The sequence below is a fragment of the Ochotona curzoniae genome, unplaced genomic scaffold, assembly GCF_017591425.1.
Source record: "Ochotona curzoniae isolate NIBS_2020 unplaced genomic scaffold, NIBS_Ocur_1.0 contig_3332, whole genome shotgun sequence".
NCBI lineage: Eukaryota > Metazoa > Chordata > Mammalia > Lagomorpha > Ochotonidae > Ochotona > Ochotona curzoniae.
In genome coordinates, this window is record NW_024465816.1 from 4384377 (window position 1) to 4455886 (window position 71510).

The window sequence follows — 71510 nt, forward strand, 5'->3', positions numbered from 1 at the left end:
GAGAGGACTTTTTTGGTTGGTTTGGTTTGGCAAAACACAGAGCAAGGATCTGGGCAGCTGTTGCTTAATTGCCAGGGTCCCTGAACAGTTCACGGTGAGGCTTGTTACAGGTTGAAATTTCAGACGAGGGGCATGTGACCAGCTTATGTCCAAGTAACTGATTGGTCAGTGGTGCTCATGACCTTCCTTTGATTGGTCAGCGATGCCATGTTCTTTAAGGAATTTATATTGGCCAGGTGGGCTCCAGTTTATCATCAAGGCTCTTGTTGGAGCAGCAAATGATGCCTGGAGTCTGGTAATGAGAACGTTGGATCTCTCTCTCCAGTGAGTGATTTTGGACAGGTGGATCACTCTCTCCAGTGGGTGATTTTTTTTCTTTCTTGTAAAGGACAGGTAGGGACACCTTTGGTTAAGGGAGACACATAAGAGGCTGGGTCCCATTTTCATATTCTAGCGGCTTAGTTTCAATGTCACCTTTTGTCAGAGCCCCGGGTTACTTAAGGTCTGGAACTACCTGATTCACTGACCACTGTTGCTCTCATGTTTCAATGTGTCTCCCTTTATCTTTCAGTACTGGTAAGATTTTTTTTTAAAGATTTATTTTTATTATTTTTTTATTGGAAAGGCAGATATAGAGAGGAGAGACAGAGAGGAAGATCTTCCGTCCAATGATTCACTCCCCAAGTGAGCGCAACGGGCCGATACTATGCCGATCCGAAGCCAGGAGCCTCTTCCGGGTCTCCCACGTGGGTGCAGGGTCCCAAAGCCTTGGGCTGTCCTCGACTGCTTTTCCGGGCCACAGGCAGGGAGCTGGAAGGGAAGCGGGGCTGCCGGGACTAGAACCGGCGCCCATATGGGATCCCGGGCGTGCAAGGCGAAAACCTTTAACCACTTGCGCCACCGTGCCGGGCCCAGTACTGGTAAGATTTTAAGGTGCACATTCAAAGTACTTCAGTAAAACTGTGAAATTTAAAGATGAGCTGGTTTTAGTGCAAAACTGCTTCAGATGCCTGTCTAGACCGCCTGTAACATGTATTTTCCATGAATTTTCTGCAGACCCTTCATGGAAGTGCAAAAGGGCCAGATGGATGGGGTGGTTGTTTCTGAGCCCAGAGGGGAGCACACCAGAGCTCTGCTAGGCAGGTGGCAGGATTCATTCCTTCTTTCTTTCTTTCTTTCTTTCTTTCTTTCTTTCTTTCTTTCTTTCTTTCTTTCTTTCTTTCTTTCTTTCTTTCTCTCTTTCTCTCTTTCTCTCTTTCTCTCTTTCTCTCTCTCTTTCTCTCTTTCTTTTCTTTAAGATTTGTTTAATTAAAAGGCAGTGTTAGAAAGAAACAGAGCAGAAGAAGGAGGAAAGAAGGAAGGGAGGGAGGCAGGGAGCGAGAGATAGAGAGATGCAACTACTGGAGCTGGGCTGATCAGAAGCCAAGAGCCAGGAGCTTCTCCCAGGTTTCCCACACAGATGCAGGGGCCCAAGTACTTGGGATATCCTCCACTGCTTTCCCAGGTTAACTGGCAGTGAGCTGGGTGGGAAAAGGAGCATCTGGAACTCAAAACTAGCTCCCATACAGGATGCCGATGTTGCATATGGAAGCTTTACCCACAATGCCTTTTATTATTAAACCCCAAAATTAATGGAAGGCGTAGGCCTGGAAGTCATAAAGCATGTAGCACATGTGAATTTTGGAAAGAGGGAATGTTGTTTATTCTCCATAGCCCTGTGATTCTTAATGCATCTAATGATAAAGTTAGCATGTGAAAGCTCGGGATTTGCAAGCTATGTGATTGCGTTGCAAACTTTCCCCAGATGAGCTTATGACCTTATCTGTGAACTTTGATATCCAGAGTCTCTGAGCCTCTGCATGCCAGGACTCTGAGGCAAAGCAACCTTTCATTCCTAATAAAATTTAACTATTGTTTTGAGTGAACTGAAATAGTTAGGCAAGGCCAGAAGTAGGGGAAGCATGGCAAGAGGTGGTCATGAGAGGCTTTGCCCCACAAAGCTTCTCTAAAAGGGTGCTGCCTGTAAGTTCTGGATTCCCCTGTAAGATGAGACAATCATTGTGTCTAATGACAATGCTGAATCGCCACCTGCCACTCCAAACTTCATGTGCAGTCTGTAACCACTAGAACATGCACAGCTGGTGTCAGGAACCAGAGGTGAACATCAAACCCAGGCTTTCCCACATGAGGTAAGGTGTGGATGTCCCAATCAGTGTCGTATGACAAATGCACGTGAAGATGACTCAAGTGGTTGGGCTCCTACCACCCCTGTGAGAGACCTAGATTGAGAAACCACCTTTGGTCTGACCCAGTCCCAACTATTGGAGGAATTAAGGGAGTGAATAAACGAGAGGGAACTCCAAATGGGTGTATGCGCACTCGCATGCCTCTCCAACAAATATTTTTTAGAAAAGATTTATTTTTTTATTGTAAAGTCAGATATATAGAGAGGAGGAGAGACAGAGAGAAAGATCTTCCACCCAATGATTCACTCCCCAAGTGATCACAATGGCTGGTGTTGAGCCAATCTGAAGCCAGGAGCCAGGAACCTCTTCTAGGTCTCCCACACGGGTACAGGGGCCCAAGGCTTTGGGCCATCCTTGACTGCTTTCCCAGGCCACAAGCAGGGAGCTGGATGGGAAGTGAAGCTGCTGGGATTAGAGCCGGCACCCATATGGGATCCCAGTGCGTTCAAGGCGAGGACTTTAGCCACTAGACTACCACGCCGGGCCCCTCCAATAAATTATTTTTAAAAGCACAGTTTAAGTTTACTCTAACTCTCAAGCAAGGACTCTGTAGATAGAAACAAGTGGCTCCTCTGCTTGCTTCCAGGGCTCTGCTCCACAGCTAGGAGAGAATGTGAAGCACCTGTCCTGCTTCAAGCCACAGCTGCCATTGTTAATGAGGCATAGACTCAGTGGACACCATAGAGGTTGAGAGAGAACCAGCAAGAGCTATCGGGTTACTTCCCAAGAGAGCTGAGACCTTATTAGAAAGGCAGAATCTCAGGTTGGACCCCAGGCCCTGAGAAACTAGAATCTGCATTTGAACAAGGCCCCTTGGCATTGCATTAAAGGTGCAGAAGCCATTCCCTAGAGCTTTAATCTACCTATAAAGGAGTTTTTCCTCACTGCTGCCTTTTACTGACTTGTCCTGCCTTCCCTCCCATCTACTTTTTTATTTTTTAAAAAAAAGGATTTATTTATTTTTATTTGAAAGGTGGACTTAGAGAGAAGGAGAGACAGAGAGAGATATCCTCCATCTGCCTGCCCATTCCCCAAATGCAATGACCAGAGCTGAGTTGATCCGAAGCCTGGAGCCTCAAGCCTCCTTCAGGTCTTCCAAGTGAGTGCAGGACCCCAAGGAATTGAGCCATTCTTTACTGTTTTCTCAGGTCATAGCAGGTTGGCTAGATTAAAAGTGGAACAACCAGGACACAAACTGGCGCTCACATGGGAGGGATACTGGTACTTATAGGTAGAGGATTAGCCTATTGAGCCACCATACTGGCTTGGTCTGTCCCTCTGATCTTTTTTTTTTTTTTAAGATTTATTTTTATTATTTTTTCATTGGAAAGGCGGATATACAGAGAGGAGAGACAGAGAGGAAGATCTTCCGTCCGATGATTCACTCCCCAAGTGAGCGCAACGGGCCGATACTATGCCGATTCGAAGCCAGGAGCCTCTTCCGGGTCTCCCACGCGGGTGCAGGTTCCCAAAGCCTTGGGCCGTCCTCGACTGCTTTCCCAGGCCACAGGCAGGGAGCTGGAAGGGAAGCGGGGCTGCCGGGATAGAACCGGCGCCCATATGGGATCCCGGGCGTGCAAGGCGAGGACCTTTAACCACTTGCGCCACCGCGCCGGGCCCTGTCCCTCTGATCTTAAAGAGTGAACTTAGCACTTAATACTCAATGAATCATTCGCCTGCCTCACAGCTGGCTGTTTACATGGATGGCACCACACTCACCAAAGTGTAAGTCTGGCTCACTGTACCACTGTAGCAACGGCAAGAGCAATTTTCAAACACATCCGTCTTATGCTCACTTCCATAGACAGTGTGCTTGTTTACCCCCAGGGTATGGGTCAGGAACATGGGCTGATCATCTTATCTCTAACTTTCTTTTCTTCCTCTACCAGCTCCTGCCAAGGATGGCTGGGACCAGGTGACAGCTGACATGCCAGGGTTCAACAGAATGCTGTAGATTTTGTTTGGCTTTGTTTCATTTGAGTCTGGCTGGGTAGTCTAGATTATGTCCGGCTTTACTTTATTCTTCAGGAATCTCTGATCTGGATCCAGGAGCTTAAGTGAAATGCTGAGTCGCTATTCCCCACTGGGCGAGTAATGCAGGTGGTCTCTTCTCTTTACTTTTAAAGAGTTGCAAATCACCACACTTCATTTCAAACTGCTAATACACAATCTAAGCACAGGTTAGTCTGCAGATCACGTGTTACTTGTTATGGAAAATTATTATCAGGACTATGCACTTGTTCTATCTCTGTGTGCTTTGGGAATTTCTTTGTTAAAAAAATATTGGTATATTTTTATTTCAAAGGCATATTTTACAGAGAGGAGGCATAGAAATCTTCCCTCCACTGCTTCATTTCCCAGATAGTGCAACAACCGAAGGTAAGCTGGTCTGAAGCCAGGAGCCAGGAACTTCATGTAAAACTCCCACATGGGCACAGTGGCCCAATCACTTGGGCCATCCTCCGTTGTCTTCCCAGGAACATTAGCAGGGAACTGGACCAGAAGTGGAGCAGCACATTAGCAAGGAGCCGGACCAGAAGTACAGTGCCATTTGGCATGGGTCGGGGGCACACCAGGCTGAATCAGTTCATGTGATCCACTGGCAAATCCAAGCACCAGAACAGAGTGTGGGTCGAGCCAGGTTCGGAAGCGACAAAAACCAGTGCACAATACGGAATGCCAAGGTGAGGTTGCCTGTAACGGATGTGACTGCAGCACCCAACCAGCACACGTGAGAACCAGGAAGGGAGGGGGCAGGGGGAATAAAAGGGGTCCCCTTGCTGAACAGCTACTCCCATTGGAGAGCTTGGGCTGGGATGGGGACAGACCAGACTAAGCAGGGCTACAACACCTGTGTGCCTCATGGGGACTAGATCAGGGAAAAGCCAGGCTGGGCTGATTATGCCTTCTGGTACAAGCATAAATTAGAGTGGGTGAGAGTTGTTTGGGCTTAGCCACAGCATCAGCTGGCAGAAGATGGCACTGGACGCTAATTCTGTCAAGTCAAACCACAGAACCACCTGAAGAGTGCAAAATCCAGGAGAGAGAGAGACCTAGGAGGAAAATAGTGGGCTCCTCCCTCTTGGGTTACACTCCCACAGGAGGGCACGAAAACTAGAACAAGGGCTGGGGTGGCTAGACAGAGAGGCATACAACATCCGTGAGGGCTGGATAGTTGAGTTGGTTAGATAGAAGTAAGCTTTAATACCCATCTACATGTATGAGAGCCAAATGGGGTGTAGGACAGACTGGACTAGTCTGCTACACATACTGGCAAACCAGGTAGGGGGCGGGCCTGGTGGGGTTATTGCGGGTTGCTCTGACTGAGCTGCAGCTCACACTGGTTTATGTGAGGGCCGAGTATGTGCTGGGCAGAACCAGGCTGGACTGCAACACCCATTGGTTCCAGTGGAAGTTGGGGCTAAAAACAGAACCAACCCAGCAATTGCAACCACCAGCTGATTGGGGCGATGGACTGTGCTGGGCCTTTTACTTGATAGTACATACAAGAATGTGTTCTGGGAACACCTCAGACAAACTTTCTTTGGGGATCTCCCCAATCGAAATGCCGGACGCAGAACCCTAACCAAGAAAAGACAGAAGACAGAACAAGTCAATCAACCACCTCAGTTATATGTTGGCAGTGAAATACTGGGCAAATGGAGACTCTATGATGGATTATGTCAATCAGTGGATTCTTCAACGACCTAATCGTGCTTGGAGTGGCGAGATTGGCAGTGATTCATAACTGGTGAACTATCAAAACCACTTGAGCATGTATCTCAGAGCATGCCCCACATCCGGGACTTGGTGTGGGTGGGAAACTGGGTGGGGCTTCTCCTTCAATATACCCCTTTACCTCAGATACATGAAGGAAACAATATGGAAATAATAGTCTTGCCCACTTCCTTATAGGCCTTAAACCTTTTTACCCTAATTAACTATGTAAAGATTGTAAAAAATATAATTAAAAAAAGAACTTCAAAAAAAAAAAAAAGAAGAAGAGTGCCCATATGGGATGCCAGTGCTGCAGCTGAAGGCTTACCCCATTATCCATAATGCCAGCCTTGGGAATTTCAAGGGCACATATAAACATATGCTGTGCTCAAACTCAAGGAGGCTGTAGCTTTTTAAAAATTTTACTTATCAATAACTTTTACTTCTTAATCTCAGACTTTCCTTTCTTCCCTCCAAAGATGAAGGCAGTAAGGATGAAGTTAGGACAAACCACCTGACACATGAAACTTGGGCTTTTGAGAAAAATGAAAGCAAAGAGGTCCACTTAATCCTCCCTTTGCCCTTGGCCCTGAAGCAGGTCTGAAGACCCTTACATGAAACCTGGAGATCAGGAGCATCGTTATGTGTGAAGATGAAGGATCACAGAGAGTGATATGAGATGTTTATTTCCAACAGGTCTTTTTTTATCCAACTGTACTTATCCATAGCCATTCACTTATTCATCAAAACCAGCATAAAAAATACACTGGTTCCTGCGGATTGTTTGGAACCTTTTTCTTTATGAAGACTGCTGTATTGTATAAAACCCAGATTTGGTGAATGTGCATGCTTTTCTTATGTGAAGCTTTCACTATAGGGGCCTCAACTATGAGCCTGAGATGAGGAAAGACACCCCTTCATCTCAGGGGAGCACCAGATGTCAACATGCACTTGAACATTGCATTCTCAGGAGAGCACCTAAAACATACTCTTCTCAACAGCCTTTAGAAAAAAATCCCTAGTGAAACAGGGCAGAGAATATGTTCAGGTGACAATAGGGCAGGAAGTGATATGACGTTTGTACGTGATGAGGTACTCATTTTTCTAATATAAAGTGTCTATGAGGAGAGGAATTAAGTCCAGTATTTACAACAGCTTTTCATAAACATCCCCAAATTCCAGGCACAAGACAAAAGGCATGACTCACAGCACGGTTGGTGTCCATGACTGGGGAAGTGGCCCTTGTGAAGATTGCTTCCCTAATGCCTGAGAAATGGCTCTTCGGAGATCTGTAGGAAGCTGATAATGGGCCATTTCACTTGATTATCACCAGTACAAATCTGGTTTTTGATCAAGAGCATTTCCTTAGGCTAAAAATGTCATATTTCCAGAGTTTGGCTTAATTTTTTTTATGACTAGATCATGACAGAAAAGACCGAAAATAAGGAAAAACAACAGGCATGAATGACTGTCCCCTTGAGTTGTCATTTAAGTACTCAGGAGGATTATCCTGGTGGGTGGGGCTTGAGTTCTCCCACACACCACAAGCTTCAGAGGGCAGATCTTGCCCACAGTGTCCCTGGTGGATGAGTTACGGGAGGTAGAGGATTTCCCTGTGTGGGTAGGTGGTGATCTGCCCAGGAATTTGTTTAAATGCCCACCCTCTGGGACCCCATTCTTGGAGGCACCACTTGGACACAAGTGGAGTTTGTGGTTTGCTTTTTCATAAGCCATGCAGGTGATTCTGAGGAAGTGATCTTCCGAATGATTAAGAGAAACACTGACAGCATTCAGGCAGTTCTTCATATTCAAAGGAATTGGAGGGAAGAGTTTGGTTGAGCAGCTAAGAGGCTGGTGAAGATGCCCAAGTCCCATATTGGGGTGCTGGTTCTGCACCTGATCCCAGCTTCCTTCCAGTGCAGAATCTGGGAGACAGCAGTGATGGCCCAAGGAATTGAGTCTCTGTGATTGTGAAACATAAACATGAATTCAGTTTTCAGCATCTAGTTCTGATTGTTGTGAGCACTTTAGGAGTGAAAGAACAGACAGAAGCCTTTCTCTCTCTCTTCCTCTCTCTCTCCGGCAAATATAAGAAACAAGCTAACTAATACAAATTCATATGGGAAAAAAAGCACCACAAAATAACAGGTGTTGGTGAGGAGTGGGGAAACTGGAACCCTTGCCAGCAGGAATATAGAATGGTGTAACTCTTGTAGAAAAGAGCATGGCAGTTCTTCAAAACACCATAAAATCACCTTATGATACGGGAACTCCACTTCTGCGAATATAGTAAAGGAGCCAAAAGCAGGATCTTGAAGATGGATTTACATATTCACACTCACAGCAACATCCTTCACCATAGCCAAAAGGTGGAAGCGACCAAGTGTCCGCTGGCAGAGGAATGCATTCATAGAACGTGATTTGTATGTACAGGGGAACATTATGCAGCCTCTAAAAGGAAGGAAATTCTGACACATGCTGTATTATGGATGGAACTGGAGGATGTTATGCTAAGTGAAATAAGCCAGACACGAAAGGACAAATGCTCCCACCCAATGTGACCCCTTGAGCCATCAAATTCATAAGAACAAAGTGGAGTGGTGACTTGCAGGAACTGGGAAGTGGGGGAGTGGGGAGGGACAAGGAAATGAGAAACCAGTGTTTCATGGGTACAGACTTTCCTTTGGGTAGGCGAAGGAAGTTCTGTAAATAAATAATCACAAAGGCTACATGACAGGATGAGTGTCCTAAATACCCAGACCTGGTTACATTACAAGTCATTGAGACGGTAAAAGTTGGGCTGATATAGTGGTCCACTGGATGAAGCCATTATTTACAACCTCCACATCCAGTATTGGAGGGCTTATTTGAGTCCCAGCTCTTCTATTTCTGATCCAGCCTTTTGCTAATGACTCCAGGATGGAAGTGGAAGATTGCCCCAAGTGCCTGGGCTCCCGCTGACTGTTAAGGGAATCAAGATGGAGTTCCTGGCTCCTAGTTCAACCATGGCCCAACCCTTACTGTTATGGCTGTTAGGGGTTGAATCAGCAGATGGAAAATTTCCATCTCCACCCCTCCATGTCTCTCTGCTACTCTGTCTTACAAGCAAATCATCTTTTTTTATTTAAAGAAAACAGATTTTACATATTTTTATATATGTAATTTGAAGCCCATAGTGATATTTCCTCACTGGCTCCTCCTTCCTTTCTTTTTTCTATTTCAATTTTTACAATGATATATTTTAGATTTTTTTGGCACAGGCTTAATCCTCCACTAAATAAACAACAAATAGAGCATAGAAAGACTGTTGTTCCACAAGAGTGTTGACAAAGGCTATAAACAATAATCACTTCTCAAAATGTTAGTGTCATTCATGGGTTGATTCCATATCTTAGATATTGTGACTTGAGCTGCTATTTAAACAATTGGCAAACTGTGTAATGTGTATCTTACCACAATTAAAAACAACAATTAAAGAAAGCATTTTTTCTTATTTTCCAGAGAGTAAGGACATTATTCAGAGAATAAATATTAGCTGTATGGCTTTCTGAGACAAGACTTGCTTAAAGCATTCAGGATTTGTAGAAGTCATAGGGTTTGTTCAAGATTAATCAACTGGTGTAGCCAGCATCCAACCCCATGTCTTCTCCCGAGAGCCTGTCTGGCTCACTTCTGGTTGAATGTGAGAGATAACAGGAAGACAGTGTCCAGGCAAGTCTTGGGTTTCATGTGTAGGTGGCTGAAAGAAGGGGTTTTGCCGCAGGGGAGTATTGCTGTGAAGGGGGAAGAGAGCGCGGAGAGGCTGGGTTTGGGAGTGATGCTTTTGAGCTGAAGAAGCTGCAGGGAAGGCTGGCCTGGCTTGGCAGGCATTGAGCTCATCAGAATAAGCTGAATGGGGAGATAGGAGGGACAAGAGCTAAAGTGAGGACGGTGAGAGCTGAGAGTCAAAGGCAAGACCTAGAACAACACTGACACTGTGTTCGGGAGGCAGGTAAGGGGCAGAAGGGGCAAGGGGTCACCACAAGCCCAAATCAGAGCCTGTGACTTCAGGCTGTGATGTGGTGTGCAAGCATGCCATGCTGCACCTAACCAGCTGTGCCAGACACCTGTCCCTGAGCTTTGAGAAACATACAACTAGGAGAAATACAACCTAAACTTACATTAAGAAGGATAATAGAATAAATGCCAAGAGTCTTCGGAAATTTCACAGTGGGGCAAGTATTTGGTCCAATGGTTAAGGTGCTACTTGGCACCTTATGTCACAGTCCCTAGGTTTGAGTCTTGGCTCAACTCCTAATGCCAGTTCCTTACATGCACAGACCCTTGGAAACAACAATGACAGCTCAAACTATTAGGCCTCTGCCATCCTTGTGGAAGACCTGGGTCAAGTCCAGGTCTTTGGTTTCAGCCCTATCCAGTTCTGACTATTGTGGGCATGAGGGCAGTAAAACCAAAGGATGGGATATCTGTGCCTGTTTCTTTCAAATAAATGTAATTAAACAAAGAGAAGTGAATGCAAATGTGTGTTTTGAAAAGACTGATGGATTTTATGCACCTGGATACAGAAACCAGAAACAGGTGTTTGTGATTATCCAAGCATCATGTGTATTCCTTATATATGCTGTACTTTTACAGGACTGACCAAGTGTGGTAGGTGTGCTTACACCAGCAGCCGTCACATACATCAATTCTGTGTTATGTTTTAGCATCACGATGGATACTCTGTCAATGGGATATGCATTTTCAGCTTCATTTCATTCTTTGAGGATGACTGTCGTATTCGTGGTCTGTTACTGATCCACATGGAAGCACATGATACTTTTTACACAGCATGTTTCAGGCTCATCATTATGGAATCTTCAGCCCAGTTATGTGAAATGATCAGACAAACATTACAATGTTCGAGTCACTGATGTAGTAAAGCGAGTGGCAACAAGTTTGGTCGGTTATTGTTGAGTTTACTTTATAGGTAACCTTCAAGTTAAAACACTTAAATTACGTATCCTTTCACAATCAAATATACAGAGAGAGAAGGAGAGAGCCTAGCTTCTTTTTTTAAAAAGTTATTTTTGATGATGTTTGTATAGTTGATTAAGGTGGGAAGCATCGAGGATTAGGGGAAAGTAGGTGAGACCATTATTTCCACACCCTCTCCCTGTATCTGGAGGACAGGGAGAGATAAGGGGGGAAGCTGCACACATCCTCCCAACTGCCTCAGTCCCTAGGGATGAGGAATGGCCACCTGATGTCATCCCAGGGTCCCTGGTGTGAAGCATGTTTTGAGGGTTCTGTCAAGTGGTTTCGATAGTTCTGAAATGCTGTCAATCTCGCAGACCCAAGCATGAGGAAATCCTTCCAAGGTGCATTAGCTAACATAGTCCACCTTAGACTCTATCTCCATCTGCCCAGAAATTTACTGTCAAGCTTGGCTGGGGTAGTTGACCAATTTATTCTGCCCTCCAACCTCTGCTATAGTACCAGATGTCCTCTGCAGGCCCCAGTGGATTGCCATATCCTGCATGAGAATCCAGCCATGCCGGGCACTGCCCTGTCTTAGCCACTGGGGAGGCCCAATTCTGACACATGCACTCCATGGTCAGACCACAGATCCTGCAATTCTCCCCATGGTTGGAGTTTTGAGTCTAGCAGTTCAGCTGGAGGGATTCCCCAAAGAAACTTCATCCGAGATGATCCCAGACCTAACTCTTGTGTGTGCTTGCCAGTACAGGGTCAGACTCAGTCTATCACCCATTTCAGCCTACGCATACATTAGCAGTTGCAATTGCTGTCAGTTCTGTCTCCAGCCCTATCTCCTACATACGGTAATGCATGCTGTAGCACAGCCCAACTCTGCCCACCACACACTCAGCCCTCACATACGCCAGCGGGAACTGCACCTTAGCCAGAGTGAACCCCAATAACTCATACCAGGCCTGGTTCCTGTGCTTGCCAGTATGTGCAGTAGACTGGTCCAGCCTGTCTCACATCCTATTCAGCTCTTGTACACATCGCTCTTGCACTGGCACTGAAGTCCAGTTCAACTCATCCAACCCCACTATCCAGCCCACACTCATGTTGCTGGGTGCGACCACTTGTCTATCCAGGCCTTCCCCCACCCTGGTTCTTGTGTTGCAGTCTAACAGGCAGAAGCCCAGTTTCCCTACAGGACTCACTCCCAATCCTGGACCTTGTACTTTCCAGGTGTTTCTGCAGTCTAGCTTGACAGGACTTGCTCCCAGTCTGAGCACTTGCCAGCTGATGCTGTGGGAAAGCCCAACCAGCCTGCCCTTACTCTGGATCATGCAGTCACCAATGGGCACAGTCGACTAGCCCAGCCCAGTTCTCCCCCTGTTCCAGTTCACATACAGGCCAACAGTTGTAGCCCTGGTCTGTCCCTGGTCCCAATTCTCATGCTTATCTTACTGGTGGGTACTATGATCTAGCCCCTCCACGCAAGGCCCCAGCCATAGCTTTAGTGTGCATTGGTGAGTGGCAGTTGACAGTGACCATACTAATTAGTCCAGCTCAAGTCTCCCATGGTGCATTGTTCTGACTCAGGAAGGTCCTCCTCTAGAAACTGCTCCTTAAAACTGCTCAGTCTCAGCCCCGTGCTTATCTGCAAGTACAGTGGCCTTGTTGATGGAAGTCCCTCAGTAGTCATTCCTGAGCTGAAACATACTCCCCCAATGGTCCTCCCTCCCACACATCCTCATTCCCTCTTCCCTGATCAACCCACAGTCCCTGTGCCTGGGATCACATTGGCTCCAAGCCCAGACTTCCAAAGCCCAGTCTTGTGATGCAGTGGTATGCTGGCCTGGAGTTCTGCCTACCCATTAGGGTTCCAAGCTTCCAGCATGCGTACTGGCCTGGGGCCTTACCCCTCCGTACACCCAAGATCCAGTCCAGTCCACCAGCACACCAGACCAGTACGCTAACCAAGGGCTCTCACCTTGCATCCCCCCATCCCTCCCGGAATCAAGTGTGTGGGGAACTCTCCAGGCTAGTTCTGTCTGCCTGAACATGAGCCCCAGGGTCCCCACACACCACACCAACACCATCTCACAGGTACCTTGTAAACCTGCACCCCCAGGCCTCCACAAGCCCGTTGCAAAATGTGGGAGCCACCCGGGCATGCCAGTGCAAGAGTCCACAGCTTCTCTTTACATATAAAAGTTGAGTTGGAGAATCCTCTTACTTTGACTTACGTGAACTTATCTCCATGCAGCTGCTTTGTGAACTAACAGACATCACTCATGCTTGCTTCGGGCCCTCCTCCAATCCTATGGTGCCACGTGTTACTGTGTTTTTAACAGGCAGATTTGAAATCAATGATAATAGAACTATGATTGTAAAGACAAAGAAGCAGAACTTGCAATATTTTCATTGTGCTGTACAACGTGATGGCTTGGGTATCTTGTGTGTACTTAACATGTAAAAGAAGAGGGGCAGGCGTTTAACCTAGTGATAAAGATACTTGCAGCCCGTATCGGAGCGCCTGGGTTTAATATGTGGCTCTGTCTTCTGACTGCAGCTTCCTGCTAGAGCAGATGCTTAAGAAAATGCTCAAGCAGTTGAGTTTCTGTCACTCAAGTGGGAGACCAGGATTGCTTTCCCACCCCCAAGCTCCAGGGCTGTTGCAGGCACTTGGGCAGCTTCTTTCCAAAGTCTCTCTCCTCCTCAAGCAAATTTAAGATAAAAAGTTTTCATGTAAAAGAGGGAAATCATATCGACTACGAACTCTAGTGTTTTTGCTAAGTATACATTCTAGTGAACATCTAAAATGATAGTTTAATTCTATTGTTCTATGAACACTTTGAGTCCCATCCATTCTGTTTGAGAGATTCTTTGCAAGGGATTGGAGAAGCTGACAGATCATCCAGCATCTCGGGATTTTCTCTGCCAGCCTCTCCCCTTTTCCTGCAAGAACACGAAAAACTTTAGAAAAGTCAAAGCCAGGCCCCCAAATAGTTTCCTTTCTCATACAGGCTAGAAACCCAAGATTTAAAGGGAGAAACAGATCTTAAAGGAAGTACTTGTTCCAAGGAGTTCATAGAAATGCATGTCCATTTCTTCAAATGTAGCTTAAAATTTGCAGTTAAGGAAACTGATCATTTAAAATTCATCATTTAAATATTTCTGGATTCTGCCACACATTGTGTTTTTTCTTAGACAAAACTGACCGTTGATGTCACAATTCTATAGTTTCCTTAAATTTTATTATTACATGTGACACAGATATGTAGCCATATACCCGACAGTAACAAACATCTTCCATTCTGATACATACATGTATCAGACATTTTGAGCTGTATCTTTATGTACACTGATTAATTTGGTTCTTTATGTGTATCTACATGCAGTTCAATTTATATCTAAACTCAAATTGTTGTTAGGAGGGGTTTTTGGAAGAAAATTCTGAAATATAAATATAATCTATTTTCATGCATGTTGATTGAATGGTTTCCACTCCTTTGCAGAAAATTCATTTTAAATGCTGAAAATAAGCTATTTTGGGGGCCGGAGTGATAGCATAGTGGCTAAAGTCCTACCCTTGCACGCACCGGGATCCCATATGGGTGCCGGTTCTAATCCCAGCAGCTCCACTTCCCATCCAGCTCCCTGCTTGTGGCCTGGGAAAGCAGTCAAGGATGGCCCAAAGCCTTGGGCCCCTGCACCTGTGTGGGAGACCTGGAAGAGCTCCTGGCTCCTGGCTTCAGATTGGCTCAGACCAGCCATTGTGGCCACTTGGAAAGTGAACCATCGGATGGGAGATCTTCCTCTCTGTCTCTCTTCCTTTCTGTATATCTGCCTTTCCAATAAAAATGAACAAATCTTAAAAAAAAAAAAAAAGTATTTTCCCTTAAAGGTTAAAAAGTATCCACTTTCCCCAAATTTTAAAGAAAATAGTTCTTTATAACATAAGACAAGCAGACAAATACAAATCATGAAAAAGAACTAAGTGTGAATTAATCTTATTTTCTCCTGAGTAGGAAATTATCCAAGGTCTGGAGTAACTCCATTGCAACTAAAGGTTCAAACACTGTGTAGAAAAGAATGTTCAGGAATGCTGGTGTTGACTTCTGGAGCAATGGAATTAGATTGAAGGGTTCTGGTTGAAATCAGCATGTCTCAGGAGGTTCTGGACCTACAAGTATATAACCAACTAACCAGCCTTGAGTTCGCAGAGAAAAAATAGTCCACAAAACCCAAGACAGAACTGGCGTTACTTCAGTGACCCCTGAGTAAAAGAGATGCCTTCTGGTCTTTATAGAACTTCTTTATGTCATATACTGACTTCAGTTCCAAATCTCCCCTCTGATTTCTATAAGAATCTCACAGTGGGCTTCTAGAATGTTCCCATGCCTCACAGCCTGGAGCCTGGAACAGAGACTGTGATGAAAGCCCCCTGGGTCCTGGTATTACCTAGTGACATCTTCCAGAGTTTTGGTCTCAGAACAGCCCCCCAAATTCACATCTAGTCTCCCGTGGTCTAATTGGTGCTTAGCTCTCCCTGGAGATTCTACTGTAGATGACACTCCCAGGTAAGGGCAAAGACACTGCTCTTGTACAATTCACCAGGAGCTGATGGGAGGCAGGAAATGGATCTGAGAGCTGCGTGCTGATGCTGTTCTCTCTGACTTCATGGAAGTCTCCTTCTCAGTCTCTGAGAGCTTCTTGCTCTTACTACCTAAGCTACATATTTGGCTCAAGGTAATTTTTCTTCATAGGACTCCTAGAAGAAACAGGACAGGCATAAATATACCAACATTTGTTGAGTTTCTGTGAACAGTAGCAGTTACTGGTACAGAAAGAGTATCTGAGACATGTGTTACTCCTTTTTTGTATCAATATTGCAAATATGATGATATTGTCAAAGGTTTCCAAGTCATTGTCTGTACCACTATTGAGGAGTGGAACTCAAGCCAAGGCAGCTGGAGATTCTCAATCGCATCAAGATTAAGTATCGCAGTCAAGACAAAGTGTTAAGGCTCGTTAGCTGATGTTAATGATGAGATGAAGAGCAGTAATTGGGGAAGTAGAGTGATGGCTCAGTGGCTTAATCCTTGACCGGCATGTGGCTAGGATCCCAAATGGGTGCTGATTTGTGTCCCGGCTGCTCCACTTCCCTTGTGACCTGGGAAAGCAGAAGAGGATGGTTCAAAGCCTTGGGACCCTGCATCCACATGGGAGATCTAGAAGCTCCTGGCTCCTGTCTCTGAATCAGCTCAGTTCCAAGCATTGTGGCCACTTGGGGAATGTACCAGTGAACAGAAGATCTTTCTCTGTGCATCTCCTTCTCTGTAAATCTGCCTTTCCGATAAAAAAATAAAATAAATCTTTAAAGAAGTGATACTGGGATTTCAAAGGTTGGAGTCAACTTTGATCAGAGGATCTGGAGTTCACAAAGCAAGGCGGCCATTGCCAGATCCTCCCTAAAGGGGCCACTGGCCTCCCTTCAGGGTGTGTCTCCCCTGGCCAGGAAAAGCTTCCATCTGAGAATGACTCATCTCCATCTGCTCTGTAAGAACTTTAGAGTAAAGGCTTCTCTTCTGCTTTTCCTGTATTCCGCGTGGCAGAACACTCCGCATACAACAGAAGTTCAACAGAATAGATTCTCAGCTAAACTCACCCCATTGTAAACTCCATTTCTAGTTATAGTAATCCCCAAATCTTTCTTCATTTGTGCATAAGGAGCAAACAGGGAGAAAATGAAACTGGAGGTGCTGGGAGCTCAAATAAGGAAGAAGTTCAGATTTAATAACAGAATTGGATGCTTGCCAAGTAAGTTTCACTTTTATGTGAGCCTCTAGGCCCTTTGACTGTTCAAGGGAGAGCCATGAGGTGACAGTGAGTTAGCCCTGACAACTGCTCTGTAATAGCCACTAGAAACTACTTCATCAGGGATCAGTGTTGTGGTGCAATGGATTAAGTTGCTGTTCACAACAGCAGTATCCCATGTTGGTCTGCTGGTTTGAGTTCCAGTTGGTTTCTTCCAATTCAGCTCCCTGATAATGCACCCATGACGTCAGCAGATGACAGCCCAAGTGTTTGGGTCCCTATTGCCCACATAGGTGACTCAGATGGAGTTCCAGGCTCTTGGCTACAGTGATCCAGGTTCAGCTTCATTGCACCATTTCGGGGAGTGAAGCAGCAGATGGAAGGTCTGTCTTTCTGTGTCTCTCCTTCTGTCTCTGCTATTCTGCAGTTCATGTAAGTAAATAAATTTTCTTAAAAGAAGAAAAAGAAACACTCCAGGAAACCCCTTTTCCTCACCCAAATTCCACACTTGCCCTTCCCACTAAAGAGCCAGCCACTATACCTCAGGAGGTCATGCAGCCTGAAGGAACTGTAATTGCCAGGGTCATGTCTTTGAGATGCTCTCCAACTATTCTTTCTAGGAGGAAAAATCTGAAAGGTGGAGAGAAAAAATGGATCTGGAGATGACTTTGAGACAGAAATCTGTATGTAGGGAATGTCCTAAGGCGTGGGCTTAGGTGGCTTTCAGAGGAGCGAAACAAACAGGAGGGGGAGCTGAGTCCTTGCAGGTCTCTGTGAAGCTCTGGAACCCAGGAGGGCCTTCTGGAGTGGTTCTGCATTGAGGCAAGGGGTCTGGGACTGGGACTCTTGTATCCTGTTGTGAACTGAGTTGTGTTTCCTCGAAACTCCTATATTGAGATCCATACCCCCATGAGTGTATTTGAGACAAGGCCTTTAATGGAATGGCTTGAGTTTGACTGAGTCACCAAATATTTTTTTCAGGGGCAGCACCCTTTGCACCCTTTTTCAAATCAGACATCCAAGCTCCATGAGCAAAGCCAGTGGAAACAAGAAACAGAGCTACACGCACATTGGAAATCATGGCACAAATGGGAATCGAGCTGTGCCCGTTATTTCAAGGCATAAGCAACAGTTCCAGAGAAAAATGCGCTGCAGGCTACACAGCTCAGCAGCACAATTCACTCAGAGATCTAGGCTCTTCCCACTTTGCCCTGCATTCTCAGCTGCTTGTTTATCTAGTACTCGCTCTCCTTGTGATCACAAGATGCAGCAGCAGCTTTAAGCTTCACCATAAAACTTCTGCAGGAGAGAGAGAGAGAGAGAGAGAGAGAGAGAGAGAGAGAGATGGGTATGTTTCTGTGTCTCCTTTTAGCTCTGAAACATCCTGCCCTACACACTCCATAGTTCAGGATGACATCAGATGTCATCATTAAGCTAATCCAAACAGGAGCACAGTGATTGGATAAGACTAACAACTCAGCTTCTGGAACTGGGGATGCAGGGCCATGGCCTTGAAGTCCAGGGCTGGTGAAGAAGGAGAAATGAACAAAATTCAAGCTCTGACAACAAGGTTAAGAACATGTGCACGTGATAAGGAGCGTGGAGAAGAGAGGAACTCATCAGCCCTAGCCTCCTTCTTTAAGTTTTCGAAATGTGCAATTTACTGATAACATTTTCTAACATTTGGGCCTCAAGGACAGTTGCTTCCAGTAAAGTATGACATCTGACTCCTCTGATACCTTACTCTCTGTCAGGTCAATGCATGCTTCTGTCATGCATTGTGGGGATTATTCCTGCTTAATAGAATATTCCACTAGATGTGTTTTGCAGATGCAGTGTTACATCTTAAGAGGAAATGCTGCCAGTGCCAAGGCATGGATCCTGGTAGTTAGTTTCAGTTCTGCATGAGTTGATCAACAAGCATTCATTACAAAGTTCTGAATTTTGACTGTTGAAGGGCTAAAATATAAGAACGTCCTCCCCCAAGAATTTGTGGAATAAAGAAATAAAAGATGAGTTCAGAGGAAGACATTTGAAATATTAAGATGCAACTTGAGATGCCCCTTGAGATGTCCCATATCGGAGTGTCCAGGTTTGAGTTCTGACTCTACTTCCAATTCACTTCCTGCTAATGGAAACCCTGGTAGACAGCAGGTGATGGCTCAAGTAGTTAGATTCCTGCCACCCACATGGGAGACCCAGATGGAGTTAACAACCTTCTGGCTTTAGCCTGGCCTCGCCCTTTCTATTGTGGACATTGTGGAGTGAGCCAGTGGATAGAAGATCTCTATCTCTGGTCATGTCTGTCTATATTTCAAACAAGTGGTAAGTGAATAAAAGATTTAAAAGAGAGAAAACCTATGTTCATTTTGGTACGACAAAAACTTGAGATCCATGCGTATGAAGGGGTCTTCAACAAAGTTCATGAGCAATATGTTATAAAAAAAAATCACAAGGATGCTTTTATTGACATCTATTTTTAATTCCATTTTTCCACAAATAGTTGGAAATACCCTCATAAGCAACCAATGGCATAGAGAAGAGGAGCATCATTCAAGGAACAAAAGTCAAGAAAGAGGACAAGTGTGGTAGCCATTCTAGGGCTGCTGGGAGAACGGAATATTTGATGTCAAATAAGGTCAAATAAGGCTGAAAAGAAATGCTGTGGCCACCATGTGGAAGCTCATTACTCAAAAGTTAGGAGGACAAGTACATTCCTAGTGCTGCCCTATGCTTCTACAAGGAGCCATCCTGGCAATAGCCTGCACGATTATAGAGACCCACCATATCAGTCTCCCACATACACCTGTTTTCTTGACACAAATCGTCACACATCCCTTTCACTCTCAGAAGCATGCAGGTTTGGAAGAGAAATTATGTTTGAGAAGGGTTACCCTGCCCTTCCCCTCTGTCCTCTGATGGCCAGCACCACCCATTGGTTGTCCTGGCCCCATTAGTTAGTTCTCCCAAATTCAGGGAAGGCCTGAATGTGGTGGGCACCTCCTGAGTTAAGACAGCCCTAGGGTTCTTTCCCCTGACCCAGGACTTTGTCTCTTTGGGCTCTAAATGTAACAGGTCCTTTGATTGTTTTTTTTTGCTTCCTCCTTTTATCACTGCAGATAAATGTTTGCTTTGGAATACAGTATTCTTGCCCAACCTGCTTCTCCACCAATTCCTCACCTTTTAACCTAGTATAAATCATTAATTCTGTATCCCAGACTTGCCACATAGACATGTTAAATCTTCTGGTAAATGAATGGCTGATTGCTAGGAACTCTGGCTTAGAGGAAAAAGTAAATGTGAATACTTTACAGCCTGCCTGGCACTGGAATGTTACAGTACGTTCGGCCCTCTCTAACTGCAGGTTCTGCACCCGTGACTCCAACCAACCATGAATTCTAAGTGCTTGGAAAAGAATCTGTGCACCTGTCCTGAACATATACAGGCTAACTTTTTTGGTCATTATTTCCTGAACAGAGTATAATAATTATGTACATTGCATTTTACATTGCATTAAGAATTACAAGTAATAAGTAATCTAGGGGAGATGTGCATGCCCTGGAAGGATGTATGCAGGTTCTATGCAAATACCACACCATTTTCTGCAATGGTTTTGAGCATTTTTGCATTTTGATATCCACCTGAGGATTGTTTAACCATTTCCTCATTGGCAGTTCTCTCTGCCTTAGTCTATTTTCTATTGCTGTGACAGAATGAGACCGGGTAGTTTATAAACAAAGGGGGCTTATTTTAGTTAATGGCTCTGGAAGCTAAGAAGTCCAAGATAGAGCAGTTGCATTTGGTGAGGATCATATGCTGCTTTCCTTCATGGTGAAAAAACAAAATGAAACGAAACGAAAACCAGAAGGGGAAGCAGACACCTGGAGAAGAGACCTGATTCATGGTAACTACCACAACGACAGCGAGAATGAGAAGTCACTCTCATTGCACAGCCTGCATCTGTTCATGACACAACCTTCTCCCATGAGGCGCCACTTCTCCCACACCACCACTGTGAAGATTCACAGCTCAAGACATGTGGGAACAAGCCACATTTAGGCAGTAGTGGTATTATAGGTGCACAGTGAGGCAGCGTAGTGCAACACCCCCTGTGTTCTGATTGAAGCTTCCCCAGATTTCCTAGGGGAAAAAAGCTTATCCCTCCATGTGACTGTGTTTGGTGGGCTGTTAAGAGGTGCTTAGAGTCAATCGAGGTCCTGAAGGTGGGTCCTGATGTGAGAGAACTAGTGTCCCTGGAAGAAGACAAGATCCAGTGGCACCTGAACCCAGAAGGAAGGATATGGGAGAAGAAAAACATTGGGAAGCCAACAGGAGAGGCCTCAGTAGAGAAAAAACCTGCTGTGGAAAACACACTCCCAGGTTCAGCATTAGCAAGGAGCTGAAACCAGAAGCTGAGGCTGGGAATTGAACCCGGATACTCTGAAGTGGGATGCAGGTGCTGTAGGCACGTCCTAGATGCACACCCCTCTGTTAGTTCTTGGAAGAACCCTCATAGTGCTGCTCAAGAACCTTTGTTGAATTTGTCTGATCAGCTTAGGGAAATTTCACTTTGTTGTGATCTAATTCTGACATCAAAAACAGCTACAATGAAGTCTTGTTTACACTTTGAAAACTCCTATTAAAATACTTCACAGCATCCTAAGCCCCAAGCTTAAATGCTGTTAGGGCAGTGGCATGCTACCTAACATATCGCTTTTTTCATACTCCATTAGCTACAAACATTATTTTCAATAATTATTATTGCTATTTTCAGTTTTAGGCTCTATTTCAGCTGTCTTAGTTCTTTCAATAGTTTCGAAACAAGTAAAAAGAATAAATTCCCACTTAACAGCAGCGTTCAAATTCTGTGACTGTATCATGTATGAGTTAACGTTTTCAGCTACCCATGACAAATATTAACTCCAGTGTGAATCCAGGGGAGAATTGGGCTCCAATCTTGAAGAGAACTGGAGGGTTAATTTTTAAAATCACCACACACACACACACAGTTGTTTGAATCAACAAACAGGTTCAGGGAGGAAGATTTTTATCAACTGGGACTGTTTAAACTGCTGGCCCAAGTTGACAATTATAAAGCAGACTATCCTGTAGTCGCTTGTATTATGCTTTTACCTTCTTCACTGACAGTTTTCCCCTGCTGTGTGTACCTTGTGCAGAGGACTCCCACTTCCGCTGTCTTGGGTAAACCACTTGCTAGGCAGAAAACAGTAGTGAAAGATGCAAGTGTGATGGTTGAGCTGTGTGCCCAAGAAGGCAAGTGGGAATCTGAATACCCAGAAAGCACAGAATGTGGCTTCACTTGCAAATCAGGTTTTGTACCAGTTAAAAAGAGGTCATAGTGGAATAATGCAGATCCCAATCCAAAGTGACTGACATTGTCCTAACAAGGACAGAGGCTGAGCTGCACACGATGACTCCATTTGCCCAGGGACACTGTGAACAGCCAGCCACCACCAGAGAAGGACATGAAACAAATGTTCTCTCTGAGCCCTCCAGAAGGAAGCAACCAGGCAATTTCCTGGCTGGTAGAGGACAATGAAGATGGAAAGAGAAGACAGGAACACACTTAACAGATGAATGGATTCTGTTCTGCTGTCTGCTGTTGCCAGACTGGATAGCTGAAACTGTTCAGTTATAGCAAAAGCAAGTTTGTCTCTTACAGTTTTGGAGGCTGGAAGGTGTATGGGCATGGAGCCAGCATCTGCTGGGCCTTAGGTGAAGACCTTGCTACTGGGCTGTAGCATGGTGGAGAGCATCGGGCATCCCCAGTGAGGCGAAGCAGGAGCGCTTAGGGCTTTCTTTTTTTCACAAAGCCACTGATGTCATCATGGGGCTCAAACCTCATGACCTCATCTGGTGATAATTACTTCCCAAAGACCCCACCTCCAAATACCATTTCCTTTTGGGGTTTCAATTTCTAACACTTTAACTCTGGGGAAATATGTTCAAACCATAGCAGGTGCATGCTGAATTTTCTGCTTGGCTGCAGGTAAAGCAGCTGCAAGAGACGAAGAGGCTCCTTGTCTTATCACTGGTACTGATTGCAACGTCTGGCACACACAGGTTCTCAGAGCACTTCAGTCTGTCCTTGAGCTCACAAATTCTTTCCATGACCATTCCGGTCTACGATGGAACCCGCTAAAAGCATGTTCTTAATTTCTGTTGCAGTGTTTTCAGGTTTAGTTTTTTTCTTAACTCGTCTTTAGAATTTCCATCCCTATGCTAACATCATTCATCTGTTCTTGCCAATTGTCTATTTTTTCCAATGGGACTCTGGCTGCATAATCAGTAGTATTTTCAATGAACTCTTCCCAACTCTGCCATATCTGGGATGGGTTCCAATGTGTTTTCATTTAGCTGTTTTGGAAGGTTTGAGTTAAAAGGTAGACGTGATCCTCTAGGAAACAGAAATTGAGGCAAAGAGACTTTGCACGTGAACTTTTATATGAATCTGGTTAGGGACTAGACTCTGTTCCATCTTTGTTGCTGTAGATATCAGAGACCATTTTTCAGCTTCACCTATCATCCACTGTTTTCCTGCTAGGCCTCTCTTAGTAGACAAGAATGTTCTAATGGGATCTTACACATCACTTCAGATTTTCAGCAGACTTGTGTCCCTACGCTGTGACATTCGCCAAGTCTGTGTTAGCTTTCATCACTCTTGTGAGTGAGACAGCAAATCCAGAAGAGACAGGAGTCAGGATGTAATAAGGTCCCTGAAGGCTTTCCCCCAGGAAGGAGGTCCTCAACAGGAGGATGCTCTGGGTATCTTTCTAAATGGTCATTGGTCCCCTCTCACCATGTGAGCCAGAAAGACCCCTCTCATTACCAGAGCCTGGAGTCCCCTCCCCCTTGGACTTCAGAACCCCTGGATTCTCTAGTCTCAGGCCATTGACACCCTCAAATGTCACCAGCAGTTTATCAAAATGACCATGTATGTGTGTGTGCCAACTAGGGTCTCCAAATCTTTTGCACTAGATGAGGCCTCTCAGCCGGGACTCTAGATTAGCTTTCCATTGTTCCTGTTCACAGGTGTGCCCCGTGGCCTGTCATTTATTGGCTCTGAAGCAGGCACTGATTTTCACTTTTCTCAGCTGAGGATCAGAGTGATGTAGTCCAGGCTCTTTTTATGCAGGAGGAGCTGGTTAAGACTCTCCTTTGACCAACCTTGAATTATGTTATCTGAATCTGCTAAGTGCTGGAATTGAGCCCCATCTCTATCCCCCACTGCAAGACACTAATGCAGTTGTCTTTGACATATTACTACAGCCTCTCCTGAATACGGTCTGCCCACCTACCTCTTACAAGCATTTATTTGAAGGGCAGAGAGACTTGGAGAGAGAGATCTTTCATTCGTTGCTTCTCTTCTCAAATGGCCATGATGGCTGGGGCTGAGCCAGGCTGAAACCATGAGCCAGGAACTTCATCTATGTCTCCCACATGCATGTAGAGGCCCAAGGAATTGGGCCATCTTCTGCTGTGAGCTGGATCAGAAGTGCAGCAGCTGACACACAGTGGCTTAACCTGCTGTATTACATAACAATATCTCTGCATCTCTGTTTCTTTTCCTCTTCCTTCCTTCCCTTCCTCACTCATTCTCCCCTTCCTCACCTTGTCCTCCTCCTCATCGTCTCCTCCCTCTGTTTTTTGTTCCCTCCTTCTCCAACTCCATCCTTTATGTCTGGAGCTTAGTAGCTCATCTCTTCCAGTTTGCTTAATCATGTACTGAATACAACCACTGCTCAGAATCAGCAAGGAATTGGTTCCAGGACCCACAAGGATCCCTCAATCCTCAGATTTCAAGTGACTCAAAGTGAAATAGCATTTCACAAACCCCAAGACAAATGCTAAGAAGGTAGTTTTACTGTATTGTTTAGTTTTAAATAGCATACTGTATTGTCCAGGGAAGAATGCCAAGAATAAAAGTCCGTGCATGACCAATACAGATGCATTTTCTTCAAATATTTTTCATGTACAAATGGTTATGTCTACAGGAACATGGCTCCCAGGCAGAGGGGCCAAGTGTACATGCCCAGCCTGTTCTGGGTGCTCAAAGGGTTTCTGCAAACAGTGTCTCCTGCCGAGCTCAGAGGGACATAGAATGAAATAAACACAAATGAGTCAGACGTGCAGTGAATATGGACAAGATCAATCCTGTCTCCCTTCTTTTAACAATACCCAAGGGTGTGGTTCTCCCAGGGATCTGAGCCTGGTCGTGTGACTGCCCTGTTTCATAATTGTGAGCAGTTCCCTGGCCACAGGACTCCTTCAGTAATGACAGAAACAGCTGGGCGTGGGAAGATCAGAGTGCACAGTGTCCTCCAGGGCCCGCACAGGCTCTCTTCGCCATCAGCTTCCTCCTCTTTCCTAGACTCTTCCCTTCTGATAAGAAGACTCAGGAGCGACTGGGCTCCAGAGAGAAGTGTTCCCACAATTCCCTTTTGCCAGGATGAGAAGGCACAAAGGTGAATGCACGCTTCCAAGAATCTCACGTACCTTGGGTTTCATCCTCCCTGTAACTATAGAGGGTAAGCCTGAGGTTTGGGAGTCCCGCTGTCCTAAGTCTGGTTATAAACAGGTTTGTTTTGGTAATCCAAAAGCTCACCTCAATTTCACCACTTGCCTCTTCATTCCTGACAGGAGCTATTCCAGATAAAGGCCTGTCAGTTGCTTGTCACTCATTAGTATCTGTCCTGTCTTATCTTGGGTTACCTGGCACATTTTATCACATGATTGCTGACTCAACTTTAAAACTTGTAAAACCACCTAGAAGATATCAACCTTTGGGAGGCTACGGTGTGTGTGTGTGTGTATGTGTGTGTGTGTTTCCTCTAAAACCTTTTAATGACTATGAGTGGTCTTTTTATAGAATAGTTTTAAGATCTCTTTTTTTTTAAACACATTCTGATTATAAATGAATACACAGTCACTGTTGGGAATTTGGGGGGAAAAAAGAAGCTTACAGTATAGACAATGCTTTTAAACTTATTTATTTATTTATTCATTCATTCATTCATTTATGAGACAGCCTAAAATACAGAGGAGAGCTCCCATCTGTGGGTTAACTCCCCAAATGCCCTTGATAACTAGGGCTGGGCTGAGGCCAAAGCCCAGAGCCAGGAACTGGATCCAAGTCTCCCATATAGCTGGAAGGAAGCTAAGCTACTGAAGCCATTATCACTGTTTCCCAGGAGCTGGAGATGGGAATTGAACCCAGGCACTCTGATGCAGAATGTAAGCCTCTCAACAGACCGATTAACCACTAGGCCACTTTCCCCCATCTATGGTATTTAATATGCACATAAAACTTGTTAGTAATGCACTCAGAGATAATTGCTATTAACAGCTCATATATTACTTTCTGGGCTTTAAAAATATACATTCACATATGTATTTTCTTAAGCACAATTGGATTATATTATCTAATTCTGTTGCCTGTTTTTCTCATATATGTCATAACATGAAAATTGTCCTTATATCTAAATTTCCTGTAAAAATACAATATAACATAAATAGATACATATGTAAAGATATATATATATATATATATATATATATCATGGGTGAAATAAATAATGAAGACTAGCATACTGGGAAGATACATTGCAGTATGCATCTCTACTCTCAAATTACAGGAAGACTCCCAATGAAATAGAATACTAGACTATCTGCCATTGTTGATACCTACAATGTCATGACACACTAAATAGCAGAAAGTTGGATTTGTGATTGCTCCTAAAGGACTATATCATTGTAATAATATGGGGGAAAATAGTGTGTGGGAGGAGGGGAAAATCCCTGTTCCTTTGGAATTGTATAATGAAAAATAATATTAGCCAGGCACAGTAGCTTAGCAGCTAAAGTCCTCACCTTACATGCACCGGACACCCACATGGATGCTGGTTCTAATCCCAGCAGCCTCACTTCCCCACTTCCCTGCTTGTGGCCCGGGAAAGCAATCGAGGATGGCCCAAAGCCTTGGCTTCCGGCACTCGTGTGGGAGACCTGGAAGAGCTCCAGGTTCCTGGCTTTGGATCGGCTCAGCTCTGCCATAGTGGTTACTTGGGGAGTGAATCAATGGATGGAAGATCTTCCTCTCTGTCTCTCCTCCTCTCTGTGTATCTGACTTTCCAATAAAAAATAAAATGAATCTAAAAATAACAATAAAAAGAAGGAAAGAAAGAAAGACACAATATAATGACCTCTCTAAACATAGGTTTATATTATTATGTATACTCTCCCATCACACATACGGGTAAAGTGGGAGAAAGAGAGGGGGGAGAGATATTTAGGTCTTTTCAAATTATGAGCAACCTTATGATGAAAATTCAAGAAGCTAAACTAATCATTCTGCCAGTTACACATTCTACATACATGTTGTGTAATGATTTTAGTGTCCATTGCTAAGTTATTACTCTGGGGAAAGCGTTATCAACTTATCTTTAATTTACAGGGTATGCCACTGTTCATTTCACTTCAGGCTTGCCAATGAATCTTAGCATCAGCAAAAATAAAATCCTTGCTCATTTTGAATATGAACAAGACTATCTGTCACCGATGAGGTTGAACATCTTCCCCTCTTTTTCTAGTTGAGAATAAAATTTCAGGTTTTTTAAAAAAATATTTCATTTTATTTGAAAGGCATGCTTACAAGGAGTGAACCATCTGCTGGCTCATTCCCCAAACAGTCTGAAGCCAGGAGCCAGGAGCTTATTCCTGGTCTCTCACATGTGTGCAAGGGCCAAGGACCTAAGGTATGTTTCACTACTTTCTGGTGTGTTAGTGGCAAGCTAGATTAGAAATGGAGCAGCTAGGACTAGAACTGGTGCCCATATGGGCTACCAGCACTGCAGATGGAGGTGAACCTAATACACCACAGTGCCAGCCCCCATTCCTGTCATTATTCTACATTGACAAATGTTCTGGTACTCATTAATGTCAAGTGGGCAGAAAAACATAGTGCCTTACACTCAGTCTCTTAGAAGAAAATCAAATAATCATTCTGCACAGTTCCCGAGGGCATATTGGGAACCAGTTCACTAGTACTGAGCAAAGCCACCTCATGCTATCCAGCTGGGGAAAACTGAGCGGATTGCTTGGAAGAGGACATGCCAATTTGGAACTTGACCAGGTTGTCTTCAGTACTTTCTGAAAGGCAGCACTATATGCATCTGATCAACCAAAGTTTGGACTTCTATATAAACATTGCTAAAGACCCAGCAAATGTCAGATTCTGTTCATGGGTCCTATTTCACCTGTTAGAGATAAAGTGGCATTGTAGGGGCCAATGCTGTGGCATAGTAAGTTAAATTTTTGCCTGTGACACTGGCATCCCATACAGGCACCGTTCATTTCCCGACTCTACTTCTAATCCAGCTCCCTGAATATGACCTGGGAAAGCAGTGGAGAATAGCTGAAGTCCTTGGGTTCCCTGCTTGGGAAACTCCTAGCTCAGCTCTGCCTGTTATAACTCTCTGGGGAGTGATCCAGCAGATTGAAGATCTCTCTGTTTCTCCTCTTTGTAACTCTGCCTTCCAAACAAAAAGAAATCTTTTTTGACAAAAATTACTTTGAAGTCACTACACAAATCAAGTGTGAGTTTCTATCCTACTGCTTGGGAAAAATCTGTTCTTCAACCTCAGAACTCTTGCCTTCTTGAAAAGTAGAACTCACTAGGTGCTTATTTGTCCCAAAGGTGTTTGTCATGTTTGCTGCACTTGTGTGACAAAGAATCTAAGCAGTCTGGCCACTGAGTCTAAGGTTCCAACCTCCACCTTGGTGACACAGAGGAGAGGCAGCACAGCACTTAGGTGCAAAGGTCAGAGCCATGGTTACTTCCCCCTGTAGGATACTGAGTTCTGGTTCCAACTCTAATTAACAGGTGATTTCATTAAAGGCTAATCAGGCATGGCTCCTTAGGCACCCAGGCTCTAAGGCAATGGATTGGGATGTGATGTCATCTCATCACTGCTCCTATCTGACACTCCCCTATGACAAGATAAGCCCTGCATAAGACTTGTTCAAGGAGGGTTTCTTCTTGAAGCCATTATTGTGCATTTCTGTAAACCCAATCTCCACAAGTCCATTCCAGCCCAGAAGGCATATTGTCATAACTTAAATCCTTGAAGGAAACAGTCAGGACTTCTGATTTACAAATAAACTCCTTGATCCCTTAACACATTTGCTCACTTTCTCCCTGAAAATGTTCAAATGCCAGTCACCAATGCACCAATGATAAGAGCACCTCTACCTCCACAAAGTCAGAAAGAAGCTGTTCAGCCTAAATACTCTAAAGCAAAGTGTTTGCCTTATATCCACATATCTTACAATGGCAAAGATGTCATTTTTATTCATGATATAAAGTATTGACGATGTATCTGATGACCACAAAAAGTCAGGACAGATTCCCCAGTCTATCTCTGCTAATTAGACAGGTAACACAATTGACTGAGTAATGATTACCAAAAAGATCAAATTTATGAGGGAGATGATATTTGCTTTGAACACAAACTATATATAGACACTTAAAAACTACAGATCGAGGGCATGGTACAATGGCCTAAAGCCTTGCCTTACACATACTAGGATGCCATATGGGCTCCAGTTCATGTCTTTGTTGCTCCACTTCCCATCCAGCTCCCTGCTTGTGATCTGGGAAAGCAGTAGAGGAAGGCCCAAAACCTTGCAAGCACCCACATCGGAGACCTGAAAGAAGCTCCTGGATGTTGGCTTCAGCTCAGTTCAACCCTAGCCGTTGCAAATACTTGGGGAGTGAACCAGTGGGTGGAAGATCTTTCTGTATCTCCTTCCCTCTGTAATTCTGCCTTTCCGATATAAAATAAAAACAACAAACATACGCACCCCCCCCCCCAAAATAAGTTGAGCATCTCAGACCTGAAAAATCCAAAACCTGAAACCATAGCTTTTTGAGCACTACCTGGGACAATTAAAGCCATTTTAGATTTCAGAACATTCAGATTTCCAAAATATAAAGATGCTTTCTGGATAAAGTCTATGTCAATATTGAGAAGTCCATAAGGCTCTGAAAAAGGGAGTGTCAGTGTGTACTTACATGGTGCTCTGGGTGTGAAGTCCAAAAGAAAAACGTGGATGTGAAGGTAAGGTGGTTGGGTGAAGTTGGTGTGATTTGAAGATGACTCATGAAATTGGATGAGATTACCTGGGGAGAAGAGAGCTGCAGTGAGACCAGGAAAACCGTGTCAACTGAAAAGCAAGCTTACCAAGAAACCACGGAGTTGTCAAAGTGGCAGAAAGTCTGTCCAATTATGGCTTCCCAAAAGAAGAGAACATTTTCAGAGAGGCATCTGTTCAACAGTGTCCAATGCCACAGAGGTCAGGAAATTCAGTGTTGAAGTCAGCTGATGAGTTTCTCAAAAAGATAAGATTCAGGCAGATCTGTTTTTGGCAAATTATTGACCAAAGTCATATGATAGGATTGCATTTCTTTTCAACAATTTGTGCTAGGAGCTCTGTTCCACTGGACTCTTATCAACATTGCATTGGCAAAAATCTAGTAAGCAGTTACAGGTGGAAGAGGTCTCGTCATCACATCTTACTCTGCAGATTTGGTTTATAGAGAAAAGCCCATGTTGAAATCAACAAAATCTCATCGCTATTGTATTCACTTTGGCTTTTTGACTCTTAAACAAGGCACCTCCCAGCAAAACATAGCTTCCTCCAAATACAATGAGGCTATGGCAGAGGCTTGTCAACTCACCCACATGTTTTATAAGCACACTGTGAAAACTTCTCTTGACCCATATGATAGGACATTGTTTGGTCTTCACTTAGCTGGGGCATTTCATCTTATATTCAATGCACTTCTTTTCTCATTAGTCTGACATTATCTCTCTGTATGGAGCCTATGTGACTGTAAGCAAAAACACAAATAAAACTTCTAGATTGTTGACCTGGTATACAGAAGTTCAGGACTCTTCTGGAGGACCAAACTTTATTCTCAATATTTTTTCTCAGAGTTTTTGAAGGAATAAAGCCAGGGAAAAATCTCTGAGGGGCAAAAAGACCAGTTTGTGAATGGGGAGAGCAGGTTTTTTTTTTTTTCCCCAGAAGTTTGTGTAGTTTATTCAACAAATGTGTAGTATATGTCAAGCTATTTTCTTTTTTCTTCTTTTTTTAAAATCTTACTTAGTCGCTTAGGGTACAAAGGGTCAAGGGCTACAGGAAAGTGGGTAAGACCATTGTTTCCACCCTAATATCATCATTTCTCCCCTGTATCTGGGGCCAGGGGAGAAACAAAGGAAAATGCCCCACCAGCCTCCCATCCATCCCAGGTCCCTGATGTGAGGCACGCTCCAAGGGTCCTGCTCAAGCAATTTTGATAGTTCTTCAGGTCTGAATTGCTGTGAATATCACCATTCCAATAGCGATGAAACCTGTTCAGAATCCACTAGCTGACATAGTCTCTTCATGGTCGGGGTTCTGAGATAAGCAGTTCAGTTGGAGGAATCTCCAGAGAACCTTTATCTGAGATGATCCCAGATCTGATTCTTGTGTGTACAGAGTCCGGTACCATCCGTCGCCCCAATCAGCTTATGCACATGCTGGTCGTTGCAGTTGCTGGGTCAGTTCTGTTTCCAGCCCTGTCTGCCACTTGAACCAATGAGTGTTATAGTCCAGCTTGATCCTGCTCACTTCATACTCAGCCCTCATGCAAACCACTGGGAGCTGTAGCCTAGTTGGGGTGACTCCTCATAACCCCCACCAGGCCTATCCCCTACCCTGGTTCCCATGCATGTCAGTATATACCGTAGGCTTGTTCAGTCTGTCCCACATCCTATTTAGCTCTCATACATGTCAGTGGGCATTAAAGCCTAGTTCAACCCAACCAATCTACTATCCAGCCCACACACATTCCACACATTCTGGCAGGTGCTTTTCCATCTAGCTACCCCTGCCCCTGTCCTGGTTTTCGTGCTCTCCAGTGGGAGTGGTAACCCACAACAGAGGTGCCCACTATCTCCCTTCTAGCCCACTCCCACTCCCAGGTTATGCACTGTCCAGGTGGTTCTGGCATTGAACTTGACAGAATTAGCCCGCAGTGCCAGCCCTTGCAATCTGATGTTGCGGCAAAGCCCAACCAACCCTCACTCACTCTAATTTTTGCTTGCACCAGTTGGAACAGTCAGCCCAGCCTGGCCCTTCGTTAATCCAGCTCACATGAAGCCCACAGGTGTTGTAGCCCTGCATGGAGAGCAAATTTTTAATGATTTCCACACACTTGCTTTAGGGCTGGTTTTTCCTTCATGTTTCCTTACTGGGTAAAGAACCTATGTAACGAATAACTACGGTATTTTAGCTTCTTTTGTTTTCACTCACAGTACTTAATATAGTGACAAATTCCTGTTAACAGTCAGGGCAAGATGAATAGGGTTAAGGCTGCAGCACCCACCAGTGAGAGGTGGTATTTGGGGAGGGCTAGACCAGGTCAGGCTGCATCATCTGTGGTCAAGGACCAACATGAAGGGGTAGGAGGGTCAGGCAATGCCAGGTTGGGTCAGAGCAACCACCAGCATGGGCAAGATCTGTGGCTGGGACCAGGTCTGGTAGGGAAGCTAAGGGGACTCCCCTACTGGGCTGTGATTCCTACAGAAGAGTATGAGAGTCAGGACTGGGTTGAATATGACCACAGCACCTGGCAAGTGTGTGGGTCGAGTCTGAAGGTGTGCCAGACTAGGTTAGGCTCCAGCACCCTTGGGTGTTTGCAAGAGCCAGAGTAAGGTATGGGCCAGGCTGGGCTATGTTGTGGCACTCACTGATCCATATGAGAGTCAGGTGTGGGAGTCGGCTGAGCATGGCTGGGCTGTAGAACCCAAACAGTGAGAGCTGGAATGGATGTGAGCTAGCTGGGTAAGGCCACAGTAAGTTCTAATAAATGTCAGGACTGGAGACAGGCCAAGTGAGGTTGGGCCAAGCACCCAGTGGTGTGCACAAGATTCACAACTGGGAGCTAGTCTGAAAGGGAAGCTTGAGGAACTTCCCTGTTAGGACAAAACCCCTGTTGGTAAGCATGAGAGCTGAAAGTGGGACAGCCAGGCTGGGCTGAGCTACAGTACCCTTCGCATACATGTGGGTCAGGTTGGGCCAGTTCACAGCACCTGATGGCAGGTGAAAGCCAAGACTAGATGCAAGCCAGATTGGATTAGACCGCAATACCCACCAGTTCCCTTTAAGACCAGGACTTAGAGCTAGCTAGGATAGACTAGGCTGCAGCACTCACCAGCATGAGCTGGGACTGGGGCAGGCCAAGCAGAGCCAGGTTGCAACATCTACCAGCAAATGTCAAGGCAAAGTGAGCCATGTCAGACTGGGCCACAGCACCCATGAGCACATGTAAGATCCAAGACTGGTAGGGGGATGCTGCAGGGGCTCCCCTGCTAGATGACTTCTCCCACTGCTGAGTGTGACAGCTGGGACTGGTCATGGGTTGGTCCAGGCAGGGCTGCAACAATCATTGGCCTGTATGTGAAGGAGAACAAAGTTAGGCCAGGCCATTGCATCAACTGGCACATGCAAGAGCCAGGATAAGTACAGATTTCCAGGCTTTGCTGCAGCATCCATTGACAAGTTCCAGGAATGGGTGCAAGTCATGTCAGACTGGATCACAGTACCCTCTGGAAAGTATAAGAGCCGGGGCTAGCAGTGTTCTAATAGGGAAACTGTGGGTACTCTTGTGCTGGACTACAACTCCTGTTGGTGAACATGAGAGCCAGACCTGGACAAAGTGGCAGTCTCCATCAGCATATGTGAGGGCTGGGTTGTGAGGTGGGACAGGCTGATATAAGTCACAGCACATACAGATTTATACAACAGCCAATGGGATGCAGAATGGATCCGAGTAGTCTGTTGCATATTCCTGCATGTACAGGAACTGAGGCTAGGGGTGGGCCTGGTGGGGTTACTGGGGGTTGCCCCAAATAGGCTGTAGTTCCCGCTGGTGTGTATAAGGGCAGGATTTGTGGTAAGCTGGATTGGACTAGGCCATAGTATCTCAGTTTGCATAGGACATGCAACTGGGGACAGAACTGACCAGGCAACTACAAGCACCAGTGTGTGCACAGGCTGATGCAGGTGACAGACTGAATTAGACCCCGTGCTATTTGGAACACACAAGAATCAGATCTGAAGTCACCCTAGGTGAGGTTTCCTGGGGGAACCCAGAACTGGACAGCTGGACTCAAAACTGGCCACAGGAAAAATCACAGGATTTGTGGTCCATCCTTGGAATGCATTTATTGGGATTGGGCTTCCTCAATTGTTGGTGCCTGTGCAGTATACGGCATGCCCAGATGCGTGGGGAACATGACAGCCAGCTCATTTAGGCTTGCAAAGAGGATGCCAACTGCCATGCCAGAGAATGGAAATCAGAACAGGTTGGGCAACTCTCCTGGCCAAGCTTTGGCAACCAGTGTCTTGGTGTGTGAATGTACTAAGGTAGACCTAATCAGCCAATAGACCTTAGAGAGATTTTCTCAACCTTGAATGAAATTGACAACGTCTCAAAACTGTCAAAGCCACTCAAGCAATGCCGTCGGAATATCCTTCTCCACATTGGGATTTCAAAGATGCCATCAAGTGACTATCTCCATCTCCGGGTGTTGATGCAATTTGGCAGCTAAGAGCAGCCCCTTTCCTTCCCTCCTCCCAATACAGAAGAAAGAGGAGGGAGGAGAAAAGGAGCATTTGACTCTTCCATCTTCCCCCATGCCTCAACCTTCTCCATCCCAATGGGCAAGTGGTAATATTCAGGTGATGGTTTCCTCCATTTGTCTTTGTGAGAGAAAAGCATAGGGAGGGAGCCCTCCAGGGACCCAAGGTGGCCATGCAGCTTGAGGGATAAACCATTGCTGTTTTAAGATAGGACCATTTGGGGCACAGCCCTGATCTTCTTGATTCTACAGTGATCCTTTTGCTCCTGGTGGTTTAGACAGACAGATCTAAGCTGGCCAAACGCTGAGAAAGTAGATCCAGGATAGATGTTATTGTGGTCATTTTGATGACTATCCAGTTTTCAAAACCCCTTCTGCATGGATGAATTTGCTTATTCTTTGTTATGTTCGGGAAGTCAGATGGCTTCTCTCCAGAACAGCTCTGTCTGGGTGGAGTCTGACACTCTTGTCCACCCACCACGCTCTGAAGACGTCCCTAATCTAGTGTGTAGCACATGGTATAGCATTTTACATTTTTTTAAAAATCCATTTGCCTAGGGAACGTTATCTGACTCGCTTTTGTGTATCTTCTTTCCAACATCCCTATCCCCTTGTTTGAAAGTCGTAGGAAGTGTTCCATAAAAGCTCATCTGCCGACACTGAGAAGGGTCCATGGCAAGCCCAAGATTTATTCAGAGACTAAACACAGGACTGCAGCCACTGTCTGACAGCAGCCAGGCCAGTCAGGCCTTGCTTCTCTACACGCTTGCCCAAACCACACCTCACGATCCACAATCAAGTGCAGCGTCTGCTTGCCGAGCTGCACCTGCAGTCCTCCACTCTCGCCCTTCCTCTTGACGAAAATAATCATCCTGCCCCTTCAGCTATAGGCTTGTTCCTCATGGGCCTGTGGAGTGGGGGCGCAAAGGCATGACACTTCCTCTTATATCCCAGGAGCTATGTACTACCAGGCTAGCAACCCCTGTAAAACTCTTCTTACCTCCATCTGACAGACAAAGGCACGAATGCAGACATTCAAGAACTTGCTTCGGGTTCTAGGGGAAAGGAACGTCTCAGGACTGTCAAAGCCACTCAAGCCATGCCCTCGGAACATTCTTCTCCACCTTGGGGTTTCAAAGGTGCCATCAAGTGACTCTCCAGGTGTTGATGCAGTTTGGCAGCTAAGAGCAGCCTCTTTCCTTCCCTCTTCCCAAATAGAGGGGAAAAGAGGGGCTCCATAAAAACTCATCTGCCAACATTGAGAAGAGTCAGGGCTGCCTCTGGACCCAGAGCAGCTAGCTCCTTGAGCCCCCATCCTCGCCCCCTACACAGTCCTGCTCCATCCACTATGCTTCTCCCGCTGGACACTTGCCCGGCCCACCCAGAATTGCAGCCTGAAAACGGGACTAATTTTTTGCAAATATCCCGTTGGCTTCTGTCAAAACCCGATATTCGGACCCAGAAACGCTTAGTAGCTGCAGCGAGCCAGCCAAGAGGCCGGGGACCCAGCGGTTGGGCAGCTGCACCGAGAATTCAGCCGTGTCTCCCGGGCCGAGGCTGGGGAAGTGCGGAGAAACCGCTGAACAAGAGTGACGTGCGGGCGGACCCATCGCCGCCGGGGCGCCCGCCGCAGTGTCCAATCGCCGGAGAGCCTCCGAGCTCTGTGACAGTTCCCCGGCCCCAGCCGGCCCCGCCTCCTCCTGGGGCCTCTGTCCCGGGCAGCTGACCGAGGCAGAGTCCGCTGCGATCGCAGGCCGGGCGGCGGACCCAGCCGCAGACAGAAGCCACCGGTGACGCGCGGGCTGCCGAACGCACCGGGAGAACCGAGGGCTGCGCTGCGACCGCGCTGGTGCCACCCTGGATGCGGAAGTGCGCCTGCCTCGGTTTGTTTTACATCTGAGCTCGAGCCAGTCTCACGGAGAATTCCCTTCCGTCCTCCCGGCCTTTGGCCCAACGCCGCCGGCTGCTTAGTCCCTGTGGGCTCCGCGTGGCGCCGGGCGTACATCCTCTAGCCCCTGACCCGGCTGCACCCCGGCGCGCGCCCTGGGGCGCCCTTAGCCCCGGCACTGCGTGCGGGTGCGCTCTGCAGGCCGCTACCCGCGCGGGGCTTCCGAGCAGACAGCGACCGGTGACACTGCTCACCTCTCCTGGCAGGAGAAAGGACTTATTCCGTGGGGGTGAGTGTTTTTAAAACATCAGGAAAAGGCCCCTTCCGATTGCGAACAGCTTGTATACGTTCTCCCCCCCTTTGTGGGTTAACACGCAGCAAAATAATCACAGTTACGCAACTGTTGTGTCCCCAAAGAAACTTCATTGTTTACTTCTTACGGCCAAAAAAAAAAAAAAAAAAAAAAAATGCTGGCAGCTCAGAGGGAGCTGGAGGCGGGGAGGGAAGGGGGAAGCGAAGCTGAGCTAGGACGGATACAGCTCCCTGCCAGGCCCTCCGCAGGGCGCACCCTTGGCTTTCCGGAGTACCCTCGCTTCCCGCAAAAGTTAGCGTCCTGGGGAGTGCGCCCTGAGATTCGGCGCTCCCACGCGCCGCTTCCCGACGCGGCTCCGACTTTCCGGGCTTGGAACGTCTAGCCTGCTGGGTGAGGTTGCGGCTGGCAGCCCCTCTCCTCTTTCTTATTACAGAAGTTACCTGTCTCGCCTACCAAAATGAAGATTTTATTTGTTGAGCCTGCCATTTTCCTGAATGCTTTTGCCATGAGTCTAACCTCTCCGTTGACCACCCAGTATGTGTATAGAAGAATATGGGAAGAAACGGGCAACTACTCTTTTACATCCAATAGCAATGTTTCTGAGTGTGAAAAAAACAAAAGCAGCCCGCTGTTTGAATTCCAGGAGGTAAGATACTAACAGATTCCTCAGGTGTCCTAGGGAGAGGCAGGGGGCACTGGGGTTCTAAATGGAAGAGGACTTCACCCTTACCACGTCTTGGCTTCTCAAGAGTCTCCCTGCTACTGATGGACCTACAAACATTCAGTTTCACCTGTTTGTTTCGTGACCCCTTTCACCTGGTTCTCTTCCTTCTTCTCCTTAAAAAAAAAAAAAAAAAAAGCAGAAGTCTTGTCTCCACTGGTTCAGTTCCCAGATAGCCCCCCATCAGCCAGGACTAGGCCAGGCCAAAGGCAGGAGCCAGGAGCCAGGTGATTCATCCAGGTTTCCCAACATGGGTGCAGGGACCCAAACACTGGGGCCCTTTATCCGCTGCTTCCCCAGGCACACTCGCAGGGAGCTGGATCACAAATGGAGCAAGCAGGATGACTGGCACCCCTATGGGATGCTGGCATTTAGGCAGTAGCTTTATTTGCTTTGTCACTACACCAGCCCTCATCTGCTTCTCTTCCAACTTCCTCCTTCTTCTATGACACTAGTTCTACAAACACCGCCTTGCCTTTCTCAGCATTTTTTGTTTTTTTCCTGTCTGAGAAGCAGAGAGATCCTCTGGTTCACTCCTGCAGTGTTTGCAGAATTTGGGGCTGGGAGTCAAGAACTCGATTTAGCATTCCAGGTGGGTAGCAGGACTACTGGGTAGGCTTGAGCAGGAAGCTAGAGAAGCCCAGACTCAAACCTACCCACGCTAACGCAGGTTCCAGCTGGCATCTCACCTGCCAGGCCAACCACCCCTCCTGACTGCTCTTTTCCGTTGTTCTCACAGCAGTTCACTGCAGTCTTGCTTCCTCCGTGGCTGTCTCCTTTCTTTATGCAAAAAGGAAAAGTCTGCTTATTGGACCAAGGCGGGCTGGGCTGGCTGGGCTGGCTGGGCTACTGGGTGCACGGAGAGAGGGTGAGGCTTAGTGCTTCTGCTGCTCTCCAGCCCCTTCCCTCAGCCTTTCAAGGTCTCCCAGCAGGTGGCACATTACTGAGGACTGTGGGTCCTTGGCTGTCAGGGCTTGGGCATGGAGCAGCATTGTGTCACCTACCCTTGGGTGCTGGTGTCAGTTCCACTTTGTGGGTGTAGATCAGAGACAATACTTCTTCGACTCTGGAGACATTGAAAACGTTGACCAGATACTGTGGAACCCTTCTTCCTCCCCACAAGCTCCTGTCCAGCCGGTGACTACGCTACTTAAGAGAGGAGTTAACTTCCCCATTCTGCTGCTCCCTTCAGTGGTTTTTGATAGAACTCTACTGAGGTCTAAATGCAAAGTAGAAAGCACACAGATTTGGAAATGTTCTTTCCTGCACATGCCTCAAAAGCAGGCCCCAGTTACCAGTGTGGAACTCTTTCCCTTGGGGTGGGGGGTACATTTTGGAAGACCCCAAAGCAGTAGTGCCTTCCAGGCCCAAGATGGGAAGTGCTAGCAGAAACTGAGTCACATTTCCACCAGCTGGGAGCTTGCTGTCTCAGGGGCTCACAGGGCCCCAACAGGGAGATGCTCATACTTCCCGAGGTGCTCTCCAGTTGTCAGCTGGAACCCACCCCAGTGAGGCCCCTTAGTGGCTCAGTTCCTGCTTTCAGTGGGAGAGGTACTTTCAGGAATGGTCTCTGGGCAGGCATGCCCACATCTGGGTCCTGGGCCATGGGTGGTAAGGTCACACCCAAGGGCTTTCATCTTCCTCTTTGGACTGTGGGCTATCATCTGTCATTCCCAGGAGTGAGCAGCTGCAATGGGTACGATTCTTTGTGCTTTTGATAACCTGCTTTCCTTCGCCACACCCCTGAGAGTCACTCTTTTGGTTCCCTGGAGAGAAAGAAGAGGACATAAAGGTGCAGAAAGAGCTGCTGGCCTTGCCTTCTAGAAGTGAGGGGGGACAGCCTGTGGCCTGGCCCATCTGCTGAGAGTTCCACACTGCTTAACGCAGTGGCCTCTTTGCAAAGATCTTGCCTATATTTTCCAACTGGATCTTTTTATACTAATTGCTGTTTCATTGGATTCATATTTAAGGGACTCTACTACCCTGGGTACTTACCCTGACAGCTGGTGCTTGTCATGGTGCAGGTGGCTTTTCTGGGAGTGGGGCACCAGAGATCACCTCAGCCTGGGACAGGGACAGGGTGTACTGGCCACTTGCCCTTTACAGAGAGCATTCTACCTTCCCTTCGGCACTTCCTTCCGGTCCCTCTGAGAACATCCTGTTCCCTGAGCTTCCACCTGTAACACCCAATGCTATTGGAGGGATTCTGGCCAAAGGAAGCGTGAGGGGTTGTGGACTCGTCTTGAAACCCTAAAAATAAGAGATGCTGTAGCACATGGCACCAGACAGAAAATGAAGAAATGTTGTTTTATTCAGCTCCAATTCAGTTTCTTACAACTCCACTCAAAACACCAATGGTGGGGCTGGTGTTGTGGCACAGCACATGACGCTGCTGCGTGCAATTCCTGAATTCCATATTGGAGGGCCACATCCAATCCAGCACCCCGCTAATGCTTATGGGAAAGCAATGGGAGATGGCCCAAGAATTTGGGCTTCTGCCTTCTGCCTTCTGCCTTGGAGGCCTGGATGTAGTTGTAGGTATGAGGCTTCTGGCTTCAGCCTGGCCTAGACCTAGCTGTTGTGGCCATCCGGAAAGTGAACCACTAGATGGAAAACCTCTTTGTCTCTGTCTCCATCCCTCTCTTTCTGTCACTCTGCCTTTCAAAGATATAAATAGATTTTTTTTCAGAAAATCAATTATATGTAAGAAAGCAGTGCACATGATACTGATGTTTAAGAGATTTTACTTGTAGGTTGTATCTAACCACCCTACGTAACAAATATATGGATTCATGTGTATATATGTGCAGGAAGGTTATTTTGAGTTTCAGGGTATAGATAGAAGAATGAGTGAGTTATCATTTATATTTGATATTTGGAGAAGTTTTTATGGATGAAAGCATTGTCTTTTCAGTTGGTTTTGTGTTGGTGTATTTTATTTATATACTCAAAACATAGCTATTCATCAATAACCTAACCTGTTGTTCAAATCTTCAGGTTTTCTGAGCTCTGTGATTGAGAAGAACACCTGTATACTTTTCTTGGTCAATTAAACTATCTCTAAAGGACCCCTTAATAGAATGGTAAAGCTGTGGAAAGGGATTTTCGGTAAGGAGCAAAGAAGCAATAGATTTTAGGCATGTTTGTGAAGGAAGGAATTTGTAAACTTCTTACCATTCCTTCTTCCCCTTGTTAAATGATTAGTTTTGAACTGCAAGGGTAGCTCATGGAAAAGTGGAATCAAAAAGTGAAATTATTTTGGCGCAAAAAATTTTGAAAAGCATATATCTGATGGATCCTCAACTCAATGAACTCATGGAAAATATAAAATAATTTTTGGAAAAAAGGATTTATTTATTTTCACTTGAAAGGCAGATCAGATTTACAGGGAGAAGAAAAGACACAGAGAAACATCTTCCATCTGCTGGTTCACTCCCCAAATAGCCACAATGGCAAGAGCTGAGTCAATCTCAAACAAGGAGCCAGGACTTTCTTCCAGATCTCTTGCATGGGTTCAGGGTCCCAAGGTGTTTGGCCAGCCTCTACTGCTTTCCCGGGCCATTTACAAAGAGCTGGAAGGACAATAGAGCAACTGCAACCCACACCTATAGGGGATCCCAGTGCATGCAAGGTAACGGTGTAGCCATTGAGCCATTGCACCATGCCCTAATTTCATTTTTCTATGAACTTTTTTAGTACCTTTATGATAAATCGCCAACTGGTGCCTATCATCTTCTAATATTTTTTTCATATAGACTCTGTTATTGGGGAAACTAAACAGAGCATGAAATTGTTCCCACTCAGGAAGATATTTGTAAATATTTCAATAATGAAATCAATCCCTTTGAACCAGCTATTCCTTACTTAAGAAGAATGACATGAAACATTTCTACGCTTGATCTTAGCCAAAAGGCCGAGAAGCAATGACATGAAATATTTCTATTCAACTAGAATTACTACACACATCTTAGCCTATGAGATTGTGGTGACTTTAAAATTGACCTTGCTTTCCCTCGTTGATCCCTGACTTGGTACATTGTTGTCTGTCCCATCTTTAACAGGAAATAGCATTCTGTTGACTCTGATTTCTCCATTTGCCATGATATAATTTATCACTGTAAATCCTTGCAGTCTAAATGATAGAGATAGGCACACAGGCATGACTACTTTCTTAGATCTTGATTTTGATTTTCAATGGAAATGGGCTTTGTCTTTGTCTCTGTTCAAATCTGTGTCTTCAAACCTAAGTCCCACATGAGAAGGCAGTCTGTGTACAAGACTGGATTAAGAATGATGACAGACATAAAGAGGAAGATGGAGCTTGGTAAGCAGGGCAGAAATGGGAAGAACCCAAAAGGAGAACATTTGTTGAGATGTTGACTCAAAGGTAACTTTTCTGTAGTCATCCTTTGCATACTTACTTGGTGGTTACTGTATGTGTTAGAGATTCAAAGATGTGCTCGGGGAGTCTTATCTAGTCAAAACGAGAGAATTAAAATTGAACACTGAGTATGAGTTAAGCATATAAACGTCTGACTCTCACCTCAGCCTATGAAGCAGAGGTGGCCAGCCAGAGGAAAAAGCTATTGAGATACATAATTTGGTCAGGATCACGCACAGATATCAAGCGCAGAGACCTGATCTATTTGACCGTTCATTCTCTCAGTGTCTGCTGAGTATCCATGCCTCAGCACTCTGCTCAGGGCTGGGGATCCTGTAGCAGGGAAGTCCAATCCCTGCCCTTCCATGTGCTTGGTTACAAGTGGTGGAAGTGGCAACATTCTCTATCTGTGTGGCTCATCTTTTGCTTAGGAGGTGTTCTAAATATCCACGAATAAACTTTTGTTCCATTGAACCTAGTATGTCCCATCTTAAAGACAGCACGCATTATCTAGAACAAATTTGGAAAATACAGGGAAGTGAAAACAGAAATTGTTTAGTAGAGGCCTTTGGCCTAGCAGTGAAGACACCCATATCCCACACCACAGCTCCCGACTCCAGCTTCCTGCCTCTGGAGACCCTGAGAGGCAGTAGTGATGGCTTAAGTCATTGAGTCTCTGTTACCCATGTTGGAGACCTGGATTGAGTGCCTGACTGTCGACTTCAACCAAGCATAGCTCTGGTCGTTGTTGGCCTGTGGGGAAGGAACCAGTGGAAACATAATTCCTCTCTTTTTTTCTCTGCCCTCTGCTACACCTGCCTCTGTCTCTCAAATGATTTTTAAAATTATTTCCATTAAATAGCAGGTGTTAAAATTCTCACATTTTCCACTCAGTGTCTATGCGATTGTCATTGTTCTAGTCCTCGGGAGGTATTGATCTCACTTCTTGCTTCACAGCATGCTGCCATTGTTAGTCAAGGCAAGGTTTCTCTTTGGGGTTCATTTTATTTTTAATTTTCCTTTCTGTAATAAAAAAAGAATATGTTTCTCACCAATTTGATTGTGCAGACACAGGTAAAAAGAGGTAGTTGAATTCTTCCACACTTGATCTTGGCCAGAAGGCTGAGAAGCGATGGAGTTCTTTCTGCTCTCCATTAGTACAGAAAGGAAGGCAGACAGAAAGGAAGGCGTCTCACGGAAAAGGCCACTCAACATGACCACTGAAGACGGCTGCAAAACGGTGGTCATGATGTCTTGTGCAAACTCTTTGTAAGACAGAAAAATCGGGCCTGGCGCGGTGGTGCAGTGATTAAGGTCCTCGCCTTGCACGCCTGGGATCCCATATGGGCGCCGGTTCTATCCCAGCAGTCCCGCTTCCCTTCCAGCTCCCTGCCTGTGGCCCGGGAAAGCAGTCGAGGATGGCCCAAAGCCTTGGGACCCTGCACCTGCGTGGGAGACCCAGAAGAGGCTCCTGGTTTCAGATCGGCATAGTATTGGCCATTGTGCTCACTTGGGGAGTGAATCATCGGATGGAAGATCTTCCTCTCTGTCTCTCCTCTCTGTATATCCGCCTTTCCAATAAAAAAAAAAAAAAAAGAAGACAGAAAAATCATAGTGTGGCCCAAGTCAGAAACTTTGGGGTCTATAGGTCCTTAGCATCAGACATGCAACATTACACTTTTTGTTGTTGTTGTTGTTGTTGTTCATGGACTAAAGCATTCACCAGCATCCCTGCACATCATGATTAAGTTTGAATGATTATGCTATCTTTGGAGCCGAGATAGAATTAAGCCATGCCATCCCAACCTTTTTTTTGTTTTTGTTTTTAAGATTTATTTTATTTTTATTGGAAAGGCGCATATACAGAGAAGAGACACAGAGAGGAAGATCTTCCGTCCAATGATTCACTCCCCAGGTGAGCACAACCGGCCTGATGCTATGCCGATCTGAAGCCAGGAGCCTCTTCCGGGTCTCCCACACGGGTGCAGGTTCCCAAGGCCTTGGGCTGTCCTCATCTGCTTTCCCGGGCCACAGGCAGGGAGCTGGGCCATCCCAACCTGTACACCAAAGATTTCCCCATATTTGGCGAGGTCAAGAGAAGTGTGGTCGTCTACACCATGATATTTTGATGCACAGTGTGTAAATTTCTGTACATATATAGTGTCTTCTTTTTTTTTTTTTTCTGCAGGAAGTTCAGAAGAAAGTGTCTCTTTTTAGCCTGCAGATGGAAATAAGTGGGTTAGTTCCTGGCCTTGTGTCCACGTTCATCCTGCTGAGTAACAGTGACCTCCGTGGACGAAAGCTCCCAATGGCTTTGTCTTCTGTTGGCGCTCTGGCCACCAGCATCTGGCTCTGCCTGCTGTCCTACTTTGCCCTTCCCATCCAGCTTTTGATCGCCTCTGCCTTCCTCAGTGCACTCTGTGGCAATTACACCACCTTCTGGGGAGCCTGCCTGGCTTACGTAGTTGATCAGTGTAAGGATCACAAGCAAAAAATCATCCGGATAGCCATCCTTGACTTCATTTTTGGGCTGGTGAATGGACTTACGGGACTTTCATCTGGCTATTTCATTAGAGAATTAGGATTTATGTGGTCCTTCGTAGTTGTTGCTGCGACTCTTGCTGTTAATTTGATCTACATTTTATTTTTCCTCCACTATCCAGTGAAAGAAACTTCACCAGAGACTGTCACCATGTCATGGTGTGAAGGCTTTAAAAACCTGTTTTACCGAACTTGTGAGCTTTTTAAGAATATTTCTGGTAAGCGTCGGACTACGCTGTGTTTGCTAATTTTTACAATGATCACTTATTTTTTCATGGTCGCTGGCATTTCCCCGATTTTTATCCTTTATGAGTTGAATTCACCTCTCTGCTGGAATGAGGTTTTTATTGGTTATGGATCGGCTCTAGGCAGTGTCTCTTTTTTAAGCAGCTTCGTAGGAATCTGGCTTTTCTCTTACTGCATGGAAGATACTTACATCACCTTGATTGGCATTCTCACCACCATGGTGGGAATGGCTCTGACTGCTTTCGCCAAAACAACACTGCTCATGTTCCTGGGTAAGTTACCAGGTGGTCTTAGAAGTATGTGCTTCATGTTAGAGAGGGAATTCAGTCTGTTGGGGAAAAAAACCTTTGACACAAAGCTTCTAGTTTTTTCCCATTCAAGTTTAATTAAAGTTGTTTTACAAACATTGCTTTGCCAGAAATCAATGAGCTAAAAACCAAAAAAATTTTAATTAATTTACTAAAGGGCCAGCATTGTGTCTTATCAGGTGAAGCCACTGTGGGTAACACTGGTATTCCATATGAACGCCAATTCGAGGCCCACTACTCTGTTGTCTCCCATCCAGTTCCCTGTTCCCTGGGCCTGGGCAAGCAGAGGATGATGGCCCTAGAACTTGGCCCTTTGCCATCCTTATGTGACTGTGATGGAGTCTCTGGTTTCTGGCTTCAGCTTGGCCCAGCTCCAGCCATGAGACCATGTAGGAAGTAAACCAGTGGATGGAAGAACTCTCTTCTTTTTGTTGTCATTCTGCCTTAAAAATAAATAAAATAAATCTTGTTTTAAAAATTAATGAACAGCCACAATTTTCCAAATTCTTGTATATGCCAAAAAGATGGTTTTGAAGAACATTTTTTTTCTCCAAAATGAACATTTCTTAGAATGTTGCCAAGATCATTTTCTATTAGAAATATTTAGATCAGTGACATAAATTATATTCAAAAGATTCATAAAAAAAAAACTCTTCCTCCTTGAATTTATTCAAGAGGAAAATTATCTCAGACAAGAGTATGCAAACTGATCTTTCAATGCGTCACTGTGTGAAGTGATTTTTGACTCTGGACATTGGACTGGTTCCTAATTACTGCCCCCTCCTGCTTGTGTAAGGGCAGAGTGAGATCATGCATTGGGAAGGGCATCAGAACTGTAGAGGTGGAGCTCCAGAAAGATGCTGTCAGGCCTTTCTAGGTGCAGGTGTTGATCTTGCTACCTTGCAGGGAGCCAGTGGACCAATGGGCCTTTTCTCCATCTACAGCGCTAGGTGCCTTACCTCATTACTCATCTTTCAATGGAAAGAATGAGTGCAATGGCTTTTCCAAAGTTTGCTGAAAGGTCATGGATTTCAACATTTTTTTCCTTAAATAAACTTATATTTTAGTTTCTTAAAATTTTTCATCTCATTTGAGAAGAAAAGAGAAAGATCTTCCATCTGCTATGTCACTCCCCAAATGTCCTCAGCATCCAGTGCTAGGACAGGGTCAAACAGGGATCTGAAACTTAAACCAGGTCTCCCCTATGGTGACAGGGACCTAAATATTTGAGCTATTACCTGCTGCCTCTGCAGTGTGCATTGGCAGATAGCTGGATCAGAACTGGAGGCGCTGGAGCTCAAACCAGTCTCTCTTATATGAATATAGGCAATCTGTGTGGCCAATTAACTGCTATGTTAAACACCTGCCCACAAACTTTTGGAAGTGCTTATATTAGATAACTGTGGAGCTATCAGCACAGTAAATTGAGTAAATTGAGTAAATTTCAGTAAATTCAGTAAACTCCGGTTTTATATTCTCTCTCCCTAACAGCTGCCAAGGCCTAAGCTAACATGTGAAAATATTTTGAAACCTGTAAGCAGACTGAAAATGTAAGATGTGCTTTTTTTATGATGTAACTGAAAATACTACTGAGTTTTAAGGGTCAACATTTAAGACCAAAGCCAAGTTGTGTTCATGAAACTATTCAGCCAAAAGGTGAACAAACAAGATAATAAAGAACAAGTTTGTCAGTGAATGACTTAGTTTTGTAAAGGAATGCCACCATTGAAAATGCCAAGTCTGAGTAACCAAAAACCAAAGCCAAACAAATAGCAACTATTTAGTAATTACAATTTGTTAAATAAGAAGCAGCTACACAATCAGTCTCAGTTGGCAGATTAATGTAAAATGGATCTAAAACTTAGGTGAATACTCTTTCTTGATTCCGATATAAGGATGCTTTTGTTTAAAAATCTATTTTTATTTGAAAGATAGAGTACAGAGAAAAGGAAAAACAGAGAGAGATCTTCCATCTACTGGTTCACTCCCCAAATGGCTGATGAGTCAAACTGAAACCAGGAGCCAGAAACTTCCTCAGGTCTCCCATGTGGGTGCAGGGACACTAGGACTTAAACCATCCTCTACTGCCTTCCCAGCCCATTAGCAGGTAGCTGGATGGGAAATGGAGCAGCCAGCACTTGAAATGACACTCATATGGGATGCTGGCCCCAACGGGAAGGTCTTTAGCCTGCCATGCCACATCACCTTCAACTGATTTATCCAGCGTCTGCTTTAACTCATTGAATAGAATCCTATAATTAATTAGTTCCACCTTTCGTACAGTGCATTAAGGAAGCTGGCAAAAAAAAAAAAAAAAAAAAGAAGCACTGAGACAAATCAAAATTGCTTTGTACTTAAAATTGGATGTGGGTTTGGTGACTGCAGTGACTCCTGCCATTTCTCTCCTAGTCAGGATACCATTTATGTTCACCATGATGCCGCTGTCTGTGCTACGGGCCATGCTGTCAAAAGTGGTTCATTCCGCGGAACAAGGTGAGTTAAAATTGTGTGTGAGGTGGTAATGACTGCAGTGTGTAATGACCTACCTAATCTGTGCCCAATCAGTGTGAAGTCCTTCAGAATCCCCACAGCTCATTTCCTGCACGGATCTCCCGAAGACATCAGTGGAAGCATGCTACCCCTCCACAAGGGAGCCCCTGCTTAGGGCCTTGTGCTGGAAGGGGACTGCTCTGGCTTAAGTCTGATTGTGCCCCATCCAATAAAGAGGACAGCTGAGTGGCTATGCCCACTGGGAGCCCACTACTGCACCCCCAGCCCAGGACTCCACACTGGTCGCTGGATCCCTATGACTCCTAGCCCAGACTGCTGTGCACCAGTGAGGCAGGGAGGGGGCCCCTAGACAATGCCCTTCCTCAGCCCTTTCTCCTAAGAGGAACCCCCCGGGGATCATCTCTAGTCCCAAAGAAGAGCCAAGCGGTGACTCTTTAGAGCAGGGTCTGGCCAGATCTAGTCATTGCAGAGCAGGGTGGAGGATGGGGACAGGGGAGAGTCCAGGCCCCCATGTTTGTGTATGTCTCTCTCTGAGAAGGACGTACAAGAATAGAGGTGGCCTGCAGCCCAGGACTGAGGCCCAAGCACCAGCTCTGTCGTGTTTATGGTATTTCAGCATGAAATCCTTACTATAAAAAAGTACAAGGCAGCCAAGTTTGCATCCAGTCTTCAAAGTTACATTTCTCACAATGGAGAGAACATATTTAAATTAGCAGTTTGTTAGCCTGGTTCACAGCTTCTAAATCCAGGCATTTTTTTTTTAAAGATTTATCCATTTATTGGAAAGTCAGATATACAGAGAGGAGGAGAGACAGAGAGGAAGATCTTCTGTCCGATGATTCACTCCCCAAGTGAGCGCAACGGCCGATGCTATGCTGATTCGAAGCCAGGATCCAGGAACTTCTTCTGGGTATCCCACACGGGTGCAGAGTCCCAAGGCATTGATTGGGCCATCCTCGACTGCTTTCCCAGGCCACAAGCAGGGAGCTGGATGGGAAGTGGAGCTGCCGGGACCAGAACCGGCGTCCATATGGGATCCCGGCGCTTTCAAGGCGAGGACTTTAGCCACTAGGCCACGCCGCCGGACCCCAGGCATTTCTTGGTAACCCCTGAGGATTGGTTTCAGAAACAGTGCAAACACCGGAATGCATGCATGCTTGATCCCCTCTAGAACTTGGGAGTAGTTTGCACACGTTCCTTTGTGCTTTGAATCAACTCCAGATTATGGATCATATCTAACAAACGTGTTGTGTACAGTTCTACGATGGGGTTGGTAGAATGATGGCAAGCATAAAAGCCTGTGCATGTTCAGAACGGAGGCAACCATTGTAAGCCTAACCGCTTTTCTGATATATGCTGAGTTGAATCCATAGATGCAAAAGGCCGACCGCGCCTGGAATAGAGCATGTTGAACTCTGGTTCTTCCTCATACTCGGGGAGTCACACAGCTTACAGCTGCATCCAAGTTCAAATCTTTGCAAGAAACATGATCTCACTCAACCAGGCCCCCTTGTGGTCACTGTGGTGACAGAGGCAGTGAGGAGACAGCCAGGGAGCATGCCTCAACTGGGGCAGAAGCAGAGCAGAAACACCATCACCTTTTGCTCCCCTTTCATCCTTGGATCAAGGGCAATGGGAAGTTGTGCCAGCAAGGACGTCCAAATTATAAAATCTGTGGGTTCAGCCTCCCATCTACAGAGGCAGAGCACAGATGATTAAATAGTGTGAAACTAGGCGAGCATGAAAGTCCTAGCTCCCACTTCGTCACTCGTCAGGTGTTATGCCTGCGGCGGTTCTTCCGTGTTGCATCTAATAATGATCACTAGATTCTAGCACTTTGTTCTATTTTCTGTCTCAGCCTAATGCCAACTGGTCTTATTTGAGCGTTTCTCAAAAATCCTTAATTATACTATTGTGTTTATGCCAGATTACTCAACACCAGGGATTGATTTGTTTAAAATGGGGAGAGAGAGAGAGCTAGAAAGAAAGAAAGAGGGTGTTTTTTTGTTTTGTTTTGTTTCCATCCACTGGTTTACTCCCCAAATAGCAACAACAGCTAGGACTGATACAGGCCAAACCCAGGAGTCAGGAGCACCCTCTGGGTCTCCCAAAAGGGAGGCAGGGCTCAAGTACACGGGTTATCTTGCATGGCTTTCTCAGGCACATTGGCGTGGAGCTGCATCAGAAGCTGAGCGAAGGCTCAAACCAGTGCTGCACTGGGAGACACAGATGGCACACAGCAGCTTAGCCTGTGCCTTACAACACTGGCTGTGTAAATATTTCTAAAACATCAGGCTGGTCATCCAGTAGTGAGTATCAAACATGGTAATTTTTTAAAATGGTATACATTTTGGCATTTCTTGCTCTGAATTGTGTGGCTTTGTGAACAGTGGCACCCTTATACTGCAAGGATTCAATTACTTTGTTTTTAGCTGCAAACCAAGAAATCCTTTGATGGCTGTTGGCATTTCTATGGCTGATGTGTCTCTGTGATTTATTATCCTCAGAAGCTGGCCATTCATTATGAAAATATGATGTATTTTACAAACGATCAGAGGACATAGGGAAATAATGTGGAAGTTTTCAGGGGCCTATTATTGATCTTACAGGAGAAAGTGGAATTTGCATAGTTATTCTGAGGTCATCGCTTCCTTTTACAGCTGTGAAACTTGTAGGAAGTACTTTCCCTTAACATAACCTGTGTGCTGCTTATGATTATAAACTGGACTACAGTAAAACATTTTTTTTAGGTTCTATTGGACTTTTTAAAAGTTTGGAAAATACACTGTAGTTGCACTTATTATGACTGCTTCTCTTTGGAAACTTCAACAAGCTGAGCTGCTCTGAGTGGCAAGCTCCAACTGCTTCATCCTGGTTGGACTGTGTCACACACAGCACGCTGGCTGACCTATTTCCCACCCAGGGTGTATTAGCAGAATATCATAGGGCAAAGAGTATGTTGTCTGCCCCCAAAGCCACTGCTGGCTCAGCAGGGGTATAGAAATGAAAGAAGACAATTGCTCACAAGGACAAACAGAATTTCCTTCTCATTAAAGTGACCTCATACAGCGTCACAAATCACAAATGTTGTAGGTATGTAAGGTACTTGCTGATGGATGGGTGGACTTCCAAATGAGGCTTTTATTCATTCACTGGACAAATATTTCTTAAACATCTCCCATGTGCTGGCACAGCTGGGCCTGGGGACATGGCATCAAGCCAGACAGATGTGAACTCCGCATGAGCGGAGCCTTCATTTTCATTGAAAGAAGACACACTGTTGGACAAACATAAATTTATATCTAATAACTGTGTGTCCTATCATTTAATGATGAATCTAATGCAATGTGAGATAATTCACAACAGAATTTAAAGATTTAAATAGGTAACAACCAACATAAAGGTTAACAGACCATGTTGGTGGGTGGTGATTTGAATACAGAATTAGGGGGCTCAGCGCCATAGCCTAATGGCTAAAGTCCTCGCCATGCATGCGCCAGGATCCCATATGTGCATTGATTCTAATCCTGGTGGCCCCACTTCCCATCCATCTCCCTGCTTGTGGCCTGGGGAAGCAGTCAAGGATGGCCCAAAGCCTTGGGATCCTGCACCTGCGTGGGAGACCCGGAAGAGGCTCCTGGCTTTGGATCCATGCAGCTCTGACTGTTGAGGTCACTTAGGAAGTGAAGCATCAGACAGAAGATCTTCTTCTCTGTCTCTCCTCCTCCTCTCTGTATATCTGACTTTCCAATTAAAAAAAATCTTAAAACAAATACAGATTATACTATGCATACAATGTATAATCTGCTTGTGAAAGGTAATCGTTGGCTTTTTCTTCCTGCCAATCCAAGCATCACGGTTATTTCTGTGATGTGTTTATCCATAAGAAGAACGCATTGCTCTTTATCATGGATTTGGGAATAAGCAAAATAGCTTGACAATGAAATCTGTGAAAGCAGAAACTACATAAAAAAAAACTGACAAATTGTACCAGTGTCACTGAAAATGGCCACAAAAGTTTATCTGAAGCACTAGATTTTCCAGAGGAAGGAAAGTACTTTGAAATGGCCAGTCTTGGACGCCAGGCAAAGCTTTAAAAACTGGCAGACCTTCCAGTTCTGAGTGTGAGCTTGGACAGAACATGCAGCTGTGCGGTCCTCAAACAATGCTGCACACCTGACCTCCTCCCAACCTGGTGTACGGCAGGTGTGGCTGCAGCGGGTCCCTGCCACTCCCGGAGCAGAGGCAGCTTCAAGCAGGTGAAATGGAAGAACAGCTGTGCCTGAGCACAGCATGGTCAACTTGATGAGTCAAACATGCAGGAACCTTGGGGTGCTTGGAGTTTTGGCTCCTTTGGAGAGAGCAGTGGAAAACACAACTTGTCAGGAACCAACCTGTTCACATGGTGTGGCAGCTTAGCCTGGGGACGGGAGAATGGAGAATGGTATTGCCAGAGACAGGCAGGGGCAGGTGTGGCATTGTCTGGTGCTGTGGCGGGGAGGAGAGACCCGAGTCAGCTGCTACTGCCCTGTGGACACTGGAATTCAACTTTCGTTTTCAACATCTCACACCTCAAGTCCAAGGAGAACTGTTTGTCGGGGGTTCTTAGTTGGCAAAGGGTTTCTGACCCTCAGGGATTTTTGAGACAGTAACTTGGATCCACTGAGTGTTGTCTCCAGGTCTAATATTTTCAGTGAATCCCAAGTTTGTCCATATCTTTTTGTTGGTGGCTTTGTGATCCAACCCTTTCTTTTCCTTCCAACACACCCCTACCCCAAACAGGCACCCTGTTTGCTTGCCTCGCCTTCTTAGAAACACTGGCTGGAGTTACTGCAGGATCTACATTTAATGGAATCTACTCGGCCACAGTGGCTTGGTTCCCCGGCTTCCCTTTTCTGCTCTCTGCTGTTCTGCTGTTAATTCCACTGGTCAGCCTGAGGTACGTGGGCATTGTTAGTCATGTTGATTCCCTAACTCCAGGAGAAACCCCACGAAGGTCTGTTGAAGTTCTGCCCCATACTGTGCTTTCCTCTAGAATCTTTAGCCCCAGGACACCTGTCAGCAATGGTGGAGATCAAGGAAGAGAAAGATGGTAGCATAGCTGACCAGAAGTAGGAAATAAAGAGAGTCAAACACCCTGAGAAGTTACCCCTTTCTCTATCAATATCATCAAATGATCCTCTAAGAATGGAGCTGCACAAGGACACTTCGAAAAGCCCATAGAAAGTGAAATTTAACATGAGCTTATCTGGGGGCAACAAGCTTTGGTACCCATGAATTCATGGACATATTCAAACAATTCATACAAAATGCACATCAAAAAAAAAGGGAAAAAATAATACAGGGCTTCATCGTGATTTTGCACCTACACAAACTTATTTTATTCAATTTTCCTCAAAATTTTAAAATTTGAAATGTTGACAGAGAAAGAAGAGATCTACCATCCAATGTTTTACTCCCCAAATGGTCACAATAACCTGGACTGGGACAGGGTGAAGCCCTGAGACAGGAACTCCACCGAGGACTCCCACACAGTTAGCAGGGGCCCAACCAGTTGGGCAATTATCTGCTGCTTTCCAGGGTGTAATAGTAGAGAACCGGATCAGAAGAGAAGTACTTCAATATAGGATGTCTGTTTGCAAGCAGCAGCTTAACGTGTGTGGGCACCACACCCAGACTGACAAGAGTACAGTAGTATTAGTAGTTGCTCTGACTGATAAAGCATGGTTTTTACTGGGCCATTCACCTATTTAGAAACCTCAAAAATGTATGCTATGCCAGTGAGCACCTGATGAAATTGCTGGTAGTCATTTACTCAGCTCTGTCATAAAACAATTCATGAGCTTATAATAAAAGATGCGGGGGGGGGGGCTGGCAAATTGGGGCATTGGGTTAAACTACCACTGGCAATACCAGCATCCCAAATCAGAGTACCAGTCTGAGTCCAAGCTGCTCCACTTCCCATCCTGCTAATGCACCTGCGAAGGCAGCAGAAGATGGCCCAAGTGGAATTCCAGGCTCCTGGCTTCTGCTTGGCTCTGGCCTGGATACTATGGCCCTTTGAGGAGTGAGCTTGCAGATGGAAGATCTCTACCTGTCTTTCAAATATTTAAAATAAATTTAAGAAAAAGAAAAATTCATAACTGATCAGTGAATTCCTCTTACAAACCTATGCTAAGGAAATTATTGAAAATGTCACCAAAAACTGATTTTGAAAGTTCAGTACAGCAAAATTTTTTAAAGAGTAAAATGTCCAACAGTAGGAAAATATTTACTTACAGGAGCATATAGCCCCCTATCATGAAAAATGACTTACCTGTAGGAATTTCATGCACGGGGAAACAGGATGATGAGTAATTTTAATTTTGTTATTTTGATATTTCTCACATATGTATAACTGTCCCATTATCAGCATATGGACAAAAGGCTAGTTATTCTTTTAATGATGCTTTTAAAAATAAAGTAAACATGGGTGGGCTTTTAAGAATATTTTAATCTTATCCTGCTCAATCACTTGAAAATCAAACTTGCAAGCACTTTTCATTCATTCCAAGTACCCTTGAGTCTCAGCTTCAGTTTCAACTACTTAGCAGGGTCTTTAGCAATAGCTTTAGTCCCACGTGTCTTCTGTAGTCTGTACAGATGGCCAGTGCTCCAGATAGGGACCAGTAGGTTTGCAGTTATTCTCGGAGTGGTCTGCATAATGAGTCAGTTGTGTCCTGCTAAAGCAGCCAGGATGCCCCCTCCACCCACAATTAGTCTTGATTTGTCAGGTGCCATGTGACCAGGCAAAGACAGAGTACAGCTTACTAATTTACCAATGGCCTCACTCTCCAATTCACAATGTCACGTCTGCTTTTGCAGTGCTGTCAAGTGCATCAACTGGAACGAGGGAAACTACAGAATCCTCTTACAGGAGGAATCGCACGAAGACACATCGGGCTGAAGGCTGGGATTAAACACCGCACGGGACCACCCACATGAGGCACTGTGACTTCAGAAGCATTTGACTCATCGTGCAGCAGGTGCCTCCTGTATAAGCAGTGTTGCGTATTCTTCCTTCTCAGCTGAACAGTCCAAGGAATAGTTCTTGGCTTCCACTTCCTGCAGCACCGGGCACTTGAAGCACTTCATGCTGATCAGGCAATATGTTTCTAACACAGGGAAGTACAGATCGCAGCAGACTTCTCACTGTTGGATTTCTGAAACTCAAAGAGTACTCAGAAGGATGGAGAAAGACAGATGGGACCCAAAGTCATCCTCTGGCCTACTGCAGGCTCTCTGCAACCCAGGGTACCTCTTCACCTTTACCTCTTCATCTGCAAAAATGGGTTTCTGATCTCTCTCAGGGATTCTGGACAATGAGTAACTTGCTGAGAGGGAAACAATTATGCATATTTTAAATATTGACATGATTTTTGCCCATCATGTAGCTAATGCTTCAAGTAGTGGAGCTATTGATAGTCAAAGCTTTTCGTAGGTGCAAGATCCTAAGAAAGCATTCTGCCCCTTGAGGACAGGGACAATGACTGTTCATTCTGTCCTCCGTAAAGAACACTGTTTTTTGTTTCATTTTTTTCATTTTTCCCAGTATGTTTCATCAGCAAGTCGCATGATGATACTTTTACATGCAACACAGAGATGATTAGGAAAACAAGTGAGAAGTAAACTATTATTGTAGAGACAACAGTGGGCCCTTGTGTTGGGGGGATATCCTGCAGCAGCGAATTCTAGCCTTCCTCCCCCAGCTCTTGCTCATCCTTCCCATGGCAGAGATGGCGGTTTCTACAGCACACATTTTGCACTGGCCAACACCCACAGGAAAACAAGCCAACCAGCGTGCTGGTCCCGAGTTCTGATCGGTCTCCTTCCTGCGCTGTCCCCTAGAGCCCTGTGCTCATCCTCGTATCACTGAGGTCCTGGAAAACACTACAACATGTTGTCCCGTACCTCTGCTGTCTTTTTTCACTTGGGCTTCATTCCATGTTACATCGTAGCTTTCAAGTGTCCGCCAAATCTTTCCCTCTTTCTTGTAGCCAGCAGTCTCCACACATTCCCCTGGCTCTACAGTGCTTGCCGGGCTCCGAGAGCTCCTATAGACACAGGACTTCCAGCCCAGAATTTCCCATTGTCTTGACACTGTTTTCCCTACCAGACAATCATCTCCTAGGCACAGGGACAATGTTTTATTTGCTCATTATGACCTCAATAAATGTTTTTTGAACTAAATTGACTACAAAATTTTAGTTTTTACTTCTAAGAGTCACTTAAAGATATATGTGTGCATACATACATCTATACATTCATGCTTATGAGATTAATCACTGATGTCATGCGATACTCAGCCAACCCTACGAAATGCAAAATATACTATGTATGTAGGGTTTTTTTTTTAAAGATTTATTTATTCTCATTGCAAAGTCATACAGAGAGGAGATATAAGTGCAACGGTCGGTGCTATCCGAAGCCAGGAGCCAGGAGCTCTTCTGGGTCTCCCATGCGGGTGCAGGGTCCCAAGGCCCTGGATCATCCTTGACTGCTTTCCCAGGCCACAAGCAGGGAGCTGGATGGGAAAGTAGAGCTGCCAGGACCAGAACCAGTGCCCATATGAGATCCTGGTGCACGCCCAAGGCAAGGACTTCAGCTGCTAGGCCATCGCGCCAGGCCCTATCTATGTAGTTTTAAAATTGATTTCTTATATCACCCGAGGTTCTTCAGTAGCTTCCATTTTCTTTTCCTTTTTAAAAATATTTATTTACTTGAAAGACAGAGCTACAGAAACAAAAGGCAAGGCAGAAAAAGAGAGATCACGCATCTGCTGGTTCACTCCCCAAGTGGCCGCAATAACTAGGATTGGGCCAGGCTGAAGCCAGGAGCCAGTTCCATCTGGGTTTCCCACGTGGGTGACAGGGGCCCAAGTGCTTAGGTCTTCTCTTTTCCCAGGCTCATTCACAGTAAGGTGGATCAGAAGTGGAGCAACCTAGGACTTCAACTGACACTCATACGGGTTCACAGACAGTGGATTAGCCAGGTGTGCCACAATGCTGCTCCTATTTCTTTTTCTTTTCCCTCCCTCCCTCCCTCCCTTCCTTCCTTCTTTCCTTCAACCTATCTGTCCTTCCTTCCTTTCTCCTTCCCTCCCTTCCTCTCCCTTTTTCTTTTTCTCCTCTTTCTTCTTTCCTTTCTATTTCACTCCCTCCCTTCCTTCCTTCTATTTCACCAAAAATGCCCCAAATAAGGCTGGGCCATGCCAAATTCAGGAGTCTGAAACTCAATCTGACTTTCCCACATAAGTGGAGGGGACCCAGTTACTTGGACCATTACCTGTTGCCTCCCAAGCTGTGCGCTAGCAAGGAGATAGAATTGGGAGTGGGCTGGCACTTGAAGCCAGGTACCCCAGGAACATGGTGTCTCAGACAGCACCAAAGCCCGCCCTTCTGTGACATTGTTCAAGTGCCGCTGTTTCTGTAGGGTCCTTGACCATACATGTTGCAGGCATGCATCAGGAGCCTCAGAACACATGATCCCTGTGGGCAACGGAAGGCTACTGAGTGAATACTTTTCTAATTGCTCACTCAGCAGTCAAAAGTCCTGAATAGGGTGCTAGCTCTGGCATGGTAGCAAACTAATCCTCCACCTCCAAGCACCAGCATTCCATATGGTTGCCACTTCATGTCCTGGCTGCTCCACTTCTGATCTAGCTCCCTGATAATGGCCTGGAAAAGCAGTGGAGGATGGCCTGAGGCCTTGGGACCCTGTGCCCAACATAGAAAACCTGGAAGAAGCTCTTGGCTCCCAACTTTGAACTAGATCAGCCTGGCTCTGCCCATTGTGGTCATTTGGGGTACATACCAGTAGATGGAAGATCTCTCTCTGTCTCTCTGCATCTCTCCCTCACTCTCTCTAGAACTCTTTCAAGTAAATAAATAAATCTTAAGATACACACACACACACAAAGTGCCTTAGGTTTCAAAATCACCTGAGGAAATAAAAAAATAAAACCCCTGGCTTGATGACAGGAGATTCTGGAACCGATTTTAAAAACCTCCCAGGTGATTGACAGATCCAGACCTGGAAACCACTGGCCTAAGTGAGTGCTTCTCCACTTCCCTGTACAAATAGCTCATGGAGGGATGGGCAGGACAACTGACCTAAATACCAAGCTCTAATCTGGGCCCTTCTCACCCTTGGCTGCCAAGTCCGGTTATCTGGGAGGCATTTCCAACTCTGAGAGCTTGGTCTCCACCCAAGTCAGTTAGAACTTCCGGGAATGAGATCCAGGCAGTATTTCTCCACGTTCCCGAATTTCTTATAGCTAGAAATTAGTAAAATTCAGATTCTTTCTACATGTGAGATTTCTCTGGATTTGGTGTCCTCTGCTAAACTAACCCCTTTCAGGAAACACCCCCCACTCTGGGTGTGCCCAGTGGGGTCTGTTCTCAGCACCCTCCAGCTCCTAACCAATGGCCCAGGTTTTCATAGCAGATCTGGTGGGGTGGTGACCTCAGCAGCTGAGCTCATGCCAGAGACTCAGACATGCCTCTGCTGAAGCCTGATTCTTTAGGCGTGCTTCGGGATCTCAAGGTCTTAGTCATCTGTTTTCCACCTCCCAGTTCAGTTAAGCAGCAGCTACTCTGGCATCCTGGCCTTTTCGTATTCTCCTAAGACCCATCATATTCCAGAACCTTGCTGTGTCAGGGGCCGGTGATTTCATGTGATCAGATGACGTAAGCCTTGTACAACAGGCTAGTCAGATTTCCTACCTGGATTGATTGCCTAGCCTATCTCAATCTAAACCCAGTTCCCGTATCACTCTGGGGAACTGCTCTTTACAACACCATCTGATGCCAGTGAAGAGACTGATTGCAAGCAATAATGCGTACTTTGATCTCACAATACAAGAGCTTCCCCAGAGGGATCCTACAGGCTCCCGGCTTCAGCAAAAAGCTCAGGCAAGAATCAGGAGGCCAGGCAGTTCCGGAGAAAGCACGGGAGCCACCAGCGATGACACAGGATGATGCATGCTGATACTGCTGCAAGGCACTTGCATCCTCCTCCAGCCTGTGCTTGGGGTCCCAGGCCCCAGGTTACAGGTGTATCTCAATTTTTAGTGCAAGTTCTTGGCCACATGCCCCACACGACACACACCTCAAGAATCAAAGCATAGGCTTAAGGTACGCATGTGAGAGCAGAATTTATTTAAAAGTGAGAGTGGGGTCAGATGCGATAGACTACTGGCAATAGTCCTCGCCTTGCAGGTTCCAGGATCCCATGTGGCTGCCGGTTCATGTCTGCTGATCTGCACCCATGTGGCAGACCTGGAAGAAGCTCCTGACTCCTGGCTTCACCTCAGCTCAGTTCCGGCCATTGCTGCCACTTGAAGATAGATCTTTCTCTAGCTCCTTTCTGTAACTCTGGCTTTCCAATAAAAATAAAATAAATCCTTAAAAAAAACGGTGAGTGACTATGCATTCAGTGTACAGGCCACCCCACAGGGAGATTCTCACTAAGAGAAAGTGTCAGAAGAGGGCAGAGGAGGACCTAAAAGCATGGTCCAGAAGCTAGAAAGCAAAAGGAAATAGCAACACTGAAACAAAATCAAGCTGAATTATTCGAAATGAAGAATACAATAAATCAAATTAAAAATTCAATGGAGGGCCCGGCGCGGTGGCGCAGTGGTTAAGGTCCTCGCCTTGCACGCCCAGGATCCCATATGGGCGCCGGTTCTATCCCGGCAGCCCCGCTTCCCTTCCAGCTCCCTGCCTGTGGCCCAGGAAAGCAGTCGAGGACAGCCCAAAGCTTTGGGACCCTGCACCCGCGTGGGAGACCCGGAAGAGGCTCCTGGCTTCGGATCAGCATAGCATCGACCGTTGCGCTCACTTGGGGAGTGAATCATCGGACGGAAGATCTTCCTCTCTGTCTCTCCTCTCTGTATATCTGCCTTTCCAATAAAAATTAAAAAAATAAATCTTTAAAAAAAATTGAATGGAAAGCCTCAATAATAGAATAAATGAGGCAGCAGAGAACATCAGAACTGGAAGACAAAACCTGGAATAATGCTGAAACAGTCAAAAGCTGGAAGCAAAACTGAGCAAGTTAAGAAAACACCCGAGAGTTAAGGGACAGCATAAGAAGGTGAAACATAAGAGCTGTTTAAGTTCCTAAAAGTGTGGAAAGAAAAGCTGGGTTAAAAAGAAATATCATCACTGAGAATTTCCCTAACATGGAGAAAGAATTGGGAAACAACATACAGGAGGAACACGAAACTCCAGAGGCGACAGAATGCAGTCCTCGCCATGACACTTCATAATCAAGCTCTCTGGTTGAACATAAAGAAACGATACTTACATATGCACATGAGAAAAGCCAATTCATTTATAGAGGAACCCTACTTAGACTCAGAGCTTACCTCTCACAGGAAACTCTACAGGCCAGCAGAGAATGGAATGACATATTCCAGACCCTAAATGAAAAAATTGCTAGTGCAGAACATCATACCCATCAAAGTTTTCCTTTGTATTTGAAAATCAAATACTTTCAAAGCAAACAAAAGCTCAAAGACTTCACCGCTACCAGATGACCTACCTTACGAATGTTGCTTAAAGAGTGCTACAGAGCGGTCCAGGTGCGATAGTCTAGTAGCTAAGTTCTTGCCTTGCACACCTTGCATGCCCGGCTCCCTTATGAGTGCCAGTTCATGTCCCAGCTGTTCCATTTCCCATCCAGCTTCCTGCTTGTGCCTGGGAAGGTAGAAGAGGATGGCCCAAAGCTTTTGACCTGCATCAACATGGAAGACTTGGAAGAAGCTCCTGGCTTCAGATCAGCTCAACTCCAGCCACTGTGGCCAGTTTCTGCCTCTCCTTTTTTGTAAATCTTCCTTTTCAATAAAAATTATCACATCTTCGGGCCCGGCAACATGGCCTAATGGCTAAAGTCCTAGCCTTGAACGCACCAGGATCCCATATGGGTGCCGGTTCTAATCCCGGCAGCTCCACTTCCCATCCAGCTCCCTGCTTGTGGCCTGGGAAAGCAGTCGAGGACAGCCCAAAGCCTTGGGCCCCTGCACCCCCTGTGGGAGACCTGGAGGAAGTTCCTGGCTCCTGGCTTTGAATCGGCACAGCACCAGTCGTTGCGGTCACTTGGGGAGTGAATCATTGGATGGAAGACCTTCCTCTGTCTCTCCTCCTCTATGTATATCTGACTTTCCAATAAAAATAAATAAATCTTTAAATAAATAAATACATCTTAAAAAAAATAGCGCCTACCAATTCCAAAGGCAAATGTAGAGAACATTATAATAAAACAACAAAAGAAACCTAAATCACACAATGAAATCCTGTTACCAAAATGACAGGACTAAATCACTACATGTCAGTATTATCCCAAAATATAAATTGCTTAGATCCATCAAATGACATAAATTAGCAGACTGGCTCAAAAAAGAGAGCCATTTATTTTGTTGCCCACAGGAGGCATATCTCACTAGCAAGGGTATATGGAAGCTGGAAGTGAAAAGATGGAAAAGAATCTTCCAAGGTAATGGAAAAGAAAAATGAGCTGGTGTAGCCATTCTAATATCAGATAACACAGACTTTGATGTGAAAAACATTTTAAAAAGATGAACATCATGTAATGGTCAAGGGATCCATTCAGTGAGAAGAAATCAGCCATGTATGTCACTGTGCATGTAGCAAATACAATACAATAATAGTGGAGAACCTTAACATTCCCACTAACCTCACTGAACAGACTGGTAAGACAGAAACTCAGCAAGAAACCAGAACTCACCCAAATGAATTTAACTGATATTTACAGAATTTCTCATCCTACAGATACAAAATACACTTTAAATTTTTAAATTTATTTTTATTGGAACTGCCTTTTACAGAAAAGGAGATATGACCAGAGCTGAGGCAACTCAGAGCCAGGAGCCAGGAGCTTCTTCAAGATTTCCCACATAGGTGCAGGATCCCAACGCTTCGTGCCATCCTCCACTGCTTTCCCAGGCCACAAGCAGGGAGCTGGACGGGAAATGGAGCAACCAGGACAGCAACAGTGCCCATATGGGATCCCAGCCTTTGCAAAGGGAGGACTCTAGCCACTAAGCTAACATGCAAACACTTTTTCATCAGCATGCAGAATCTTCAGAGGATCACATCAGAGGATACAAAACAAGCCTCAAAAACTTTTTAAAAGCTCAAAATTATGCCAAGCATCTTGGACGTTCTCTTTTCAGGAGAGTAGATGTAGCCTTGTGGTTTCTGCATTTTGCTAATCCTTGAATGCAGAGGTTGGAGGTGATCTGAATATGGTATAAAAGAGAATCTGACTAAGCAGATTCCTTGTGAAATACGAATGACTGTATAGCATACAAACTTAGAGATCGGGGACCAGCCTAGCAGTGCCAGCTGCCATAAGGAAGCCAGTCCAAGTTGTGGCTGCTTCCCTTCCAAATCCAGCGCCCTGCTGATGTTATCAATGTGTTTTCATGTATTTCATTTATATGAACTATAAAGTAATACATTTTGATTTGCTATTTCAGTAAAACCAAAAATTCCATACCCCTTCACTGGATTTTCTCTGGAAGCTGAACTCCACCCCAGTCCCTCACAGAGGTGGCAGACGAAGACACTTGCGTCATTTTTCACTGCTTACCCCAGTACCTCAGCAGGCAGCTGAGCTGGAAGCCAAGCAGCAGGGATTAGCTGATGTGCCAATGGAGGAGCCTGTGGCTGCATGTGGCAGCTTAACGTACAGTGCCACGCTGGCCCGTGTTGACCCACTTGAAGCACTGTCACTGTGATTAGAAGTCTGCACTGTCCTTCCCACCCATCCTCCAGGGGACAGTGGCTCTGGACTGAAGGACTACTTCCTCACGTCTACATGCCTTCGCTCTGTAAAGGAAGCCTCGACTTAAGGGACTTAGAGCTTCTGGGCTGAACATGCGGAGCCCCTTTCCGCTTGCCTGGCTCTGAATCTCTTCCATCTGGCTGTTCATCTGACCACGCGGGATGTCCTTCAATATGCAGGACCCTGGAGTCCCGTGAGGCACTTTAGCACATCACTGCACTCCAGGAGTAGCGTCTGGGGAATTCTGCTTTACAGCCCGCTGGTCAGAAACAAAGTCGCAACCTGTGCTTTGTGCTCTGAAGCTAGGACTGTCTTGGCATCTGTAGGATTTCAAGGTAGACACGGTGAATTCAATTACAGAGCACTCTGCTGGCACCTGCCAGGGAACTCCTTGGTATGTTGAAAACTCCCCGACACCTGGTGTCAGGAGTGAAGCATTCAGAGCATGAGGCACTTGTAGTGAATCCACTGAACTCTATGGTTCCAAATTCACAGGGTGGGCGTTGTGATGTTTTTAACTCACCACTTCAAACACCAACATCCGTAACAAAGTGCCAGCGTGAGTCCCAGTAGGCAGCATGACAATCCAAATAAATTGCTGGCCTAGCCTTGGCCACTGCGGGCAGCCAGGATGAAAAACCTACTTCTCCCTGCCACTATGCCTTTTAAAAAAATAATCTTTTTTTTTTTTTAAATTAGTATTTCACGGCAGACCACAGTCAAGGGCAACCCTAAGTCAGCATCTGAAAAGAAAATGCCTAACTGCAAAGTCTGGTGTCTGGCCAGGGAACTCAGAGGGACCTGTGACCACCTCTCTTGCCATGAACTCTGGTAACTTCCCAGCAGCCAGCAAGCACCGTGGATCGCAGGGATGAAGTGTTACCAAACCTTGCAGCACAGACGCACCTGAGCGTTCATGCTGCTCCTCAGTCCCTAGTACAAATGCAAAGTCAGCAAGCATATTCAAAGGTCCCGCGCCACTGTTCCAAACTTCTCAGACCCACTGCAGACTGACTAGAATTTCTGAGATTCACACACACCCTTACATGCAATTTTTGTTTTCAAAATATTCTATTTCTTTTATGCATGCAGGGATGCGAAGCACTAGTATAAAACCAAAACGATGAAAAAGACGTCCCGGCAGAAGAAAAAGCCAAGACTGTCAGAAAGCAAGTATTTTCACTGGCTGCCAATTTCTGAACAGATCTGCCACTTAAACCATATCCGTCCTCTTCACAGAAACCTCTGCTGCTCGGGAGGGATACCGCCAGTGCTAGAGCTAAGGCTTAGAAGCATCCAGCTTTTTCACTGAGTAATTCCACACTGTCTCATTAGTCAAGTACGCATTGGGTTCGCAAATCTTATGTCGATAAAGATTAAGGCTAATCTCAATAGCAGGGAGTCAAACATATTAAAAAATATCAAGGGCCCGGCGCGGTGGCGCAAGTGGTTAAAGGTCCTCACCTTGCCGCCCGGGATCCCATATGGGCGCCGGTTCTAATCCCGGCAGCCCCGCTTCCCTTCCAGCTCCCTGCCTGTGGCCTGGGAAAGCAGCAGAGGACGGCCCAAAGCTTTGGGAACCTGCACCCGCGTGGGAGACCCGGAAGAGGCTCCTGGCTTCGGATCGGCATAGTATCGGCCCGTTGCGCTCACTTGGGGAGTGAGTCATCGGACGGAAGATCTTCCTCTGTCTCTCCTCTCTGTATATCTGCCTTTCCAATGAAAAAATAATAAAAATAAATCTTTAAAAAAAAAAAAAAAAAAAAAAAAAAAAAAAAAAAAAAAAATATCAATCGCCTGACTCACCTTAAGGTTTGTCAACTTCTCAATTACTGAGGAGAGAAATGGTTCCTGGTCACAGGAAACCAACTGCAGACACAGTTTGACATATAACATGTACAGGACCTGTAAGTTTTAAATCTGTGTCCTGTGCATTGCGGGATGCTTGGCTGCACTCCTCACTTCTACCCACTAGATGCCAGTAGCAGTCCATTCCCACAGTTGTAATGCAAAGGTCTCCAGACACTGTCAAGCATTTCAATCAGTAGCTTACCTAATAAAGAGGTTTCTTGCAAAACTGAGTCAAAACATACATTTTTAGTTATTGGAAGATGAGCCATTCATTAATGTTTCAAGACTCTTTTCTGTTTTACATACCATGCACATCAATACTGTATAGAAAGAGCAACTGCAGTGAAAATTTATTTTTAACTAAGTTACGAAATTTGCTTACAGATCCAGTTTACATACAAATGGTTCCACTATTTTCTTAAAAAAAAAAAGTTAATTTATTTTTTATGGGAAAGGCACATTTACAGAGAGAAGGAGAGACAAAGAGAAAGACCTTCTTTCTGCTGGTTCACTCCCAAGTGGCTGGAGCTGAGCTGATCAAAAGCCAGGAGTTTCTTCTGGGTTTCCCACACAGGTGCAGGGTCCCAAGGCTTTGGTCCACCCTCTACTGCTTTCCCTGGCCAGAAACACAGAGCTAGATGGGAAGTGGTGCAGCTGACACACGAACTGGCACGCCTATGGGATGCTGGTGCTTGAAGGTGGAAAATTAGCCAGCTGAACCAAAGCAATAGCCCCCAATATTGTTTAATTAAGCATTTTGTATCATGTAAATTAATGGCAAGAAAAAATGTTTTAACAGTATTGCTTATAATAAATCATTAATATATACTTTCTGGCTACTATTTTTTTTTTCACTTTAGAGATAAAACCAAAATTAAAATATCTGGGTGCATACTTTTCAACATCAAAAACAGCTATAATTTTAAAATGGCACCAACAAAGCAATTATTATTTTATGAATATCAATGGTCTATAGTGAAACAGGATAGTTTAAGTATCTTATACTATGGCCAATTTTAAGTATTCTCACTGAAATCAATTACAAATGTTTTCATGAAAGACGTCCCTACAAAGTTGGCAGACTGAAATAGTGATAATGGCTGTTCAAAACTAGCTTTATGCAACACTTGGACATTAGGCTGAGCTGGAACCCATGGACAGTTTTACAGTATTCATAGTATTTGTGAACAACCACTCTTGAAAAATAGGAGATTGTTGCTTTAATAAAAATTATGCACTTTAATAATTTTGACTAGGTATTTCAAATTGTTGCACAGCCAGAGACCCAAATAACTTCAAATGATCAGAGACAGCTACGGTAAAAATTCTTAAGTGTCAGTATTTTTAATGTTGTATACATCAAATTATAGCAAGACAACAGACACAAACAGGAATGCAGCCCCTCTGGTGTCACGGACAGCACACTGAATTACAGTAAACCAAGTTTGTGTTCTACCATCAAGTGTGGCTCTCCCATTAGTTCACTTTGCGACGGATCTGAAAACAAACAGAAACAAACATTTCAAGATTCTCAAAAATGATTCTCTACTTACGAGACAACCCAGAACAGTCCAAAGTAATCCACAGTACCAGATAACAGACCAGCAGCCGCCTGGGGCCAGGGTGGACACTGACTGGGAAGGGCCAGGGGAACTTTCTGGGGGCAGTGAGGGCGTAGGCACAGTTAAACACATTTGTTAAAACTCACCAAACTGCTACCTGCAAATGTCGCATTCTATTGTATGTCAAATACATCTTAATACAGTTAACAAAGAAAAAAAGAGAGAAAGAACAACTTTTTCAAGTTTCTAATAGCTTTACAGATGACATTAGGAACAATCTCTCCATATATTGCAAAAATATTTCACTATATATAATTTTATGATCTGGTATATACACGCAAAAACAGATCATATGTCCAAATCAAGGGAATTTTTTACATGTTCACATTCTTGTTCACAGAAAAGTCAAAAGTCTGATTTTAACTAATACATTTTATAAACTAATACTAATAAGAAGACAGGCTCTCCCACGCCTTCCAACAGTGAACCAGAAACAGAATAAAAATGTAATGAACTCAATGAGTGAGTACTTGCTCTACACCGCCACCCCAGGAGCAACAGCGCTCTGTGACCGTGAGGAGGCCGGGACCTCCTGAGACCACGGAGCACTGGCCCAGCTGCAATGGACCCTCAATACGCACTCACAAGAGTCATGTGGCACAGCTGTTAGTACAGTAAGGTGCATCCTAGCCTACAGTTAACACTGTCCTGTGCTTCCGAGGGAGGAAGACAAAAAACAGCATCTCTCAGACCTGGTACTGATGTACCCAAGGTATGAACAGTACAATATGAACTGTGGTTAAAAAAAAAAATACAAGGCAACGGCAAATATTTTTTGACTACATACATTTGTATGAAGACACAAAGTGTAAAAGGGCAGAGTAACTAACAATAAGGGAGAGAAATGGGACAGTGTAATATCTGAGTTTGTAACGTTACAAATGTTTTATTTACGTGTCTACAACATCCTAGTAAAAACATTTTTTACACTTCTGACTTAAGTATACGCTTACTACACAAACCTTTTCTGATGTTGTTTTTCTGCCAACAGAATACAGAATACCACATCAGTAACGAACCTGCTGGTGTGCTGCCAAGCTCACTGGGAGATGGGCAGGGGGGACTGGAGCCTCTCAGATGCCCTAGTTTACCCATCACTAAGAAAGATTTGTGGAGCTCATACAAGTCCCTTATCAGCATTAACAACATCCATACTAACTCTGCTAGCACCCCACGCGTGTGCTTCCCTTCCTTGTAGAATGACGTGGCCAAGCACTTCAACAAACAGATAAAAATGTCATCATTTCCACACTTGTCTCCAGACAATGTTTAGATTAACAAATTATACCCTCATGAACTTAAACTGTATTCTGGGCCACAGCTGGTAAGGAAAATGTGGTCAGCAAGAATTTCAAGTATTTCCTATGGATCCAGCACTAAATAGACCCCAGGACACAACAGCGCTCAACAAGCTTGTATTTAAGTTGAGGAGGACAAATAATAAACAAGGAAAACATCAGAGACGTGTTACGGGAAGAATTAAGGTGCTGTGAGGTGACAGTCCAGGAAGGCCTCTCTGACGGTGGGATCTGAACAATGAGGCAGGAAGATGGTCTGACAAAAATGTAAGCTTGGAGGTGAAGCCACACACATGTGATGTCAATTCCCATGAGGGAGAAGCACCCAAAGTCGGAGCACAGCGGCTCCGGCGTGATCAAAACCATCCACCTACCAGGGGGTCTTGCCAGCTAACACCCATCAATCAGAGATGCAAGGAATGAACTGAAAGAGATGTCTACAGAGCTAACAATCTCTTTAAACATCAAATTGCATCACATCCCACTTCTGCTTAAAGCTACTGCAGTTTTCCATCGCTTTCTGAACAAACTCCAAACGTGTTTTGTTGGCAGACACAAGTGCCATCCGTTCTCTGCCATCTGACTTCATCTTACTCCACTCTCCGTCCCACTCAACACTCCAATCAAACAGGTGTTCCAGTGTTCTTCCGTGTGGGGCTCTCTGCAGAGGCTCCTACTGCCTTTCTGGTCTCTCTTCAAGGCTGGGGTTCCTGCCTCTCATAAAAGCCTCAGCTGCTCTGAACTCAGCTCCTCTCCTGGAAAGAAACAAGCCAGACCCACTGCCTGTAGGAGGTGAGGCTCAGGGAACCAACAGAAATGCTGACCATCCGGCCACCGCTACTGCCTGGGAGTCAGAAACGAGCCTTTGGCGCTAGGGTCCTACATCTCCTGCCGGCACCCAAGAAACCACAGCAGGCTCTCTTGTGAGCCGCAAGCCTTCAGCTCTTCAGCTGTTCTCAGGGTACCCTGAACACACACTGCTTCTTCTGGCTGAAGTAGTCCTCCCTTGATTTATAGTTTAACTCATTTGCTCTTCACCAACTACCTTATACGTCGTATTCCCAGAGGCAACCACCTCTCCTAACACAACAGCACCCTTTTTAGTCCTTGAATTGATTGCAATTGATGACTGTGTTGGTATTTCAGCTGTGAAACATGTGCCCCTCCCACTGGAGAGCACAGATGTTGGTTTCGTTCACTGCTGTATACTCAGGGCCCCTGCATCAGCACCTGACGCAGAAGGACCTGACTGAACAAAAGCCCAGTAAACTTCTCTCCCTTTCTTCACACTGAATTACAGAAGCGGAGGTTTAAAGATTCATTTTCAGAATTAATACAAACTACATGTAAGTATACACCCACTGACTAGTTTTATATGAGATCCAAGTTCAATGTAATAGCTTAGGAATCCCAAGTTTTCCTGTCCTCAAAACATTCCCCCAGGGAAGACTCTCACAGAGGAGGCCTGCTAGACTCCTGTTGTGTCCACGGCATTTCCTTACCGGACATCAGCAGCCAAGCAAAACCACTTAATCCTAAGCCTGTAGGGTTTCTCCTTCTCCTGCTCTGCTGGGGTACCACACGCAGGGGCAGAACGGACAGGACGGTATTTGTTTATCTTCCGCAGGCCCAAAGAAATAGAGGATGCTGAATGCATTGTTCTTACTTAAAAGTCATTTATCTCACACATAATACAATCATTCTGAGTGCTTTATGAAAAATAGAAAATTCTTTTCTACTCATGGCCATGTATAAGAGCATAAAAATTATATTTGGGAAGCTATTTTTAAAGAAATCTTTCATCCTATCTGCTCCATCACTTAAAAAAAAAAAACCGAGGGCACAAATACTGTAACAAGTACCATTGTTACGTCACCCCAGGAACATCTTATCAGGCCACCACAGCAGCGAGGCTCAGGACATGAATGCATGATGACCATTACTTGATTAACATGGTAACAATCTTAATTTCACAAATAATCTTCACTTTTAAACTGGGAATCATGTGTAAGGTGATTAGGATAAGCTGAGAATGCTTGGGAGCAAAGACTGCACCCAAGCCGTGTCATCCTAGAACCTGTGCTCTGCCCCACTTCACGCCTCTCCCTGGTCTTGCGTGGAGAGAAGGAACCTGAGAGCGGAAAGCCATGCACGCTGTTCTCAGCGCTCAACACAGAGGAGTGTCTCCGGACTCCCCAGAGGATCCAGGCTCCAGCTCCAGTCCTGCCAACACTCACAAGAGAATCTCAGCTCAGCCAATGAATCTCTTAAACTTGAATCCTTGTATGTAAATGGGAGAACTGGATTATATCCATGGCTCTCAAACTTGTAGTCTGATATTCACACACACACACACAAAAGCTTTTTTGCATCCCATTATAAACATACAGAGAGTAACTGAAATTTAAGTATTTCCTAAAACATACTTCCTTACCACAAAAAGAAAAGAAAATCACTGTCACCATTCAATTTTCTGTAACCATCGATTTTGTTTTGTTTGCTATTAACGCCTCATATATAATAGGAGTTCCATAAAAATGTCTGAATGACACTTACCATTGAGAATATCTTCAAATCCAATAGTCTCATCATTACCTCTCAAAATATCCAGTGAGAGGTTTGAGCTCGTAAGAAATGGAAGACGCTGAACCTTCAGAATAACAGTGAGATTAAGAAAAATTACAGACCATAACCCAAGAGCCAATATAATCTAATTTCATATTCTTCATTCTGTAATTGCAAAACTAAGTAAAATATCAATTTATCTAGTGGAGAGAAAGAACAGCTCATATTTTACACAGAAAGTTTTTAAAAATCCCTTATGGACCAGCACTACACGGTCTAAGCTACCACGACAACTCTGGTATCCCCTCTCATGGTGCCAGTCCAGGTCCCCCTGCTCCACCTCGGATGCTGCTCTCTGCTAAAACAGCTAGGAGCACAGCAGGAGACGTCCTCTCGCCCCCAGTGCCTGAGACCCATCACCAGATGGGAAATCCAGGTTGGAATTCCTGGTCCCTGGCTTTGGAATGGCCCAAATCTCGATATTGTGGGCATTTGGTAAGTTAATGAACAGGTTAAAGATCTCTGTTTCTCTGCCTTTCAAACAAACATAAAATTAATCTTGATAAAAAAAAAAACTCAAAACTTGAGTGAAAATATGCCAACACAGTAAAACTATAGCTCTTCCTGACTTAATCATATGTTTGCAAATATTCTGAGGCTTTACTCCTATCTAAGAAAACCACCGGAACACATCACATGATACAATACAAAATCCCAGAGACTTACACCATATCTCATTTCTGATACAAAGGGGATGGTGGAATTTCCAAGAAATTCTGACTCAGGGGTTCAGTGTGGCAGCCTAGTGGCTAGATCCTCGCCTTGCGAGCACTGGAATTCTGTATGGGCACTGGTTCATGTCCCGGCTGCTCCACTACCCATCCAGCTCCCTGCTTGCGGCCTGGGTAAGCCCTGGAAGATGGTCCAAAGACTAGGGACTCTGCACCCATGTGGGAAACCTGGAAGAAACTCCTGACTTCAGATCGGCTCAGCTCTGGCCAATATAGCCATTTGAGGAGTGAAGCAGCAGATAGAAGATCTTTCTCTCTGTCCTTCTCTGCATAAATCTGCCTTTCCAATAAAAATAAATGTTTAAAAGAAAGAAATTCTGACTCATAAGAATGCTCTACTCAGACGGCTTCACACTGTATGCTATTTTATATTATTTTCAAGGAAAGACTTCTACCACAGACCGCTGTCTAAGTACAGTACAGGGGAGAAGGCATAGGCTAGCATAGCAGACTGAGCTGGAGTCAAATTCTGACCTCGGGCCCAGCACGATGGCATAATGGTTAAGGTCCTCGCCTTGAACGCGCCGGGATCCCATATGGGTGCCAGTTCTAATCCTGGCAGCCCCGCTTCCCATCCAGCTCCCTGCCTGTGGCCTGGGAAAGCAATTGAGGATGGCCCAAAACGTTGGGACCCTGCACCCGTGTGGGAGACCTGGAAAGAAGTTCCTGGCTCCAGGCATCGGATCAGCACAGCGCCAGCTGTTGCCACTACTTGGGGAGTGAATCATCAGCAGACAGAAGATCTTCCTTCTCTGTCTCTTCTCCTCATTGAACATCTGCCTTTCCAATAAATATAAATAAATCTTTAAATAAATAAATAAAACAAATTCTGACCTCATGAGCAAGTTTCCTGACCCATGTCAGCCTCTACTTTATCATCTGTGAAATACAACAACAGTGCCATCCTCTCAAAATTCAAGTACAGTATGAAGTATGTAATCAGTGGCGCAGGGCAGTTTCTCAGCCAATTTTAATGCAGCCAAAGCAAATCTTCAGTTTCCATGTTCTATCAGTGGAGCAGAAGTTACAATTGGCGTCAATGGAGGTAATATGGGATTTTGCAGGAAGACTACCAAATGAGTACCAGATGGTTAATGACCAAATAGTACCAGCATTTTAAAAACAATAATGCCTTCAGAACCTAAGGGGACAGTTATGCTCAGATTTTGCCGTC

At 45.2% G+C, this 71510-nt stretch overlaps 2 protein-coding genes and 1 long non-coding RNA gene across 5 annotated transcripts in view; 1 reads left to right on the forward strand and 2 right to left on the reverse strand.

Annotated features, from left to right (window-relative positions):
* Positions 1-17249: 17249 nt before the first annotated feature.
* LOC121156244 lies at positions 17250-36627 on the reverse strand. The gene is made up of 3 exons (XR_005883835.1): positions 36593-36627; positions 29836-29943; positions 17250-17372 (listed from the first exon to the last, which is right to left on the reverse strand). It is a non-coding gene; the product is annotated as an uncharacterized LOC121156244 (long non-coding RNA).
* SLC46A3 (solute carrier family 46 member 3) lies at positions 36165-55588 on the forward strand. Of its 3 annotated transcripts, XM_040979844.1 has the most exons (6): positions 36165-36627; positions 37085-37297; positions 43942-44812; positions 47258-47341; positions 52142-52298; positions 54224-55588. In XM_040979844.1, exons 2-6 carry the CDS (start codon positions 37109-37111, stop codon positions 54303-54305), a joined length of 1383 nt encoding a protein of 460 aa, XP_040835778.1. In that variant the 5' UTR covers positions 36165-36627; positions 37085-37108; the 3' UTR covers positions 54306-55588. The 3 variants fall into 3 exon arrangements, with proteins under 3 accessions (XP_040835778.1, XP_040835780.1, XP_040835779.1); XM_040979846.1 differs by lacking the exon at positions 37085-37297 and having other exon boundaries at positions 36166-36627; XM_040979845.1 differs by lacking the exons at positions 36165-36627; positions 37085-37297 and adding an exon at positions 37725-37964.
* Positions 55589-65385: 9797 nt separating this feature from the next.
* LOC121156245 (proteasome maturation protein) overlaps positions 65386-71510 on the reverse strand; it is a 15671-nt gene continuing 9546 nt past the window's right edge. The window contains exons 5-6 of the mRNA XM_040979848.1: positions 69537-69630; positions 65386-65557 (exon numbers count right to left, since the gene is read on the reverse strand). Of these exons, the coding sequence (XP_040835782.1) occupies positions 65490-65557; positions 69537-69630 (162 nt within the window). The 3' untranslated portion in view covers positions 65386-65489. The remainder of the gene's footprint in view (positions 65558-69536; positions 69631-71510) is intronic.

Coding starts and splice junctions, on each gene's coding strand:
- SLC46A3 (XM_040979844.1), top strand. CDS start 37,109: ATGAAGATTTTATTTGTTGAGCCTGCCATTTTCCTGAATGCTTTTGCC. Junction 37,298..43,941: donor CGCTGTTTGAATTCCAGGAG/GTAAGATACTAA, acceptor TTTTTTCTGCAG/GAAGTTCAGAAGAAAGTGTC. Junction 47,342..52,141: donor GGTTCATTCCGCGGAACAAG/GTGAGTTAAAAT, acceptor TACCCCAAACAG/GCACCCTGTTTGCTTGCCTC.